The following is a 72,089-nucleotide window of genomic DNA, read 5'->3' as shown; positions in this document are numbered from 1 at the left end:
CATCTCCTCTGTATCTACTTCCAAGCACCTTAGGACTGTGCCCTCTCGTATTAGACATTTCAGCCCTGGGAAAAAGTCTCTGACTATCCACATCCTCTGTCGCTCCAGGGAGAAAAAGCCAAGTTCACTCAACCTAATCTCATAGGGCATGCTCCCCAATCCAGGTGACATCCTTGTAAATCTCCTCTGCACCATTTCTATAGTTTCCACATCCTACCCGTAGTGAGGTGACCAGAACTGAGCACAGTACTCCAAGTGAGATCTGACCAGGGTCCTATAAAGCTGTAACATTACCTCTTGGCTCTTAAAATCAATCCCACGGTTGATAAAGGCCAATGCACTGTTGCCTTCTTAACCGTACAGCCAATCTGCGCAGCAGCTTTGAGTGTCCTATGGACTCAGACACCAAGATCCCTCTGATCCTCCACACTGCCAAGAGTCTTACCATTGATACTATATCCTGCCATCATATTTGACCTACCAAAATGAACCACCTCACACTTATCTGGGTTGAACTCCATCTGCCACTTCTCAGCCCAGATTTGCATCCTATTGATGTCCAGCTGTAACCTCTGACAGTCCTTCACACTATTAACAACACCCCCTCCACTTCCTCATATATGTCATTTATAAAAATTGCGAAGAGAAGGGGTCCTAGAACAGATCCCTGAGGCACATCACTGGTCACCGACCTCCATGCAGAATATGACCGTCTACAACCACTCTTTGCCTTCTGTGGGCAAGCCAATTCTGGATCCACAAGCAATTCCCCTTGGATCCCATGCCTCCTTACTTTCTCAATAATCCTTGCATCGTGTACTTTATCAAATGCCTTGCTGAAATCCATATACAATACATCTACTGGTCTACCTTCATCAATGTGTTTAGTCATATCCTGTTGCCTCATTATATTATTGCTAAGTATTTGTTTTTTTCATATGACAACTAAGATAGACAAATCAGTACCATTCAGGTCAGAGAGTGGGTCATCTGAGGTGAGCGTGTCACAGTTTGAGTACTTAAAGCCTCTTAGCGCTACAACTCAATAGACTAATGAAATGCTTTCCATTTGCTACAGGATGAAGCAACAGCAATACTAAACAAATGCATCACTATCTGAAATGAAGCTGTCCACTTCCTCAGCAGCCTGTCAGCAAAGCTGAACATCTATTCCCCCTCCCCCCCCCACTACTGGTATCCATTGCCTGTTGCAAGCGCTCTCTGCTGTCTGCACTACAGCAACCTGAAAAGACATCTTCCATAATATCTCCTAAACAAGTGCCATCTACTTTCCAAAGGACAAATCATCAAGCATGAAAAGATAATCACTTCAAAGTTCACATTCTTAATTATTGTCCTGTCAGTATTTTCAGACTCCTTAGCCAATAGAAGCAAAAGAATACATAGGTGCCAACGTTGTAAGCGGTGTGCGAGGAAGCAGAAGCGAGGCGAGCGGGAAGGAGTACGTGCCGGGCAAAAAGCAAACCCTAGCCGGCTGGCTCTCTCGTCCATTCTGCTCTCCAATGTCTGCTCCCTGGACAATAAATTAGACTACATCCGGCTCCAATGAAATACTCAGCAACAGAATCCCGGACACTACCATTCAGCTGTTTATTTATGTACCAGTTTCTCCCCCAAGCCATTGGACTCAATGCCCAGAGACTCGACTGACACCAGCCTACTGCCCTCTGCTGTGCCTATTGTCTTGTTTATTATTTATTGTAATGCCTGCACTGTTTTGTGTACTTTATGCAGTCCTGGGTAGGTCTATAGTCTAGTGTAGTTTTTGTGTTGTTTTACGTAGTTCAGTGTAGTTTTTGTATTGTTTCATGTAGCACCATGGTCCTGAAAAACATTGTCTTGTTTTTACTGTGTACTGTACCAGTAGTTATGGTCGAAATGACAATAAAAAGTGACTTGACTTGACTTGACTTGACTTGACTTGATTTTCCACCATTAACTGAGGAATTAAATAAAGGCAATATATGTTCTCCTCACTAGCAAAGCTCAAAGGCTGAGGACAAATTCAGTAGATCATAAGCACCAGAGATTCCACAGACTATTCTTCAGCCTTCTCACCTATCACTTATATTCTCTTCTACCTCTCAACTCCCAGCTTTTTACTTTATTCCCCTCCCCCATCCACCCACCTTTCTCCTCACCTGTTTGTTCTCCTTCCTGATCTCTCACCTTTCAGTTCTGGCTTCTGCCCCCTTCCTTTCCAGTCCTGCAGAAGGACTTTGGTCCAAAACATTGACTATTGATTCCTTTCCATAGATACTGTCTGACTTGCTGAGCTCCTCCAGCATTTTGTGTGTGTTGCTCATGAATTCAATGAAGTTATCTTCAAGGCCCAATGTGATCTCAGATTCTGTAAGTAAAGTATCTTCACCATTTGGAAAACAAAATCTACCAACAGCCCCAAACAATAGTAAAATTGGTTTTTAATTTTGTCAAATGAATAATTTTAATTTCTCAGAGGGCACCTCTGCTCAATACAAGAGGACATGGCTTTAGGGTAAGGGGTGGGAAGTTCAAGGGGGATATTAGAGGAAGGTTTTTTACTCAGAGAGTGGTTGGTGCGTGGAATGCACTGCCTGAGTCAGTGGTGGAGGCAGATACACTAGTGAAGTTTAAGAGACTACTAGACAGGTATATGGAGGAATTTAAGGTGGGGGGGTTATATGGGAGGTAGGGTTTGAGGGTCGGCACAACATTGTGGGCTGAAGGGCCTGTAATGGGCTGTACTATTCTATGTTCTATGTTCAGTACAAGATAGTATGGGTAAGTGAAAAAGATGCACAAACTAGGAACCAGCAATGAGGTAGAATCCATGCTGAAGTCAGTGGTTCTGACTAGAAATGCTGGTGATAAGTTTTTCAAAACTTCAGTAAATATCAGGCATTTGTTATCACACTTGCAAATGTGAGACTTGCTGAATGACAGGTAACATTGTACCTACAGAAAGTCCAGTAGCAGATCAGCCTTAGTTAGATTCTATTTATTTCGAGGCACAGCATGGTAACAAACCCTTCTGACCCAACGAGCCCACATGAGCCAATTGTCACATCGCCCATGTGACAAATTAACCTACTAACCTGTACATCTGTGGAAGGTGAGAGGAAACCAGAGCACCCAGTGTAACCCACATGGACATGGGGAGAATGAACAAAACTCCTTAAGATATTGGCATTTTCATTTATAATGCACCCAGGCCATGCCCTTTTCTCGCTGCTGCCATCAGGTAGAACGTACAGGTGCCTCAGAACTCACACCACCAGGTTCAAGAACAGTTACTACCCCTCAACCATTAGGCTCTTGAACAAAGGGGGATAACTACACTTATTCTACTTCTAGTGTTCCCGGAACTGATGGTCTTACTTTAAGCACTCTTTATCTTCTTATTTCATGCTCATTATTTATTGCTATTTATTTATATTTCTATTTGCACAGTTCGTTGTCCATTGATCCTGTTTACTGTTACTGGTCTATAGATTTGCTAAGTATGCCCACAGACAAAAAAACTCCAAGTTGTATGTGGTGACTTGCATGTATACAGATAATAAATTTTACCTTAAATTTTACTTAGAACTTTGATGACCACAATCCAGTAGCACTTACATCCACAGTGATGAAGTGATTTGAGAAGTTGGTGATGAAGCATATCAACTCCTGCCTGAGAAGCAAGGTGGATCTGCTCCAATTTGCCTACTGGAGCAAAAGGTCCACAGCGAACACCATCTCATTGGCTCTTCGCTCAACCTGGATCATCTGGATAGCAAAGATGCATACATCAGGATGTATTTTATTGACTACAGCTCGGCATTCAGTACCATCAGCCCCTCAAAACTAAAGAATGCTTCAAGACCTTGGCCTCAATACTCCTTGTGCAATTGGATCCTCGATTTACTCACTTGCAGAGCCGGTCAGTTTGGACTGCTAACAACATCTACTCCACTGTTGCAAGCCAAACTAGAGAAGATGATGAATCAGCATATAGATCGCAGATTGAAAATCTGGCTGAGTGGTGCCACAACAGCAACCTCTCACTCAATGTCAGCAAGACCAAGGAGCTACACCAGCCCCTCTGCCTACCTGATTGTCCTTTCAATACATTGTGTATCCTCTGACGTTAAGGTCCCAGCTATAACCTTTTCTCAGCCATGATTCAGTAATGCCCACAAATGCCATACATGCCAATCTGTAACTGCACTACATCTACTTTATTTTGTATACTGCATGCATTCCAATATAACACTTTCTGTCCTGTATTCATCACACTGTTCAATTTGTTTCCCCTTTTACAATGCAACTCATACTGTCACCTGCAATTTTGCCCTCCTTGCTAGCAGTTTCACTGCACACGGCCTCTATTTGTAAACCAGCTACTCCATTTTCAGCCCTATCACATTTAAACGAACAGCTCAAGAAAACCTGCTCACAAGGATATTGGTCCCTGTTGGGCTCTGGTTTAGCCTGTTCCTTTTGTACAAGTTGTACCTTCCCCAGAAGAGTTCCAAATGATCCAGAAATCTGAACCCCAGACTCTAGCATCAGTTCCTCTGCCAAATCATTCTATTCTTACCCTCACTGGCATGTGGCACAGACAACAATTCAGAGATTTCTACCCTAGCTTACTACCCATTCCTTATTGTAGTTAAGAAGGGGCTTTCAAAGAGTTTTGGAAGATTTCATCAGATGTCTTGGCACTTTGTCTCAGATTTTGCAACTGTAATGATGGCAAAATATTAATTTTGACATTATTCCTTGAATGGCAGCAAATTCAGTATTTTTTCAGCACATTTCAAAATCAAAATCCCAAAATTAGAACAGAAGAACACAAGGCCAAATAAGGATTAGATTATTCAGCCCCTTGTGCATGCTCTGTTATCATGGATAATCTTTTATCTTAATGCCACTTTGCTGCATTAACTCTTATTCCTTGATTCTATTGATCTCGGTTGCCGTCACTGATTCAGTGATCTTACAAAGGCTGCCTGGTTTGCAGCCAGCTGCACTAGAATAGTAAGTAAGCTGTTCAAGAAGGAAGATCATGTGATTTGGATGATTGAATTACTGGCTCTGTGGCCAAGTTTGTGGATGATACGAAGATAGGTGGAGGGGCAGGTGGTGTTGAGGAAGCAGGAAGTCTGCAGAAGGACTTAGACAAATTAGGAAAATGGGCAAAGTAGTGGCAGATAGAATATAGTGTGGGGAAGTGTATGGTCATGCCCTTTGGTAGAAAGGATAAAGGTGTAGACTATTTTCTAATTGGGGAGAAATCATTAATCAGAGGTGCAAAAGGACTTGAAACTTAAAGGAAAATTGAAGGTTGAGTCAATGGTAAGGAAGGCAAATGTAATGTTAGCATTCATTTTGTGAGAACTAGAATATAAAAGCAAAGATATAATGCTGAGGGATTATATGGCAGTGGTCAGGACACATTTGGAGGATTGTGAACAATTTTGGGCCCATTATCTAAGAAGGGATGTGGTGGCATTGGAGAGGGTCCAGAGGAGGCTCACAAGAATGATACTGGTAATGGAAGGTTTAACGCTTGAGGAGCATTTGATGGCTCTGGGACTGTACTCACTAAAGTTTAGAATAATGAGTGGGGTGTCACTGAAACCTATTGAATATTGAAAGGCCCAGATAGAGTGGATGTGGAGAGCATGTTTCATATCGTAGAGATCAGAGGGAACAGCCTCAGAATAGAAGGATGTCTCTTTACATCAGAGATGAGGAGGAAGTTCTTCAGCCCAAGGAAGGTGAAGCTGTGGAATTCACTGTCACGGAAGGCTAAGGAGGCCAAGTTATGGGATATACTTAAAGCGCATGTTGAGAGGTTCTTGTTTAGTAGGTGCATAAATGGTTAGGGGAAAAGGGTGGAGAATGGGGATTAGAGGGATAATAAATTAGCCGCATTTGAGTGGCACAGCAGACTAAAGCACTGAATGGTCTATTCAGCTTCTGCGTCTTCTGGTCTTATTGTCTTAATGGCTCATATTATTCTCAACAAAATTCACTCAGGTGTAACACCCTTTCTCCCCGCACAACATCCATTAAATGGTCTTTCCTGCTCTCCTTGTTTTCTTGACATTATTCAGTCTGTTCATACGTTCACATTAATTTAAGTTCAATTATTGACATTTGCACAAGTAGCTATTCTGCTGATTGTTAATTGCTCATGGCTGTTTGCACTATTGCCTTGCAAGTTGTTGGTTGCTATTGTGTTATGTGTTGTGGTATTGTCCTGTGTTTTATACTTGGCACCGAACCACAATTAATTTTGGTATGTTTCGCATACTGGCAATAAAGCAAATCTGATTAGAGTCATAGAGCCATAGTGATGTACAGCAGAGTAACATGACCTTTGGCCCATCTAGTGAATGCTAAAACCATTTAAACTGCCTACTGCCATTGACCTGCTCTGGGACCATAGCCCTCCATAGCCCTACCATCCACGTAACCTATCCAAACTTCTCTTAAGCGTTGGAATCGAGCCTTCATGCAGCACTTGTGCTGGCAGCTCACTTACATTCTCACTACCCTCTGAATGAAGAAGTTCCCCTTCATGTTCCCCTTAAACCTCTCACCTTTCACCCTTCACCCATGACCTCAGGTTGTAGTCCCATACAACCTCAGTGGAAAAAGCCTGTTTGCCCTTAACCTATCTATACTCCTCATAATTTTGTAATCCTCTATCAAATCTCCTCTCAATCTTCTATGTTCTAAAGAATACAGTCCTAACCTATTCAATCTTTCCTTATAACATAGGTTCCCCAGACCCGGCAACATCCTTGTAAAATTTTTCTCTGTACTCTTTAAACCTTGTTTACATCTTTCCTGTTGGTAGGTGACCAAAATTGCACACAATACTCCAAATTAGGCCTCACCAATGTCTTATACCCTCCTCATGGACTGTTAGCTTGTTGTGGTGAGGAGACTTGTGTATCTCAGTGACTCTATGAGCTATACCATGTGGAGCTACTCAAGATGGACAGGTCATGGCAGAGAGGACAGACTAAGTAAGGTCCACTGGAGAAGGGAATGGCAACGCTCTCCAGTAATTTGCCAAGAAAAACTTAAATTTTTAAATTTTTTTTTAATAGGCACCCGTTAGTCTCATGAGACCATGGATTTGCGCCTTGGAAGGTTTCCAGGGCGCAGGCCTGGGCAAGGTTGTATGGAAGACCGGCAGTTGCCCATGCTACAAGTCTCCCCTCTCCACACCACCGATGTTGTCCAAGGGAAGGGCATTAGGACCCATACAGCTTGGCACTGGTGTCGTCGCAGAGCAATGTGTGGTGAAGTGCCTTGCTCAAGGACACACCCACTACCTCAGCCAAGGCTTGAACTAGCGACCTTCAGATCACTAGACGAACGCCTTAACCACTTGGCCACACGCCAACACTATGGATAAAAGGAACCAAAGATATATGAGAATGACACCAGAAGATAAGCCCCACAGGTTTGAAGGTGCCCAATATACTAATGCAGAAGAACGGAGGACAAGTATGAGTAGTGCCAAAGTTAACGGTGTGGTTGGATTAAAGACAAAAAGATGTCCATCTGCTGATGTGCCTGGAAATGGAAAGAAGGTCCGATGTTGTAAAGATCGATACACCATTGGAACCTGGAATGTAAATCCATGTATCAAGGTAAGCTAGATGTGGTCAAAAGAGAGATGGCAAGACTAAACATTGACAAATTGGGAATTAATGAACGAAAGTGGACTGAAATGGGTCATTTTACATCAGACAATTACTGTGGGTAGGAAGCCTGCAGAAAGAATGGAGTGGCTTTAATTGTCAAAAAAAGTATCAAAGTCAGTGATTGGACACAACCCCAATAATGATAGAATGATCATAATACAACTTCAAGGCAAGCCTTTCAGCATCACAGTGATCCAAGTTTATGCTCCAGCCATAGATGCCAAAGAGGATGAAATTATCCAGTTTTATGAAGAGCTGTAGTGCCTCCCGGATATGACACCAAAAATGGATGTTACATTTATCATTGGAGACTAAAATGCCAAAGTTGGAAATCATGGAACACCTGGAGTAATGGGCAATTTTGGCCTTGGAGTAGGGAATGAAGTAGGACATTGACTGGTAGAATTTTGCCAAATTAACTCTCTGGTTATAGCAAATACCCTCTTCCAACAGCCTAAGGGGCAGCTCTATACATGGACATCACCAGACAGTCAATACTGAAACCAAATTGACTATATACTTTGCAATCAGAGATGGAAAAATGTTATACAGTTAGCGAAAACAAGACCAGGAGCAGATCGTGGCTCAGACCATAAACTGCTTGTTGTAATATTCAGAATGAAACTGAAGAGCATCAGGAAAACCAACGTATCATCAAAGTCTGATGTTGAAGGCATCCCTCAAGGATTTGCCGTGGAGGTGAAGAATAGATTCAATGGATTAAGCCTGGTAGAGAGAATGCCAGAAGAATGATGGATAGAAGTAAGGAGCAAAAAATATTGCAAACAAAAAGAAGACCAGGAAAGCAAAATGGCTTTCTGCGGAGGCTCTACAAGCAGCTGAGCAGCGAAGGGAAGTGAAGGCTAATGGAGATTGGAACAAATACCTCCAACTGAACACAAAGTTCAAGAAGATAGCAAGGAAAGATAAGGAAACTTACTTAAAGGAGCAATGCAAAGAAGCTGAAGAAGCCAACAGAATTGGAACAACAAGAGTTCTATTCAGGAAGATTAGAGAAATCAAAGGAACATTTCATGCAAAAATGAGTATAGTAAAAAACAAAGAAGAGAAGGACCTTACAGAAGCAGAAGACATCAAAAAGAGATGGCAGGAATAAACAGAAGAATTGTACAGGAAATATCCCAACAGCAAAGACACCTGCAATGACTCCCTCATCGATCTAGAGCCGGACATTTTGGAAAGTGAAGTCGAATGGGCGATAGAAAACATTGCCAATAATAAAGCTACAGGATGTGACAGGATTCCAGTTGAATTGTTTAAAACTTTAAAAGGTGATGCTGTAAAAGTGTTGCATGCAATTTGCCAGCAGATCTGGAAAACCCAACAGTGGACTTTAGACTGGAAAAGATCAGTTAATATCCCCATTCCTAAGAAGGGAAATGTAAAGGAATGTTCAAATTACTGAACAATTTTACTAATTTCACATGCTAGTAAGGTAATGCTAAAGATCATGAAAGCAAGACTCCAGCAATATATGGAACGAGAACTGTCAGATGTACACGCTGGTTTTAGAAGAGGCAGAGGTACCAGAGACCAAATTGCTAACCTACACTGGATAATGGAGAAATTGAGGGAATTCCAGAACAGTATTTATCTATGTTTAATTGACTACTCTAAAGCCTTTCACAGTGTGCACCGTAATAAACTATGGCAAATCCTTAAAGAAATGGGGATACCTGGTCATCTGATCTGCCTTATGAGAAACTTGTTCGAAGATCAATAAGCGGCAGTCAGAACTGAACACAGAACAACAAACTGGTTCGAGATTGGGAAAGGATTTGACAAGGCAGCATATTGGCAGCCTACTTATTTAATCAATATACTGAACACATCATGAGGAACGCTGGTCTGGAGGACACAAACGTTGGAATCAAAATTGCCAGACAAAATATTAACAACCTCAGATATGCAGATGATACTACTCTAATGGCTGAAAGTGAGGAGGATCTGAGGAAGATTCTAATCAAAGTGAAATAAGAAAGTGCAAAAGCTGGCTTGTTGCTCAGTATTAAGAAAAACAAGATTATCTCGACCAGCCCTATTAACTCCGTGGTAATAAATGGAAAGGAAGTGGAAGCAGTGATGAATTTTGCCTTCCTCGGTTCAAAGATTTCTATAGATGGTAACTGCAGCCATGAAATTAAATGGTGCCTACTTCTGGGTAGGGTAACAATGGAAAATTTAACTAAAATACTGAAGAGCAGTGACATAACATTGTCTATGAAGATCCGTATAGTCAAGTCTATGGTATTTCCAGTAGTGATGTATGGCAGTGAGAGCTGGACTATTAGTAAGGCTCAATACAGAAGAATCGACTCCTTTGAATTTGGATACTGAAGGAAAGTGTTATGGGTTCATTGGACAGCAAGAAGATCCAACAAGTCAATACTTGGAGAAGTACAGCCAGACTGCTCACTAGGAGGCTTGATTATCAGACAAAATCTCAAATATTTTAGCCACGTCATGAGAAGACAGGATTCCTTGGAGAAGACTCTCATGCTGGGTAAAACAGAAGGTAAAATAAAAGAAGGAGAGGACGACAGAGGCTACGATGGTTTGATAATATTACTCAGACAATGTGTATGACCTTGGGGGATCTTAGAGAGGCAGTTTTCAATAAGAAGGCTTGGTGTGCAGGAGTCCATACGGTCACGTAGAGTCAGACTTGACTTAACGACTGCACAACAATGTCTTATACAACTTCAACATAACATCCCATCTCCTGTACTCAGTACATTGATTTATGAAGGCCAATGTGCCAAAAGCTTTCTTTATGACCCTAGCTACCTTGTACACCATTTTCAGCGAATTATGGACCTGTATTCCCAGATCCCTTTGTTCTACCACACTCCTCAGTGCCCCAATTGTTCACTGTGTAAGACCTACTCTGGTTGATCCTACTGAAGTGCAACAGCTTACACTTGTCTACATTAAATTTCAGCTGCTATTTTTCCAGCTGATGCAGAAAAAATCCCTCTGCAAGCCATGATAGCCTTTCTCACTGTCCACTACACTCCCAATCTTGGTGTCATCCACAAATTTGCTCATCAAGTTAACCACATTATTATCCAGATCATTGATATTGACAAACAACAAAGGACCCAACACTGATCCCTGCAGCCCACCACTAGTCATAGGCCTCCAGTCAGAGAGGCAGCCCTTTGTTATCACTCCCTGGCTTCTCCCACAAAGTTAATGTCTCATCCAGTTTACTACCTCATCCTGGATGCTGAGTGACTGAACCTTCTTGAACAGCCTCCCATGAGGGACCTTGACAAATGCCTTACTAAGGTCCATGTAGACAACATCCACTGCCTTGCCTTCATTCACTTTCCTGGTAACTTCCTCGAAAACCTCTATAAGATTGGTTAGACATGACCTACCATGCACGAAGCTATGCTGGCTATCCTTAATCAGTCCATGTCTATCCAAATAATTCCTTAGAATACCTTCCAATAACTTTCTCACATCTGACGTCAGACTCACCAATCTATAGTTTAATTCCTGGCTTCTGTTTAGAGCCTTTTTTAAACAGTGGAACAACATCGGCTATCCTCCAATCATCATGTATCTCCTCTGTAGCTAAGTATATTTTAAATATCTCTGCTAAGGCCCCAGCAATTTCTGCACTTGCCTCCCGTTGTCACAATGGTAGCGGACACAAATGCAAGACACAGACACTGAAGTACAAGGAACAAGACTCGACTAGAGTGGGGACGTGACAGGATACAAACAAGGAGCAGGGACAAGAACACAGACTTGGGCTTGGACACCGAACCAGAGGCTGGACAAGGACCCAGAACCTGGGTCTTGCCTTGGGCTCAGGCCCCAGAACCAGGCAAAAAGTCAGGCAAGAGGGAAAAGACAAGGACAGTCCAGCAGCGAATCCCTGGTTTGCAGAGGTATTTATGTCTCAGCCCCAAAACGAGAATCATGTGCTCACAACAGAAACTGGGGAAAACCAGAAACCCCGGAACAAGGAACCATGGATCAGAACGTGAACCGGAGTGCAGACTTCATGGACAGGACCATGACTCCCGCAGGGTCTGAGGGAACACCTTGTCAGCCCCTGGGGGGTCTATCTGCACTGATTTGCCTCAGAGTAACAAACACCCCCTCCTCTGTAATCTGTACAGGGTCCATGAAGTTGATGCTGCTTTGCCTCACTTCTATAGACTCTGTATCTGTCTCCTTAGTAAATAAGGATGTAAAGAATTCATTTAAGCTCTCTCCCACCTGTTTTGGCTCCACACATGGATTATCATTCTGGTCTTCCAGAGGACCAATTTTGTCCCTTGCAATCCTTTTGTTCTTAACATATCTGTTGAATCCCTTGGGATCCTCCTTCCCATTGTCTACTAGAACAACTCCATGCTTTCTTTCAGCCTTCCTGATTTCTTTCTTAAATGTTCTCTGGCATTTCTTATAATCCATAAGCATATCATTTGTTCCTACTTCCCTACTGTATACCTGCTATGCAACTTATTTTTTCTTTTAACTAGGGCTCGATACCTCTTGATAGCTAAGGTTCCCTACATTTGTTTTTCTTTATCTTTTATTCTGACAGGCACATACAATCTTTGCACTTGCAAAATTTCATTTTTGAAGGCCTCCTACTTTCCATGTACACTTTTGCCAGAAAACAGCCAGGGAACCTTGGCTATCAATCCACCCTTGCCAGATCATTTCTGACCATCAAAATTGCCCTCTCTTCAATTTAGAATCTCAACCCGCAGACCAGACCTACCTTTCTGATTCTGATTTTGATGTTTACATTGCCTGCTGGAAATATTAATGGAAGTCAAATAATTAGTTTTTAATTAGCAAATTTTATCTGTACGACTATCCTTCAAAACTGTTTTGCAATTTCTTTACCTCATCACTTTGAAAATATACAGGGCTTTTTAAATCTTATTTTATAACATTATTCAGTAACAATTGCCTTCTAATTTAAGTGTATCTATGTATTTTGAAGTCCATCTTATTTTGTGCCAGGAGTTAACTAAAAATGTACCCTAGTTTTCTGTTTGTGGGAATTCTGACAGTCAAGCTAATGTCATCTTGGATGCTGGGCAACAGTGAGTCCATTGGATTGTTATCACATGCCAACAAAAGCTAGAAATAGGGAATTTTTTTGTATAATGACCTACTGATAACTCTTGCAAAAAAAATTGAATTAATATCATATCTGTAGAAAAATCATTAACTCGAAAAGCAAGAAATTACAAATGTCAGGTTTAGTTTATGGAAAGTGGAAATAAGACAATATCTTCAAAGAAGTCCAGACATGAAAATAGAAAGGATTTTTAAGATCCATAAACTATCCTAATGAGCTAAAATTGTTGAGCTTGCTTAGATCTTCCACACAATAAGCTCCAAGCTAACAATATATGAGAGCAACAAAGACTCGAATGGCTGAAGGAAATATGATTATCAATGACATAATATTTCAGTTCAGTGAAAGTTCCTTTCATGTGAATATTTTAACCCAAAGCCACCAAACATCTTTATTGTTCTGACATGATCAGATGAAAGTGAAAACTGATGAAATAGTTACAAACATCACTTGAAGGATTTATCTTCCTTTGAAAATAAGCATATTCATCAAAGAATTGTTTGAATCAATAACAGCATATATAACACCTCTAACAAAATATCCAAGTCTTTTCATTGAAGCATAAAAGGGAAAATGCATGTAAATCAGAATATCAATAATCCCAGTTTGTTCTATTTCAGCAATACAAATTCTACAGTATATTTGAAATGACAGGTTATTTGTTTGGTTTCAAAATAAAAAGCTTGATATATCTTTCAAAGTGAAGCTTGGAATGTCCTTGGTGTACAAACTTGTACTGCAAATATCCAGATAGATAAAATATCTTCTGGGTTACAGAAGTCCAGTTTGGATCGTGGGAACCAAGTTCTGAGTTAACTCCTGAAACTTACGTTTCCAAATTGATTAAATTATCTAAGTGTTAGACTTTTCCCCGTGATTCCCTCTTCTGGACGCTGGAAGACCTAATGATATGAAAGTGCACTTGGACAATGATCAGTGAAGGAGTACAACAGGTTGTGATGCCTTTGTACAAAAAAGAATACAACACAATTTGCCTGAGTTCACACATATTAAATAGGTTGGGTGTTACCTATCCCCATGGAGTCACATCTGAGAAGAAATTCAAAAGATCAAAAGAAAGGGGTAAAAGTTATGGAAGTGTGAAGTTATGGAAATGAAGGTGAAACAGAAAAAGACTTCTTGGTTATGCAACATAGGGAGTCTAAATTCCAAACCATTCGTTTTTTTCCAAATGCTCTGAACAAACATTTAAATACTTACTCACTGTGGGCAGCTCCTTCCCTAAGATCAATTTCTCACTGCCAAATATCACTTTGTTCTTGATGCTTCAACAGCCTGTGTGTCAGTTCACTATCAGAAATTTATACTGTGCCTTTTCATCTATTACAAATAGTGAGAGAAAGTACTTCTGTCAATCAGAAAGGCCCTACAGAGAGAAAAAAAACATTTTCCCAGAAAGTAGTCAGAATACTCTCTACTCTTAAAATGTACAAATTCATTGGATGCAGCAGTACAAAATATTTCACACAGAGACGTTGTATTTCATGTCAGCTAATTTGACTGGTAAAAAGACAAAAGAAAATACAGTGGATACCATATTTTAAAGGATGTAAACTTTTGGGTCATGCATTAATAGAGTGGTATGATTCAATTCTACTCATTGTATTTTCACATTTCAAAAGCGCTTCACAGCTGGGGGAGGGGGGGTGAGGAGATTGCTATCTATTACAATTTCACAGAGAGGGAGTACGAAGCAAAAAAACACTTAGCTGGCCTCACACCTCCTAGCAACCAGTTCCAGTGCATGAATTAAGACTCTCAAACCTCGCTCTGGCAGATAGGGAAAGTGTGTGCAAGAAGTGGAAAGAGAGGTAAATAGAATAATGCATTTATTAAAGAAAATAAGACGGAATGCCAATTTTACAGTAATTGTTTATTTTCTGGGATGTGAAGATCATTCTTAGCAAGGCCAGCGTTTATTACTCACACATGCTGTCCTTGAGGAGGTGGTGGATGCATAGCCTTCTTTAACCACTGCTGATAAAGGGCGCTCCAATTGTGTTGGAGAGAGAATTCTAAGATTTAGAACCTATGAAGTGCAATCAAAAGGTATTTCAGGTTTTTTTTCTGTCTTAGCTTCCTCTCACAAACTTCTCCAGATTGATCCTTCTGTCAGAGGACAGCAAGAGCAATGGTATCACTTGGGCAACCTTGGTTTCCATTCTCTCACGAACATTCTCTTCGGTCTTTTCACCCATTTTCGTCTCTGTAAAGATTCATTGAATTGAAATATTAGCCCTTTGTTTCTCTCCACAGGTACTACATGACCTGCTGAATAATCTCAGCAATCCTGGTTTTCATTTTAGATTTCCTGCATCTGCGTTTTTTTTTATTATTCATTTGGGCTGGAGCAGGGCTTTTGGGAGGTTTTAAGTCCATGTGCATTGTAGGTAAATGAAAAGAGTCCACACTAACTAAAATTATTACTTTCTGGGATAATAATTATTTTATAACATACTCCCATTTAGAATATTATTTCCCATTTACTGTGAGCATAGTTGTTCATAAAATCTGTTCAGACTGTGGATGTAATGTTACTGTTAGAATCCTTATTTCTGTTTCAGATATACATCAATGCAGGGGTGGTGCATGTAACTGCAGTTAATCAATCATTCTCTGAAGCACAATAATGGAAAGCAGTAGAAAACCTCACTGGGAAAACGCTAATTCTCATTTCACTCAAGACTGTTATGAAGTTCAGCTTTACAAACATTCATTAGAGATTTATCTAGGCAGATTCCCAGCCTCGCTTAAACTCAACATTATTGTTTCAGTAGGAGTTGCATCAATCTTCTAAATCATGATAAGACTTTAGAAGAACTGCCAGCTCTACTGTCTTCCCTGCTCTTCAGACTAGGTAAGGAAGAGGTGCAGGATGCAGCAGCGGTTGGTTGGAGATGTAAGAATAGTGAAAGGAGGTCAAAGTTCAAAAAAAGTTCTACATTCAAAGTAAAATTTATTATCAGATTATATACACGTCATCACATAGAGAGTGGTGAATCTGTGGAATTCTCTGCCACAGGAAACAGTTGAGGCCAGTTCATTGGCTATATTTAAGAGGGAGTTAGATATGGCCCTTGTGGCTACGGGGGTCAGGGGGTATGGAGGGAAGGCTGGGGCGGGGTTCTGAGTTGGAGGATCAGCCATGATCATAATAAATGGCAGTGCAGGCTCAAAGGGCCGAATGGCCTACTCCTGCACCTATTTTCTTTGTTTCTATGTTTCTATAAAACCCTGAGATTCTTTTTCTGTGGGCATACTTAGCAAATCTATAGACCAGTAACTGTAAACAGTGGACAACATACTGTGCAAATGCAGATATATATAAGTAGCAATAAATAACGAACATGAAATAACTAGAGGAAAAATTCCTTAAATGAGTGTTCATTTTGTTGAAAAGCCTGATGGTTGAGGGGTAGTAACTGTTCTTGGACCTGGTGGTACAAGTCCTGAGGCTCCTGTACCTTTTACTTGATGGTAGCAGTGAGAACGGAGCATGGCCTGGGTGATGAGGATCTTTGATAAGGGATGCTACTTTCCTACGGCATTGTTTCATGTAAGATATGCTCAATGGTTAGGAGGGTTTTACCCATGATGTGCAGGGCCAAATCTAGTACCTTTTGTAGGATTTTCCATTCAAAGGTATTGGTGTCCCCATACCAGGCCATTAAGCAGTTAGTCAGCACATTTTCCACCACACATCTGTAGAAATTTGCCAAGGATTTTGATGACATGTCCAGTCTCCACAGACTCCAGAGGAAGTGCAGGCTTTCTGTGCAGTTATATTTATATGATCGGCCCAAGACAGGTTCTCTGAGAAAGTGATAGCCACGAATTTAAAGTTACATACCCTCTCCACCTCTGATCCTCACCTAGCCTACAGGAAAGATATCAATCAGTTTGAAAGAGCTCAGAAAAAAATTACAGGGATATTACTGGGACTTGAGGATCTGCATTTTGGGAAAAGTTGAGCAGGTTAGGACTTTATTCGCTGGAGGAGAGTGAACCGAGGGATACAAAGTTATGAGGGATATGGAAAGGGTTGGCAAGAATGAGAGGTGGGACTGAACTAGAGGTCATAGGTAAATGGTGAAAAATGAAATATGTAAGGGAAAGCTGAGAAGGAAAATTTCACCCAGAGGGTGGTGAGAGTGTGCAACAAGCTGCCAGGGGTGGATGCAGATTAATTTTCTACATTTAAGAGAAGTTTGGATAGGTACATGGATGAGACGGGCATGCCGGACTGTGGCCTGGATGCAGATCAATAAGCTAGGCAGAATAAAAGTTTGGCATGAGGGCCAAATAGCCTGTTTCTGTGCTTTCTTGCTCTATGACTCTATGATTCTAAGCGTAGTGGAAGTTGTAACTCATTTAAATCACTGTAAAGATTAGCCGCACTAATTTCACAGTGCCCCACTATTGATATCCAAAGAGGATGTGGCTTCTGAGGGATATAAGGCCAAAGTCAAGTTTGTTTTCAGATACACAAGTACACACATGCACAGATGCAATGAAAAACTTACCTGCAGCAGCAACTAGGCATATAACATCATATTAGCAATATTCAGAAGAAAAGCATAAATTAAACTTAAATAAAACACTATTTTTTACGAGAGAGAACAAAATTATAACAACAAAATGAAGTCCATTTCAGTGCAAATTGATCAGAGTGGTCATAGCATTCCTAAACTCCTTTGATTAGTCTTTTTTCAGTTGGTCCAAGAACCAAATGGTCAAAGGGAAGCAACTGCTTTGGAACCTGATGGTGTGGGACTTCAGGCCTCTGTACCTCCTGCTCAATAGAAGATGCGAGAAGATGGCAAGGGGGAGTTTGGGCTCCTGTATCTCCTGCCTAGTGGAAAATGTGAGAAGAAGGTAAGGGAAACTTCAGGCCTCTGTATCTCCTGCCTAGTGGAAGATGTGAGAAAATGGCAAGGGGGACTTTGGGCTACTGTACCACCTGACAAATGGAAGATATGAGAAGATAGCAAGGGGAACTTTGGGCTTCTGTATCTCCAGCCAGATAGGGGCTGTGAGAATACAGAAAAGGCCCTGATGGTGGAGATTTCAGTGATGGCTGTTGGATCCATCACTGAATATTATAGTATGCATTCCAGTTCCACCTCTTTCAACAATCTCTTTGGTTTTGTCAGGTACAGATGGTTTCACTCATGTCTCTCTTGCATTTTCTTCTATCTTCACTAAAGCCTACCAGCTGCATTAGACATAGAAGAAGAAACTGCTATGTTATTCCATCTTCACATGCATTTTTCAGGCATTAATAGCTCTCTTAGAAATGGGATCTGCACGTGATGGGTCAACAGATATAATAGACAGGAGTTAGCTAAGAAGGAGAAGGTATTCACATGTCAACTCACTAATCCAGAGGCAGCACACAAAATGTTCTGATGAGGACTGGTCTGAGCAGATGCATACGTAAATGTGGTGGGGCGGGTGGGGGGTGATGGAGATTGTTCAGCCAAGAGCCCATTCTCTGCGGTGGAAATAGCTGTTGTGGTAGCACTTGTGGATCCACTGCTTATGGTAGCATACAGTGCCCATTGTTTTATCTTTCATTTTATCACTAGTGGAATCCATTCAACCTATAAGGGTTGCGGTGGAAGCTCTGACTAACTATATATATACTGCTGCTCCCTTGGATCGAGATTTCATTGTTGTCAAGGGCTTAGCTCTATGTTTGGGTGAAGGTGGTCTTCTGAGGCAGTAGCCAAGCAAAAGCCAAGCTTTACATCCTTGCTGCATCATAGGATTGATTTAGAATAGTTAGAAATTGGTGTGATTAATAAAATGAATGGTGTGCCTTCTCCAAAACACTTAACTCAAGCTAAATCAGTGCAATGCCACTCTTTATAGTGCATGAAGGTAGGCTGTCTTTACTGAAAGTGAACAGGTTGCCATAATGGTTTGGGATTATAGACTTCTGTATTTCAGATGAAATTGACCAGCAAACACTAAATAACATATGCATTAAATATGATATCAATAACTGAGAAGCTATTAAGCTTCTGTCACTTAGATCACATTACAGGTCTGCCCAGGTTAGCACAGGTTTCCATTGCTGTGAACAGTTCATAACCTGAGCTGCTCACAGCTCAAAAATGTATCTGTGTACAGAGTTCATACACATATCAAAATGTTTTTCAGGCCTTTCATACGAAACAGTTTATCATTCTTTCCATGTTGCACACTCTCATTGTGTTCTATTGCTGTCATTAACTGGTGGTAATTATGAATTATGGGCAGATAAACATTTTCAAAGAGTCCCTGTTAATGTTACCATGGAGTAAGAATAATTGTAATAAATGCCATCATAGCCAAAGCAAAGATGAGTTATTCCATGTTTTAAACTGTGATTTTGTTCATCTAATTTGGTTTTCACAAAATGATAAAATTTTAGATATCCTCTAACATTAGCCATTTGAATTAAGATTGTTCTGAGGCTTTCTAACAAACCTTTTTGCTATATAGAATGACAGTGATCCATATATCTTTTAATAGAAATTACTACCCTAGAGTGCTGTAAATACTGATTAGTCCTGGGGGAGGATCATGAAAGCAAGCTGCAGAGGAAAAGTTCAGCACGATTTTATACAGTTAATTTCAGCTATTTATGGAAAAGTGCTTTGTATGCACTCCATGGTTAATCTGATTGTTACTTAAATTAATGAATTGTAATTAATGCTTTTATTTTAAATTTATTAACCATAAATGGAACTAATTTCTTACTGTATGTAAATAGATGATATAATTACATGAAAGAATATTTGGAGATGCAAATACTTATAAGCAGATAGCTCTATATTTAAAATTTATATTAAGCATGCAATTTTATTTCTGTTCAAATTTATTTAGTTATTGCTTTGGTGTCCACTTTGGGAAATCAGGGCTCTAAGTAGCTGCTTGGAATTAGAAAATGATCTAATTTCCATAATTTAGTGAGCTATTTTAATTCAAATAACATGAATGATTAATTTACAAAATAATTGTATTTTTGCCTTGCAAATGCTGTAAATTTGAATTCAAATATTGGCTCAGTTCAACACTTCAATGCTGTTGTGTAAAATCAGTTCCTCAGGTTCGGTGAGTAGGGACAGAAGACAGTCACCACTGGTGGGTAAGTTAGCTATTTATTCACAGGACTAGACAGACAATAAACATTCAGTAAACGTTTCAATTTACACTTGGTTACAAATACTTATCCCAACTGAGTGCTCAGATTGGCAGGACAAAACATACTGTACATTCAATATACACACAGTGGCAAATACTTATCTAAAGTGTGTGCCCGGGCCCGGTCTACTGCAGCACAACTCCAGTGTTTAACGCTAGCATGGCAGCACTGATCTGCCTGTGGCAGTCTGCAGAGCGAGAGGAGGCCATGTGGTTACCCCACACTAGATTTAAACTCTACTGGCACCGTGATGTCATCCGCTAAACAGCAGGTGGTAGGTGCAATGTTCCTTACACAGGCTTCCCACAGGGGAATCGCTTTTGACGAGTAAGTATGCTAGACACTTAATACAACATTTCAACCCTTGAAAAACACAACACTGTGACACTCGGCCTGCAGGCTAGCATAACCTCCATGGATGCCCCACTACACTACATAAAAAACATAACACAATAATACCCAGAATTAACAGACCATTAGTTAATACCCAGGGCAGTACAGTAGGTCAGCAGCTCCCAATGACCCAGAAGACCACCAACATTCCCCTGGGGTATGGTAGTTATGGAGGTGGCCCATAACCTTTCTGATTTTATTTACTGATTGCTGGATATGATTAACCAAGTGAGTAATCTTCCCAGACTCGTCAAAGATGTAGGTAGAGTACTCCTGACCAATCACAGCACTGATGCCTCCTTTCTCCATGAGCAGGTAGTCCAGGGCCTTTTCAGAATGGCAGGCGGTGACTAGTGGGGTACCGCAAGGCTCAGTGCTGGGACCCCAGTTGTTTACAATATATATTAATGACTTAGATGAGGGAATTAAATGCAGCATCTCCAAGTTTGCGGATGACACGAAGCTGGGTGGCAGTGTTAGCAGTGAGGAGGATGCTAAGAGGATGCAGGGTGACTTGGATAGGTTGGGTGAGTGGGCAAACTCATGGCAGATGCAATTTAATGTGGATAAATGTGAAGTTATCCACTTTGGTGGCAAAAATAGGAAAACAGATTATTATCTGAATGGTGGCCGATTAGGAAAAGGGGAGGTGCAACGAGACCTGGGTGTCATTATACACCCGTCATTGAAAGTGGGCATGCAGGTACAGCAGGCGGTGAAAAAGGCGAACGGTATGCAGCGAGAGGATTCGAGTACAGGAGCAGGGAGGTACTACTGCAGTTGTACAAGGCCTTGGTGAGACCACACCTGGAGTATTGTGTGCAGTTTTGGTCCCCTAATCTGAGGAAAAACATCTTTGCCATAGAGGGAGTACAAAGAAGGTTCACCAGATTGATTCCTGGGATGGCAGGTCTTCCATATGAAGAAAGACTGGATGAACTGGGCTTGTACTCGTTAGAATTTAGAAGATTGAGGGGGGATCTGATTGAAACGTATAAGATCCTAAAGGGATTGGACAGGCTAGATGCGGGAAGATTGTTCCCGATGTTGGGGAGGTCTAGAACGAGGGGTCACAGTTTGAGGATAAAGGGGAAGCCTTTTAGGACCGAGATTAGGAAAAACTTCTTCACACAGAGAGTGGTGAATCTGTGGAATTCTCTGCCACAGCAAACTGTTGAGGCCAGTTCATTGGCTATGTTTAAGAGGGAGTTAGATATGGCCCTTGTGGCTATGGGGGATCAGGGGGTATGGAGGGAAGGCTGGGTTCTGAGTTGGATGATCAGCCATGATCATAATGAATGGCGGTGCAGGCTCGAAGGGCTGAATGGCCTACTCCTGCACCTATTTTCTATGTTTCTATGTTTCTATTTGATGTTGCAAGCCCACCAAATGTCATCATCTCAGCTGACTCTCTGGTCAGGGCATCCTCTGTAAGCTTGAGCACTGCGGCCGACACGTTGGCCTGTACCTCCATCATATGTTAGTTCCCAGAACGGCCTGGCTGCGCCATACTAGAGAATGCTACCATCCAGAACCTTTCTGCCTCTGTGATACGTCTCTTAATGTGTCAACCCTCGTGGGCAGGGTGCTCCATTCACATACCCTGGAAAGCAGCAGCTGTACCATCCTACAGGAAGCCACGGGTAGGACCAAGGGCAGCACATCCAGGACCTACCGTTCAGCGACCAGGGAGTGCCCTCCTTCACGGCGCCATTCGGTGTTGACACAGCCATCCCAGGACGCCGCTCGCAATAACACTCTCTGTGCCACACTGACTGGTTGGACCTGTGCTCATCACACCGGCTTCATGGACACTCCTTCCCCTTCTCTGATGGCAAAGGGATTACTCTCTGAGTTGGGACATTAGACAAATAATAAGTAGGCAAGTACCAGCCCTGAAACCACGTACTCCTCTGGGGGTTACTGAGAATCAAGTTCTTTAAGGCCATTCCCATACAATAGGGCGAGGGTGGCTGGAATGGTCTACCCGCTCCATGCTTCACTCAAAACAGAATCCCAAAATCTGGAGAAGCTGAAGAAGTTCCTCCAACAGTCCTATTCTTCTTTGTTAAAGTGGATCAGTATCAGCGGCACCTCTTTCTGCAGCATAGGATGGCACCCTCAAGCAGAGGCAACAGTCCAAAAAGTTGGTGTGGTTCACATACTTGCCCACTATCCATAGAAATGTGTTGTAGGATCTCACACCAGCCACTATCATATGCTCTACCGTCAATATCCGTCACTTTGACTTTCTGTAGATCACTTCCTCCTGCTTAGTCTCTGGGTATTTAGACAGACTATCTTCTGTTCCCCCGTAGCGCTTCGTATCACGTATTCCATGCTCCGCGCACCACGATAGCACTGCACTCTGGTGGCCTCTGTGGGTACTGCACCCAAACCTCCCACTGCACTCCAACTCTTTACCTCATCCACGTCTGGAGGATCCGGCATCTGCCAAGTGCTGAGACATTGGGGACCATCCCAGGCCTGCCGGCCAGAAGCTCAGGTTGTCCACCACCTGCTGCAGCACCCTGAACCACCCTGAAAGATGCAGGTGGGGGGTCAATAACACAATCAGCCCTCCCGCCTGTGCAGGGGAAACAGTCCACCCCTGGACAATGTGACTCATTGTCTGAATGGAGTGGGTGAGTGCCACTGACTGCCCAATACCCGCTGCTGCTGAAAGTCCACCAGTGTCTTTTGCAGAGCCTCTAACGGGATATAAAGAACCCCATGAATCCTACGGAGGACAGAAAGAGCTCTTACCAGGGGAGGGTTTAGAGAATGACCTTCTCCTAATGGCCTCTTTGTCTCTCTTCCCTGGCAATGCTCCCGCCACATGGCATAGAGTTGGGAGTTTGAACCCCATCCACCTACTCCCTTCGGACCGTGGCTCTAAGCAACGGCAAAACTATTTCCTTACAAGTCATGTGGGGTCCTTCCATCTACTGTGCTCCATTCCTCTCGGGGCTTCAAATCCCACTTGAACAGTGGAAGCTCTGCAAAAGGCACAGGCGGACCTTCCGTGGCAGCAGGGGTCGGGCAGTGGGTGGTGCCTTCCCGCTCCACCCACATAGGGGTAGGGTCAGAGCTCCCGGCTTATATATGCTTAGAGCCCCTTTCCCAACAAGAGGATCTAAGATCTCATGTACCTATTGCCCTACATGGGGGAAAGGAAATGTGCAGCGATGGACAATGGCGCCGAGCACACCATCATTGCGGGAACCCCAATAGCTAGTAGGGTCCCAGGGAAATCTGAGAGGGGCTTGTGGCTCAGCTCTCCCCACCTGGGAGGTTATTTTGCAGGTGGCCACCAGACAAGGACAAGCCAGACCCATGACCGGCTTGGCAGTGGCCTCCCCAAGTGCATTCTGGGAATAAGGGTTAGATCCCTGCAGAGTGGCGTGGGTGAAGGTACTGGCAGAGTTGGTCAAGCAGGAGCCTTTGGTGATCCTGCTCCCCTTTACCCCATCCCCCCAACCCCAACCATGATAGTCAACACCAAACAGTAAGCAGTACGGGATTCTGGGAGGCAACAAGGAGATCGGGCAACTGTGAAGGCCCTTTTGCAAGAGAGGGTCATCCTGCACCCTCCCCCTACAATAGCCTGGCGTGGCTGGTGTGCAGGGCCATAACACTGGCACAATTCCATTGAAAAAGTACATCGAATAGACAGTTGGATAAGTACGTGCTATCCCTCACAGTGGCTGTTTTGGAGTGTCATTTATTGAGAACATACGGGGTAGGGAGGGGAAGCATTGGTATACAGTGGCAAAACTAGCCAATGCCTTCATCTCCGTCCCCTGAGTACAGAGTCACGGGACCAATTTGCTTTTACCTGTTAGTGTAGACAGTACACTTTCAGCCACCTCCCAAAGTCCCACCTCATGCCACAGCAAGATTGCCCAGGATCTGCAGGGGATACAATTAGAGCCCACCATCTCTGCATTATATTACATACACTATGTGCTGCTACAGGGGCCCTTGCAGGAGGCTGTGAGGCAGGCCCTGGATAAGGCGATTCCCACCATTGTCCCCTCACCCATACAGTAGAGTAAACCTGAGCAAAAGTCTGGTTTTCCGATGGCTTCTGCCGTTGGTGGAGCAGTACCCAGTGGTGGAAGAATTCAGCTCTTCACCCTGCATCAGGGAGGGCTGCTACCCAGAAGGCGAGGGGGGGGGGGGATCTAGCCAAATGGTTGAGCTGGTGGCTGTGAGCCTGCCCCTCCAGGAGGCGATGAGGCCTGTGAGTATCTACATTGACTCCTGGGCAGCAGCGATGTTGTTGCCACCTTGTCTTAAGCAGAACCTAGCAGTTCTTGGGGAAACATCTGAGTGGATGCACATTGGTGCCCAATCACAGTCAACCGTGTAGATGCCAACACCTCTCGGGACACTGAGGAGGCCATATATACTTCTGCTGCTGATCAAGTGGTGCAGATCGTGATGGCCACAGCGCTTCCTGAGGAGAAAGACCGTGGGGGCCTGGCAGTATGGGCACACCAGAAGGGCAGCATCTAATGGGGAGGAAGCAAGAAAAATTGGCAGAGGCTCGAGGAGTGGCGTTGACATTTGATGAGACCAGGACAGCGGCTGTGAGCTGTCCTACCTCCCAGCAGGTTAGGCCCAGGAAGTTGCAGGACCAATCCGAAGGAGCATAGGCCTGGTCAGAGTCTGAATCAGGCTTAATATCACCGGCATATTGTATGCCGTGAAATTTGATGTTATGAGGTGCAATACACTGCAATACAAATAAAAAAACTAAAAATTACAATAAAAGTATACATATATTGAAAAATAAATAGGTAGTGAAAAAGAGAGGAAAAAATAGTGAGGTGGTGTAGCAGAGAGAAATAAACTGCTCTCGATGTTTATTGTGCATTTTCAGGCTCCTGTACCACCTCCTTGATGGTAGCAATTAGAAGAGGGCATGTCCTGGGTGATGGGGGTCCTTAATGATGGATGCTGCCCTTTTGAGACATCATCTTTTGAAAATGACCTGGATGCCGGAGAGGCTAGTGCCCATGATGGAACTGGCAGCGCTTACAGCTCTTTGCAACTGTTTTTCTGATCCTGTGCGGTGGCCTCTCCATACCAGATGGTGATGCAACCAGTTAGAGTGCTCTCCATTGTACTTGCTTACTTAGTTACTGCATTTTATGCTGCTGGCATGGGAGATCCTACCAAGAATCAAAGCACAAGGCCCTGACTCCAGCCAACAAAGCTCTTAGGGTCTTTGAAGCATGCAAGCCTCCAAACCCTATGGCAAGGTTGTGGTCTTCTTGGAAGTTTCTACTGCACAACTGTAGAAATTTTTGTGTGTCTTTAGTGACATATCAAGTCACCTCAAATTCCAAATGCAAGATAGTCACTGTCACGTCTTCTTTGTAATTGCATCAATAAGTTGGGCCCAGGAAAGATTTTCAGAAATATTGACCCCAAGGAACTTGAAACTGCACCTCCTTTCCACTGCTGATCTCTCAGTGAGGTCTGGTGTGGGTTCCCTCAACTTCCTTTCCTGAAATCCACTATCAATTCTTCGGTCTTACTGATAATGAGTGCAAGGTCGTTGTTGTTATGATATTACACAACCAGCTGATCTATCTTGCTCCTGTACGCCTCCTCATCACCATCTGAAATTCTGCCAACAATAGTTGTGTTATCAACAAATTTATAGATGGCATTTGAGCCACGCCTAGCCACACAGTCATGGTGTGAGGGGAGAATAGAGCAGAGGTCTAAGCTCACATCCTTCAGATGCACCAGTGTTGATTGTCAGTGAGAAAGAGATGTTATTTCTGATCCACATAGATTGTGGTTTCCCGGTGAGGAAGTCAAGGATTCAGTTGTAGAGGGAGGAACAGAGGCCCAGGGTTTGGAGCTTGCTTATTAGAACTGAGGGTATGATTGTGTTGAATGCAATAAAAAAAACTGCAACCTGACTTAAGTATTTCTAGGCTGAGTGGAGAGCCAGTGAGATTGTATCTGCTATAGACCTATTGAGGCTATAGACAAATTGAAATGAGTCCAAGTCCAGGAGTCAATACAATCCTTGACTAACCTCTCAAAGCACCTCTTCACAATAGTTTTGAGTGCCACCGGGTGATAGTAGTTGGGGCAGCTCACCCTGCACTGCTTGGGCGCTGGTATGATTGTTGTCCTTTTGAAGTAGAGAGGAACCTCCAACAGCAGCAGTGAGATATTGAAGATGTCCTTGAATATTCCCACCAGTTGGTTAGCACAGGTTTTCAATGCTCTTCCAGGTACATCAACAGGGTCTGATGTCTTGCAAGGGGTCACCCTCTTAAAAGATGTTCTGATGTTGGCCTTCGAGACAGAGGTTTCAGGGCCATCAGAGGCTGCAATGATTTGCACAGGTGTACTTTTATTCTCCCTGTCAAAGCATGCATAAAAGGCATTGCGCTCACCTGGGAGTGAAAAATCACAGCCATTCATGATGTTAGTTTTCACTTTGTAAGACACAATGGAAGAGCTGATATGCATCTGATTCTATCTCTAACCTCATTTGGAATTGTTTTCTCGCCGTTAAAATAGCCTTCCATAGGTTGTACCTGGACTTCTTGTATAGTTCTGGATCACCAGACTTTGAATGCCACAGATCTAGCCCTCAACAGACTCCTAGTTCATCCACCACTTTTGGTTTGGGTATGTCCGATATACTCTTGAAAACACACACTCATCTACACAGGTCGACCCTCTATTCTGAGGCTGTGTCCCCTGGTCTTAGTCTCTCACACCATAGGAAACATCCTCTCCACATCCACACTATCAAGGCCTTTAATCATTTGATAGGTTTCAATGAGGTCACCACTCATTCTTCTGAATTCTAGTGAATACAGGCCCAGAGTCACCATACGCTCTTCATATGACAAGCCATTCAATCCTGGAATCGTTTTTGTGAACCTCATTTGAATCCTCTCCAGTTTCAGTACATCCTTTCTAAAATGAAGGACTCAAAACTGCTCACAGTTCTCCAAGTGAGGCCTCACTAATACTTTAGAAAGTTGCAACATTACATCTTTGCTTTTATATTCTAGTTCTCTTGAAATAAATGCTGCATTGCATTTGCCTTACTCAACATTGACTCAACCTGTAAATTAACTTTTAGGGTATCTTGCACAAGGACTCCTAAGTCCCCAGTGGAAACCCACATCAAGGAGGACAGGAGGTGTATGAGTTTGGGTTACCCAGAGAAATCAGCATTCACAATAGACGTAGGATTAACTTCGACAGCACAAATGTATTGTGCTGTGCCAATGGTTTTGGGAGTACCTAGGCAAAGGAAGCAATTGAAATAAAACTAGAGGAAAAGAATTTTAACAAAGATGAAGGTCCCACTCTAATTAAGAACTGGATTTCGATTCTAAACAAGGTATGAGAGCAGAAACCTGATTGGATGAGGACTAACTAATCAGGAGGGATGGACAACAGGAGTATAAATACCACTGGACCAGACGTTGTTGGATATCATTCCTGATGAAGGTGGTGGAGTTTGTCATTGAAATGTCAGCTATAATTGATACCTGTACCCAGCTGGAAGCCCAATAAGAGTTTATTCGTCATCTACTCCGGGAAAGCAAAAGATCCTTTTTCACCAAAGTAATCACATTGACAAGTTCACCGACTGGGGCTCATCACCACCAAAGATAAGATGGCTTACAGAGAGGGGGTGGAAGAGCTCAAGAATGGTGCTAGGCAAATAAGCTCTTCCTTACCGTCAACAAGACAAGATTGTTATCAGCTTCAGGAGAACTCACACCACTCACACCCCTCTTTACAATGGAGGCACAGCAATAGAAACTGCATTCAGTTTCAAACTCCTGGGAGTGCACAATACACAGAACCTCTCATGGTCTTAGAACACATCCTATACAATCAGGAAAGCTCATCATTGTCTCTGCTCTCTGAGGAGGCTGAGGAGAGCTGGACTTTGCACATCCATACTCATGTCATTCTACAGATGTGCAGTAGAGAACATCCTAACAAGCTACATCACTGCATGGTACAGAAACCACACTGCGGCAGATAGGAAGGCTCTACAGTGGGTAGTCAAAATTGCCAAGCACATTACCGGCACAACCCTACCCACCATCACGGACATACAGACAGAAAGGTGCTGGAAAAGGTCCAGTTACGTCATGAAGGACCCTACCCAACCTGCTCATGGACTGTTTGCCCCACTTACATCAGAGAGGAGGCTACGTAGCATCCAATCCAAGAGTAACATACTTAGAAACAGATACTTGCCCCTAATAGTAAGGCCGAACAACATCTCCACCCATTACCCTACCCTCCATACCCCCAGCCACCACTATCTTATCATTTCCCATCATTCACCTTATGTATAGACACTCCTGTCATAAGCGTCACTTTATGGACATCAAATTAATGTATGTATGCAAGCTATCTTATGTATTTATATTTATTGTGTTTTATTCTTACTATTGTGATCTTTATCTATGGTGGGGTTTTTGTGGTGGTGGGGGGAGGGGACATCCCGGTAATTTACAGCATTGCAGCTAGAGTTTCTTGCAATGGTCTCAGAGAAGAGAGAAGTTCTTGTTAACATCAAGCCTTATTCTTGGGAAGAATAGAAATGCTGAAACCTGGCTTGTCCATTGTCCAGCCTACATAAACAGGGGACTGAGTGAGGATTTATTATCAAATTACATATATGTACTTGTGGATACACACAGTAAATCCAAAGACACAATAGAATCAATGAAAGACCACGCCCAACAGGATGGACAATTAACAAATGTGCAAAAGACAACAAACTGTGAAAAAAATAAAATAATAAATAAATAAACAATAAATATCGAGAAGATGAGATGAAGAGACCTTGAAAGTGAATCCATAGGTTGTGAGAACAGTTCAGTGATGAAGCGAGCAAGGTTGAATGAAATTACCTGCTCTGGCTCTAGAGCCTGATGTTTGGGAGGAAATAGCTGTTCCTGGACCTGGTGGTGTGAGTCCTGAGGCTCCTGTACCTTCTTCCTGATGCCAGCAGCGAGAAGAGACAGTAAGGGTCCTTAATAATGGATGCTACTTTCCTACGACCGTGCTCTGTATAGATGTGCTCAATTGTGGGCAGGGCTTTACCTGTGATGGACTGGGCTGTATCCACTACTTTTTGTAGGCTTTTCTATTCAAGGGCATTGGTGCTGCCAAACCAGGCTGTGATGCAACCAGTCCATATACTCTCCACCATACATCTATAAAAGTTTGTTAAGTTTTTAGATGAGATGCCAACTCTTCTCAAACTAAGAAAGTAGAGGTGCTCCCGTGCTCTCTTTGTTATGGCACTTATGTGTTGGACCTGGGACAGATCCTCTGATATGGTAACACAAGGAATTTAAAGTTGCTGACACTCTCCACCTCTGAACCCCTGATGAGGACTGGTTGATGGACTTCCAGTTTCCTCCTTCTGAAGCCAATAATCAGCTCCTTGGTCTTGCTGACATTAAGTGAGAAGTTGTTGATGTGGCACCACTCAGTTAAGATTTTCAGCTTCCCTCTAATTTGTTGATTCATCATCACCTTTAATTGGCCAACAACAGAGGTGTCAACAACAAATTTAAGTATGGCATTGGAGCTGTGCTTAGGTTCACAGTCATAAGTATAAACAAGTAGACCAGGGTGCTAAAGCATACAACCTTGTGATGCACCTGTGCTGATGGAGACATGTTTTTGCCATCTAAACTATCTGGAATCTGCAAGTGAGGAAATTGAAGATTCAATTGCATAAGGGGGTATTCAGGCCAAGGTCTTAAAGCTTGTTGATTAGTTTTGAAGGGGATGATAGTATTGAATGCCAAGCTGTAGTCGATGATGAATTTCCTGATGCATGTATCTTTGCTGTCCAGATATTCCAGGGTTGAGTGAAGAGCCAATGAAGACTATTTGCTGTGGACCAATTGTGATGGTAGGCAATTGGAGCTGATTGAAATTGGATTGGTAATTTGAATGAATTTTTATGAGTTTCCTGTAATTTTGTTGCTGTTATCATAAATGTTGTCACAAATTTTCTTAGAATTCTAGATTATTTGGGTTTGTACTTATTTCTTGGTTTGTGAGCCATAATATTCAGGAATTTTCTTTTAGCAACAATTTATTGCATTTTTATCAAATGACCAAGAGGACATATGGAGTTCGCTTGGATGTGTCTTTTAGAAAAAGACATATCCATGTCTGTCCTTCCAAACCTGGTTATGGATACATCAGTTCCATCTATAAGAAAACGTAATTTAGTTTAAGTTTAACTTGATGGAAAACTGAGGATGTGATGATTCCATTGATAGTTGTGTCCTGATACAAATTATTTGGAAGCCTTCTTCAATGTTGTAAATGGGATTTGAATGTAAATCCTCAGGAGTGTAGCTGTTATGCTTCCAGCAATGTAGAAGATTACATGATTAGCAAAACAATGCTTAATGGCATCAGAAAGGTAATTGAACACACAATCACACCCTGCCTGATGTATTAAGGATGAAATTAGTCAATGTCAAAAATGCAAAATAAACTTATAGTTAACTGACTGCACTTATTACATCATGCTCAACATTTCTTTTCAAGAGATTCAAACTGAAATGGATAGCCAATTAATCATCAGTCATTTTGCTAGTGCTAGTGATTAATTTCACCAGTTTCCTGTTCCCTATCTCCATTTATGTTTAATTTATGCCTGAATGTTATTAAGCTTTATAGATTCCTCCAAATGCAATTATAAACTCAGTGGTCAGTTGTTGTTCAGACCAAACGTCAGAACGTGGAAGAAATGTGATCTAAGTGACTTCGACCTTGGAATGATTGTTGATTGTTGAAGGGGATAAAAGTAACATTAGCAAATTTGCAGATAACACAAAGCTGGGTGGCAGTGTGAAATGTGAGGAGGATGTTATGAGAATGCAGGGTGACTTGGACAGGTTGGATCAGTGGACAGATGCAGATTAATGTGGATAAATGTGAGGTTATCCACTTTGGTGGCAAGAACAGGAAGGCAGATTACTATCTGAATGGTGTCAAGTTAGGAAAAGGGGAAGTAGAATGAGATCTAGGTGTCCTTGTTCATCAGTCACTGAAAGTAAGCATGCAGGTACAGCAGGCAGTGAAGAAAGCTAATGGCATGCTAGCCTTCATAACAAGGGGAGTTGAGTATAGGAGCAAATAAGTCCTTCTGCAGTTGTACAGGGCCCTGGTGAGACCACACCTGGAGTATTTTGCAGTGTTTTGGTCTCCAAATTTGAGTAAAGACATTCTAGCTATTGAGGGAGTGCAGCACAGGTTCACGAGGTTAATTCCCAGGATGTTGGGACTGTCATATGTTGAAAGATTGGAGCGACTGCAGTTGTATACACTGGAATTTAGAAGGATGAGAGGGGATCTGATTGAAACATATAAGATTATTAAGGGATTGGACACACTAGAGGCAGGAAACATGCTCCTGATGTTGGGGGAGTCCAGACCACCAGGGGCCACAGGTTACGAATAAGGGGTAGACTATTTAGAACAGAGTTGAGGAAAAACTTTTTCACACAGAGGGTTGTGGTTCTGTGGAATGCTCTGCCTCAGAAGGCAGTGGAGGCCAATTCTCTGGATTCTTTCAAAGAAGAGTTAGATAGAGCTCTTAAAGATAGCGGAGTGAAGGGATATGGGGAGAAGGCAGGAGAAGAGTACTGATTGTGGATGATCAGCCATGATCACAGTGAATGGTGGTGCTGGCTCGAAGGGCTGAATGGCCTTCTCCTGCACCTACTGTCTATTGTCTATTGTCCATTGGTGCCAGATGGAGCTGTTAGGGTATCTCAGAGATTGATAACCTTTGGAGTATTCACACACAGCTGTTCCTAGAGTTTGGAGATAATAGTATGAAAAGTAAAAAAAAATTCAGTAAGCAGTAGCTCTGTGGGCAATAAATACCACGGAGAGTTCAGAGGAGAATGGCCAGACAGTTTCAAGCTGAACAGGAAGGCAACAGTAACTCAATAACCATGTGTTACAACAGTGGTGTGCAGAAGAACATCTCTGAGTGGACAACATGTCAAGCCTTGAAGTGGATGGGCTAAAGCAGCAGAAGACTATGACCATACACTCAGTCACCACTTTATTAGCTACAGGAGGTACCTAGTGAAGTGGCCACTGAGTGTATCTTTCATCTCACTCGAGTTGAACCAGAAACCAGCTCTTACTTGTTCATGAATTTGTGCTACAAATTAGTTGATAGATCAGCAATAACTGCTTATCAGGTTCAAATGTATCAATTTTTACTCTTAGTGGTGAACAGTCTACACAGAAAGCAATTCAAAAGAACTTCAGGGCCTGTGTGATGGAAATTAATGGCCAAAATGCCCAAACTATGCTTTGCTCTGCTGATCTTTTTGCAAGAACTGCTTGGCATTGGCTCCATGGCACCTTCAATCAGTAGCCAATTTATCTCAGCTCCAGTAATTATTTAATTTACTTATTTAAAAAGAGGGGAAGTAGAATTCTTTAATCTCCACATAAAATCTTACATCTTCAGATTAGTAGGAATATTTTACACACTGTGACAATTAAAGACTAATGAAGAAAAAGCAGGTGAAAGAGATAAGACACAAAAATTATTTCCACTTGATGAATGAAGCATTATCTCTACAGTAAGGAAATAAAAAAAATTCTTATAATTGATGTTGTTTTGCCAAAAAGGCAGCAGTTTCATCCATGAATAGTTGCTGAGAATATTAAGGGAGGCTTAATGTAATTGTTGACTCTTCAGCTTATCTTTTCATTGCGATCTATGGAATTAATTTGTACTTCAAAACAGTGCATAAATCAACCTTAGAACATAGACTTTTCAAATCACTGTAATTACCACCTGATTTGTTTCTTGCAAGTCTCAAATCAGATTGTCTTTTCCATGAATAAACAAAGGCTGCAGGATCTGCAGGATAAGATTTAATTTATTTCATTGCACATTCTAGAGAGTGTTGAACATTTAATTTCCTTCAGTTATGTCATATATTATTGAGAAAGGAAAGGAAATGGAAGAAATAAAGAACTTGTTTCCGTACACTTGCTTTCTACGTTCAACACAGATTTAGATATGTGGAGACAATATAAATATTTATTAAAAGATTTGGCTTAAATTGCCTGATAGAAAATAATAGGTATAAAATATTAAACTGTTTTCACATACCAAATCACAGAGAAAAGAAATGGTTTGGAGTCAACTGTTAAGGATGAGGTCATGGACTACTTGGTGACACAAGACAAGATAGGACAAAGTCAGCATGGTTTCCTTAAGGGAAAGTTTTGGCTGACGAACCTGTTGGAACTCTTTGAGGAGATTACAAGGAGGATAGATAAAGGGGATGTAGTGGATGTTGTATATTTGGATTTTTAGAAGGCCTTTGACAAGGTGCCATATGAGGCTGCTTACCAAGTTAAGAACCCATGGTATTACAGGAAAGTTATGAACATGGATAGAGCATTGGCTGATTGGTAGGAGGCAGTGAGTGGGAATAAAAGGATCCTTTTCTGGTTGGATGCCAGTGACTAGTGGTGTTCCACAGGGGTCGGTCTTGAGACCACATCTTTTTATGCTGTATATCAATGATTTAGATGATGGAATAGATGGCTTTGTTGTCAAGTTTTCAGATGATATGAAGATTGGTGGAGAAGCAGGTAGTACTGAGGAAACAGGTAGGCTTCAGAAGGAATAAACAGATTAGGAGAATGGGCAAGAGAGTGGCAAATGGAATACAATGTTGGAAAATGTATGGTCATGCACTTTGCAGGTAAAATAAATGTGCAGACTATTTTCTAAATGGGAAGAAAATGTAAAAAACCTGAGATGCAGAGCACCCTAAAGGTTAACTTACAGGTTGAGTCAGTGGTGAGGAAGCCAAATGCAATGTTAGCATTCATTTCAAGAGGTCTTGAAAACAAGAGCAGGGATGTGATGCTGAGGCTTTATAAGGCATTGGTGAGGCCTCACCTTGAATATTGTGAACAGTTTTGGCTCCTCATCTAAGAAAAGATGTACTGGCCTTGGAGATGGTTCAAAGAAGGTTCACAAGGATGATTCTGGGAATGAAAGGGTTATCATACAAGGAACGTTCGATGACTGGGTCTGTACTCACTGGAATTTAGAAGGATAAGGGGGGGATGTCATTGAAATCTTTTGAATACTGAAAGGCCTATACAGAGTAGATGTGGAAAGGATTATTCCCATGGTGGGGGAGTCGAGGACAAGAGAGCACAGCCTTGGGATAAAGGGGCATTTATTTAAAACAGACATGTGGAGAAATTTCTTTAGGCAGATGGTGCTGAATTTGTGGAATTTATTACCACAGGCAACTGCAGAGGCCAGGTTGTTGGGTGTATTTAAGGCAGAGATTGATAGGTTCTTGATTGGACATGGCATCAAAGGTTACACAGAGAAAGCTGGGCCATGGGGCTGAGGAGGGGAAAAAAGGATCAGCCATGACTGAATGATGGAGCAGACTCAATAGGCCAAATGGTATTATTCTGATCCTATGTCTCATGGTCTTATGATCTAAAAGTAAAAAACAATCTGAGCTTTGTTTTGACAAATTTCTGTTTCTGCTATCCTGAGTTGGAAAGATTTGTTAGATCTCAGAATCCTCTTCACCACCTCCTACTGGTTTGTATATCCTGAATGCTCCTCTAAAGATCTGAGCTCACTAAAAAGGTTAAGTGGAAATGAGAACATGGCTGTTCTGCTGTGCTCTTTGCTGTGAATAATTCTCTACTACTCGAAAACAAAAGGTCATCTTGTCTTATAGTCCCAAGAAAGAGCAGTTCTTTCATATTGTGTACTTCCAAAATGTAAAACCTAATACAAAATTAAACAGATAAAGGAAACCGTAAAGAATAGTGTTATCACCATTGAATAATTTCCAGAATTCTGTCCCCAACACGGTTGTGAGATGAATCATCATCAATGATAATAGAATGGTGTGAAATCGGGGAAGCCTTTACCTCGTTCAGTGAAGTTGGCTATGTGCGTGAAGACCATGCAGAGGGTGGTGATGTGGCATGCAAAATGGTGATCAAATGCAGATACCATGAGTCAGATCCTCATGAAACTTAGTGTGCTCTTGGGATTGCCTCCATTCTTCCTACTTTACATAGGATGATGAATGAAAAACACCTATTAACGTATTTAATGTGTCCCACACAAATGTGCTCCTTTATGCAGTACAAGTTGTACAAAGCCAAAAACAGCTTGCCGGAGGAACTCAGTAAGTCGAGACACAACTGTGGAGGGAAAAGAGTTGCTGCTGTTTTGGTGTTGTGCATCCTGCAATTGTTTGGGAAAGTGCTGTAAGAAGGGATTAGTTGGTGGAATCAGAAGAACAGACGAGGGCCCTTCATTTAGAAGATATGTTACAGGGAGCCTTCAATAAGTTCCATGCCTGGCAATCAAAATGAATGCAGAAGAAGATGTGATGATAATTGTATGAAGATGTTTGAGATTATGGGCTATCGTTACCTGCAAAGTCCCAGCAGAAGTTGGTGGGACTAGGTGAGAGTAAGAGTTCAGCACGGACTAGAAGGGCCGAGATGGCCTGTTTCCATGCTGTAATTGTTATATGGTTATATGGTTATAAGTTTCTACCTATTCTCTAAACTGCTGTGCTAGACAGGAGCTGGGAGCCTTACAAAATTGCAGAGACCCAGTAGAATTTTCAGAGCTGCGCAGTGGGAGAAAGAAGTGCAATAAGGTGGACCACTCGCGGTGACTCTCACCAACTGACCAAAACTGGAGGGAGCTACAGACAAATACTGTGTGAGACAGCTTGGGAAGGCAGCCCTGCTTCTTTCCACAAAGAATCTGTCAAATGATAACTGAGTATATTTAGAAACTCTTTCTAGCCTAAACATTTGTTCATTTTTGTGTAAAGTTTTAAACATGAATGGCACAATGTAAATGCGCAACTTTTTTCAGAACTATAGCCCTCTGTTTTCGGATCCTGTTTTAACTGAGGGAATGGAAGATGTGGATTTTTTAAAAATTCTATCAAACTGGTTCTATTTTTCCAAGCTGATCCGCTCACTCTGATATCTTTATTTTGTCCTTTGTTATCAGAAGACACAGAATTTAAGGAATATGCCTCATCTGTCACTGGCTATATCAGTCAGTGTATGGATGACTTTGGTACCTCCAATGTTCAATAGATCAATAGGTTCAATTTAATGTCAGAGAAATGTATACAATATACATCCTGAAATTCCTTTTCTTTGCAAACATCCACAAAAACTGAGGAGTGCCCCAAAGAATGAATGACAGTTAAACGTTAGAACTCCGAAGCCCCCCCAGCTCCCCCCTCACATGCATAAGCAGCAACAAAGTGACGACCACCCCCTCCTCTCCCCGCCACACCACCAGCAAAAAACATCTGCACCCTCCACTGAGCTCTCTTCTCACTGTAGCCATCAGGAAGGTGGTATAAGAATCTGAGGACTCTCACCACCAGGTCCAGAAACAGTTATTACCCCTCAACCATCAGGGTCTTGAACCACAGCGGATAACTTCACTCATCTACGCTTGCCGCTTCATTCAAGTACTCCCACGACCAATAGACTCTTTTTCAAGAACTCTTTATAACCTGCCCTCGAAATTTATTGCAGAATTATTTATTATTATTATTTCTTTCTTCTAGTATCTGCACAGTTTGTTGTGTTTTGCACACTTGATAAACGCTCAATTTGGTGCGGTCTTTCATGGATCCTATTTAGGTTATTATTCTATTATGGATTTATCAAGCATAGCCACAGGAAAACAAATCTCAGGGTTCTATATGTTCACATATATGTACTTTGATAATAAATTTACCTTGAACTTTGAACTATATTCTATCTATAGAATCCCTGTTTGTGATCCTTTATCAATGAACATATTAGCTGTGGTTTGAAATCAAAATGTTAGGAAGTAAATGTGGAGAATTTACTTTTCTTTAGAACTTGTTTGGCTTTTGGACCATAAGACCATAAGCAGAATTAGACCATTTAGCCCATCGGCTCCACATTCCATCATGGCTGGTGCAATTTTCCTCTCAGCCCCAATCTCCTGACTTCTCTCCGTATCCCCTATCCCTTCATGCTCTGACCAATCAAGAATCCATCAACCTCTGCCTTAAATATAAATAAAGACTTGACCTCCACAGCTGCCTGTGGTAAAGAATTCCACAGATTCACTGCTCTCTGGCTAAAGAATTTCCTCCTCATCTCTCCTTTGATGCTATGCCTCTGGTCCTAGACTCTCTCACCATAGGAAACACCCTCTCCACATCCACTCTGTCAAGGCTTTTCACCATTCAAGAGGTTTCAATGGGGTCACCCCTTATTCTTCTGAATTCTGGTAAATACAGTCCCAGAGCCATCAAATGGTCTTCATATGACAAGCTATTCAATGCTGAAATCATTTTTGTGAACCTCCTTTGAACCTTCTCCAGTTCTGGCACACTCTTTCTAAGATAAGGGGCCCAAAACTACTCACAATACTCCAAATGAGGCCCCACCAGTGTTTTATGAAGTTTCAACATTACATCCTTGCCTTTATACTCTAGTCTTCTTGAAATTAACACTAACATTGCATTTGCCTTCCTCACTGCAGATTTATCTGTAAATTAACCTTTAGGAAACCTAGCACAAGGATTCACAACTCCCTTTGCACCTCAGTTTTTTTTGTATTTTCTCTCCATTTAGAAAATAGTCAACCCTTTCATTTCCTCTACCAAAGTGCATGACCATACACTTCCCAACACTGTATTCCATCTACAATTTCTTTGTCCATTCTCCTAATCAGAATCAGAATCAGGTTTATTATCACCGGCATGTGTCATGAAATTTGTTAACTTAACAGCAGCAGTTCAATGCAATACATAATCTATAAGAAGAAGTAAAATAAAAAAATTAAATTAAAATAATTAATTAATTAATTAATTAATTACCGTATACCTATATTGAATAGATTAAAAATTATGCAAACAACAGAAATAATATATATTAAAAAGTGAGGAAATGTTCACGGATTCAATGTCCATTTAGGAATCTGATGGCAGAGGGGAAAAGCTGTTCCTGATTTGCTGAGTGTGTGCTTGCAGGGTTCTGTACCTTCTACCTGATGGTAACAGTGAGAAAAGGGCATGCCCTGGGTGCTGGAGGTCCTTAATAATGGACGTTATTTCTGAGACACCAGCCTACACATTGTAGGCTAGCACAAGATGGAGCCGATTAAATTTATGACCCTCTGCAGCTTCTTTCGGTCCTGTGTAGTAGCCCCCACCCCCATACCAGACAGTGATGCAGCCTGTCAGAATGCTGTCCACGGTACATCTATAGAAGTTTTTGAGAGTATCTGTTGACATACCAAATCTCTTCAAACTCCTAATGAAGTATAGTCACTGTTTTGCCTTCTTTATAGCTGCATCGATATTTGGGACCAGGTTCCATTCTCAGAGATCTTAACACCCAGGAACTTGAAACTGCTCACTCTCTCCACTTCTGATCACTCCATGAGGATTGGTATGTGTTCCTTTGTCTTATCCTTCCTGAAGTCCACAATCAGCTCTTTCGTCTTACTGACATTGGGTGTCAGGTTGTTGCTGCTATGGCACCATTCCACTAGTTGGCATATTTTGTTCCTGTAAGCCTTCTCTTCACCACCTGAGATTCTACCAACAATGGTTGTAACATCAGAAAATTTATAGATGGTATTTGAGCTACACCTAGCACACAATCATGGGTATAGAGAGAGTAGAGCAGTGGGCTAAGCACACGCCCCTGAGGTGCACCAGTGTTGATCGTCAGCGAGGAGGAGATGTTATCACCAATCCACACAGATTGTGGTTTTCCGGTTAGGAAGTCAAAGGATCCAATTGCAGAGGGAGGTACAGAGGCCCATGTTCTGTAACTTCTCAATCAGGTTTGTGAGAATGATGGTATTAAATGCTGAGCTATAGTCGATGAACAGCATCCTGACATAAGTGTTTGTATTGTCCATTTGGTCTAAGGCCGTGTGAAGAGCCATTGAGATTGCATCCTCCGTTGACCTATTGTGGTAATAGGCAAATTGCAATAGGTCCAGGTCCTTGCTGTGGTAGGAGTTCAGTCTAGTATGACCAACCTCTCAAAACATTTCATCAGTGTCAATGTAAGTGCTACCGGGCGATGGTCATTAAGGCAGCTCACATTATTCTTCTTAGGCACTGATATAATTGTTGCCCTTTTGAAGCAAGTTGGAACTTCTGCCCATAGTAGTGAGAAGTTGAAAATGTCCTTGAATACTGCCGCCAGTTGGTTGGCACAGGTTTTCAGAGCCTTACCGGGTACTCCATCAGGACCTTCTGCCTTGCCAGGATTCACCCTATTTACAGACAGCCTAACATCGGCCTCTGAGACTGAGATCACAGAGTCACCGGGTGCAGCAGTGATCTTCACAGCTGTAGTTATATTCTCCCTTTCAAAGCGGACATAGAAGGCATTGAGTTCATCTGGTAGTGAAGCATTGTCTGTCTAAGTCCTTCTGTAGCCTCTCTACTTCCTCAAAACTACTGGCCATGCAACCTATCTTTATATCATCTGCAAAATTTGCAACAAAGCCATCAACTCTGTCACCCAATTCATTGACGTATAGTGTAAAAAGAATCCGCTCAAACACAGACACCTGTGGAACATCACTACTCAATGGAAGCTAGCCAGAAAAGGCTCCCTTTATTTCCACTCTTTGCCTTCTGCCAATCAGCCACCGCTTCATCAATGCTAGAATCTTTCCTGTAATACTATGGGTTCACAGCTTATTAAGCAGCTTTATGTGTGGCTTCTTGTCAAAGACCTTCTGAAAATCCAAGTACACAACATCCACTGATCCTCCTTTGACCTGCTTGTTATTTCTTCAAAGAATTCCAACAGATCTGTCGGGAAAGACTTTCCTTTGAGGAAACCATGCTGACTACGGCTTACTTTATCATGTGCCTCCAAGTACACTGAGACCTCATCCTTAACAATTTACTCCAACATCTTTCTAACCACTGAGATCAGACTAAATGGCCTATAATTTCTTTCTTCTGCCTCTCTCCCTTTTTGATTAGTGGAGTGAAGTTTTCCCATCTTCTGGAACCATTCCAGAATCTAGTGATTCTTGAAAGATCATTACTAATGACTCCATGATCTCTTCAACCACCTATTTCAGAACTCTGGTGTGTACACCATGTGGTCCAGATGATTTATCTTCCTTCAGACCTTCCAGTTTCCCAAGAACCTTCTCTCTAGTTACTGTTTGGTAACTTCACACTCTTCATGACCCTGACACCTGGAACTTCCACCTATATTAGTGTCTTCCACAGTGAAGACTGATGCAAAATACTTATTCAGTTCATCTGCCATTTCATTGTCTCCCATTACTTCCTCCAGCATCATCCGATATCTACAAACTCACCTCTCTTTTATACTTTATGTATCTGAAGAAACTTTTAGTATCACTCGGAGGCAGACGTGAGAGACTTATGAGATTGATGAGGACCGGTGACGCTTGTCCACCATACTACATAGAGTGCAGCTGCCAGACATCAAAGGTACTGCCTCTGTCCAGAGGCCCTACACCCCTTTACTCCACTGTAATACTGATACATCTAACTTTAGCCTATCTTTCTCAAATTTCAGGGTGAAATTCATCATATTATGATCACTTGACCATAAGAGTTCTTTTACCTTAAGCTCTGTAATCATAGAAACATAGAAGCATAGAAAATAGGTGCAGGAGTAGGCCATTCGGCCCTTCGAGCCTGCACCACCATTTATTATGATCATGGCTGATCATCCAACTCAGAACCCCGCCCCAGCCTTCCCTCCATACCCCCTGACCCCTGTAGCCACAAGGGCCATATCTAACTCCCTCTTAAACATAGCCAATGAACTGGCCTCAACAGTTTGCTGTGGCAGAGAATTCCACAGATTCACCACTCTCTGTGTGAAGAAGTTTTTCCTAATCTCGGTCCTAAAAGGCTTCCCCTCTATCCTCAAACTGTGACCCCTCGTTCTGGACTTCCCCAACATCGGGAACAATCTTCCTGCATCTAGCCTGTCCAATCCCTTCAGGATCTTATACGTTTCAATCAGATCCCCCCTCAATCTTCTAAATTCCAACGAGTACAAGCCCAGTTCATCCAGTCTTTCTTCATATGAAAGTCCTGCCATCCCAGGAATCAATCTGGTGAACCTTCTTTGTACTCCCTCTATGGCAAAGATGTCTTTCCTCAGATTAGGGGACCAAAACTGCACACAATACTCCAGGTGTGGTCTCACCAAGGCCTTGTACAACTGCAGTAGTACCTCCCTGCTCCTGTACTCGAATCCTCTCGCTATAAATGCCAGCATACCGTTCGCCTTTTTCACCGCCTGCTGTACCTGCATGCCCACTTTCAATGACTGGTGTATAATGACACCCAGGTCTCGTTGCACCTCCCCTTTTCCTAATCGGCCACCATTCAGATAATAATCTGTTTTCCTATTTTTGCCACCAAAGTGGATAACTTCACATTTATCCACATTAAATTCTAAAATCAATTCTGATTCGTTGCTCAACAGCTAATCCTGAAGGGCTGATCTTCTACTGGGCTCAATCACAAGCTACTTTAAAAAAAAACATCTCATAGGCACTCTAGAAATTAGCCCTCCTGGAACTGAGCACCAGCCTGATTTTCCCAATCTACTTGCATATTGAAGTCCCCCATGACTATTGTAACATTTCCCTTTCGTATCCTTTCAATACAATGTGTATCCTTGGACATTAACCTTTCAGCCATGATTCAGATGCCTACAACATCATACCTGCCAATCTGCAACTGTGCTGCAAGTTCATCTAACTTATTCCATATGCTGCATGTATGCAAATGCAACACCTTCAGTCCCGTATTCACCCTTTTCGATTTTGTCCGCTTTTTACATTGCAACTCAACCTGTTGACTGCAATTTTGCCCTATCAACAGCTTCTCCTCACTACACAATGCTTCTGTTTGTAAACCAGCTACCTCATCTTCAGCTTTATTTTCCGCCTTTCCTACGATGTTTCTTGCATTGAAATATAGGCTGCTCTGGACGCTAGTCGCACCACGATCAACCTTTTGACTCCTAACTTTGCTTGATGTCCTACCAACATCTGCCTCCACAACCTCTCCATTAAATGTTCTGCCACTCTGGCTCCAATCCCCTGCAACTCTAGTTTAAACGCCACCATACAGCATTAACAAACCTTCCTGTTAAGATATTTGACCTTCTCCAGTTCAGGTACAAATGGTCCCTCCTTACAAGCCCCACCTTCCCTGGCAGAGAGCCTGATGATCTAAATATCTTATGCCCTCCCTCCTACAGCAACTCCTTAGCCTTGAATTAAACTGTATAATCTGCCTCGTTCTGGCCTCACTATCACGTAGCATGGGTAGCAATCCTGAGATCACAGCGCTGGAGGTCCTGCCCTTTAACATAGTGCCTAACTCCCTGAGCTCTCTATGCAGAACCTTGTCACTTGTCCTATCCATGTCGTTGGTACTTACATGGACTATGACTTCCGGCTGTTCACCTTCCCACTTAAGAATGCTGAGAACATGATGCAAGATATCCCGGACCCTGGCATCCGGGAGGCAACATACCATCTGGGGATCATGTTCTCACCCGCATAATCTCCTGTCCATTCTCCTAACTAATGAATCCCCTATCACCACAGCGTGCCTCTTCTCCCGCCTTCCCTTCTGAGTCACGGAGCCAGAAACCTGACCTCTGTGACTTTCCTCTGTTAGGTCATCCCCGCTGACAGTATCCAAAGTTATATACCTGTTGTTGAAGGGGTGGCCACAGGGGTACTCTGCACTAGCTCTTTAATCCCTTTTCCCTTCCTGACTGTCACCCAGTCTCCTTTGTCCTGCACCTTAGGTGTAACTCTCTCTCTACAGGTCCTATCTATCACCCTCTCAGTCTCCCAAATGATCCGGAGTTCATTCAGTTCCAGCTCCAACTCCTTAATGGGATTGTTAGAAGCTGCAGCTGGGTGCACTTCTCGCAGTCGAAGTTGTCAGGGACACTGGAGGTCTTCCTGCCTTATCACATCCTGCAAGAGGAGCATTTCACTGTCCTGCCGGGCATCTCCACTGTCCTAGCTGAGTAGATATAAAGAAGAGAAGGAGAAAAACTTGAGCTTTTCTTCCTTTCACTTTCTCTGAATGAAGCCTCTCTTTGTGGAAGCCTCAAAAAGCCAAAGCCTCAAGATCACCCCTCTGACTATGTCCACTCAGGTGACGGCCACTGCGACGATGGCCGCTGCTTGCCCCTATCTTCCTTTAATTTGCTCTTACTCGTCAATCTAAAATGCTGATTGGCAGCAGGTCAAAGCTCTTTTTCACTGCTGTGACCCACTGCTGCTTTTCATCCTCAAGCAGTCCCCTCCTCTCCAAACTTCCGATGCTCGGACCGGCTGCTGGTCAAAGCCCTTTTATTGCCTCTGAACTAAATGTGATGAGTAGATTCGAAGTGCAGTGCAAGGAACCAGAAAAAAAATGAATGTTTTAAGAGTTGTTTTGACTTACAAATGCAATGAATTTGTCTTAACTACTGACAGACAATTAATTCAGAGTGGATGCAGAGTAATCAAGCTGACATATTAGTAATTTTCAAACCACAGCTCATCTCACCTCAACAGTGACTAACAAGAGGATATGAGGCACAAAGTTGCAGTCACATATTCTGAAGTACATCTGCTTCTGCAGCTCCTGCCAACATTCAGATTAGAATGTAAATCTGCACTGATCTTATGAAAATGCATTTCATTAAGTACGGTATATTATTGCCACAGGAGAATAATACACTACCAGGGGACAAGATAAGTCAAAATCTATCCACAAATCTTCTGATTGTCTCCCTGCAACAGTGTCTGTAAGCCTGTGAAGATATATAAAAAGCCAATATTATGAGAAGTCGAGAAATATGCCTAACACATTGTCTTAGGAATCTTAGCAAAGAGATGCACTTTCAAGTAATGCATTGTAGGAAATGCAAGGAAAACTGATACCCACTATGTGACTAAATTTGTCATTCACGGGAAAGTGAAATTGATCTATACAAACTAGGCTCCTAAACAATGTGAAGCTAGTTCGCTATGATCCATTTGCAAACATAATTAAAAAGCATGATGATAAGTAGGTAATAACTAACATTTAATAAACAAATACAGAAATTGTTTTAAGACCATAAGATATAGGAGATATAGGAGCATAAGCATATTCTTACCTGGCTTATAAAAACAAAAGGAAAAGTGGCTGTACCATGGCTGATATAGGAAAGGATTAGAATTAAAAATGAGTTACACAAGGTTGCCAAACAAAGATAAAAATTTGAGGATTAGGAACAGTTTGTGTTTCAGCAAACGATGAAGAAATTGACTTAGGGAATGAAAATACAAGATCGTAAAATGCAGAAAAAACTGGACTATATCAGCATTTACAGACATGTATAAAGAGAAAAAAAAAGATCAGTGAGGTCAAGTTTAGTCTCTCAGCTGTCATAAATGGGAGAGTTCAAAACAGGGAACTGGACAATAGCAGAATAATTAAACAAATACCTTACAAGAGAAGACCCAAATAACCTTCCAGACACTTTAAAGGACCAAGAATCTGAAGAATGTGAGGAACTAAAGAAATTAATATTAGTACAAAAACAATTTGAGTGAAATTACTGGTACAAAAATACAGTAATGCATGATTATTTGCATTCCAGAATGCTAATTGATGAGGGAATGATGAATGTATTGGATATCATTCTCCTAAACACTATAGATAATGGAATAGGTCCTGAGGATTGATGGGTGGAAATATAGCTTCCTTGTTAAAAGGGGAGGAAGATTTATATTAAAAAAAACAAGATATTATACCCAAAAGATTCTGCAGATGCTGGAGATCCAGCAAGAAACACAAAATGCTGGGGAAATTTAACAGGTCAGGCAGCAATCTATGGAGAGGAATAAACAGTTGATGCTTCAGTCCAAGCCCCTTCACCAGGACTGGAATGGAAGGGGAAGAAGCCAGAATGAAGTGGGGGAGGGAAAGGAGTACAAGCTGGCAAGTGAGAGGTGAAATCAGATAAGTGGGAAAGCAGTTGGGTGGAGGAGGAGTTGAAGTGAAAAGATGGGAGGTGATAGGTGGAAGTGGCAAAGGGCTGAAGAAGAAAGAATCTATAGAAGAAGAGAGCTGACTATTGGAGAAAGGGAAGGAGGAGAGGTACAAGAGGAAGGTATGTGCAGGTGATAAAACAAAATACTACAAATCTTTAACCTAATGTCAGTAATGAAAGAATTAGTGGAGATAATTATAAGGGATAAGATAATATGACACTTCAAAATAGTTATTTATTTAGTTATTGAAATACGGTGAGGAATAGGCCCTTCTGGCTCTTCGAGGTACACTATCAAGCTATCTCCCGATTTAACCCTAGCCTAACCACAGGACAATTTACAATAAACAATTAACCCACTAACCTATATGCCTTTTGACTGTGGGAGGAAACCGGAGCACCCAGAGGAAGCCACTGTGTCACAGGAAGAAGATATATAATCCTTACAGGCAGCAGCAGGAATTGAACCCAGGTCTCCTGTACTTTAAAGCATTATGCTAACCACTATACTGTTGTGCCACCTCATCAACAGGATTAAACATTATAGTAGCTCTGCCATGTTTCTGCCTATTCCCTCACACTGCTAACGTTACCTTGATTTTAATGTCTTCATGTAGGGAGAGTAACAAAACAAAGATTTAGAAAAGTAATTTCAGACCTTAGGAAATTGGTAGCTGTAGCAATGCAATCTCATGGTGAAGTTAAGAGGATCAGGAAGTTGTGCAGCTACTGAGGCATCTCAATAACTATCTGGTTCACTTTAATTTGGGTTAACTTCCCTGTGACTGGAGGGTGCACTATCTTGGTCTCTAGACATGTGTCCATTTTATGCTTGAAATACCAACACAACAAAGTCTAATGGAGACACAAGAGACTGCTAATGCTGGAATACAAACATAGAAAATAGGTGCAGGAGTAGGCCATTCGGCCCTTCGAGCCTGCACCGCCATTCAGTATGATCATGGCTGATCATCCAACTCAGAACCCTGTACCAGCCTTCCCTCCATACCCCCTGATCCCTTTAGCCACAAGAGCCATATCTAACTCCCTCTTAAATATAGCCAATGAACTGGCCTCAACTGTTTCCTGTGGCAGAGAATTCCACAGATTCACCACTCTCTGTGTGAAGAAGTTTTTCCTAATCTCAGTCCTAAAAGGCTTCCCCTTTATCCTCAAACTGTGACCCCTCGTTCTGGACTTCCCCAACATCAGGAACAATTTTCCTGCATCTAGCCTGTCCAATCCCTTTAGGATTTTATACATTTCAATAAGATCCCCCCTCAATCTTCTAAATTCCAGAGAGTATAAGCCTAGTCGATCCAGTCTTTCATCATATGAAAGTCCTGCCATCCCAGGAATCAATCTGGTGAACCTTTTTTGTACTCCCTCTATGGCAAGAATGTCCTTCCTCAGATTAGGGAACCAAAACTGCATACAATACTCCAGGTGTGGTCTCACCAAGGCCTTGTACAACTGCAGCAGTACCTCCCTGCTTCTGTACTTGAATCCTCTTGCTATGAATGCCAGCATACCATTCGCCTTTTTCACCACCTGCTGTACCTGCATGCCCACTTTCAATGACTAGTGTACAATGACACCCAGGTCTCATTGCACCTCCCCTTTTCCTAATCGGCCACCGTTCAGATAATAATCTGTTTTCCTGTTTTTGGCTCCAAAGTGGATAACCTCACATTTATCCACATTAAATTGCATCTGCCATGAATTTGCCCACTCACCTAACCTATCCAAGTCACTCTGCATCCTCTTAGCATCCTCCTCACAGTTAACACTGCCACCCAGCTTCGTGTCATCCGCAAACTTGAAGATGCTGCATTTAATTCCCTCTTCTAAGTCATGAATATATATTGTAAACAACTGGGGTCCCAGCACTGAGCCTTGCGGTACCCCACTAGTCACTGCCTGCCATTCTGAAAAGGTCCCATTTATTCCCACTCTTAGCTTCCTGTCTGCCAACCAATTCTCTATCCACATCAATACCTTACCCCCAATACCGTGTGCTTTAAGTTTGCACACTAATCTCCTGTGTGGGACCTTGTCAAAAGCCTTTTGAAAATCCAAATATACCACATCCACTGGTTCTCCCCTATCCACTCTACTAGTTACATCCTCAAAAAATTCTATGAGATTCATCAGACATGATTTTCCTTTCACAAATCCATGCTGACTTTGTCCGATGATTTCACTGCATTCCAAATGTGCTGTTATCACACCTTTGATAACTGACTCTAGCATTTTCCCCACCACCAATGTTAGGCTAACCAGTCTATAATTCCCCGCTTTCTATCTCCCTCCTTTTTTAAAAAGTGGGGTTACATTAGCCACCTTCCAATCCTCAGGAACTTGTCCAGAATCTAAAGAGTTTTTAAAAATTATCATCCACTATTTCTTGGGCTACTTCCTTAAGCGCTCTGGGATGCAAACCATCTGGCCCTGGGGATTTATCTGCCTTTAATCCCTTCAATTTACCTAACACCACTTCCCTACTAACATGTATATCCCTCAGTTCATCCATCTCACTGGACCCTCTGTCCCCTACTATTTCCAGAAGATTATTTACGTCCTCCTTAGTGAAGACAGAACCAAAGTAGTTATTCAATTGGTCTGCCATGTCCTTGCTCCCCATAATCAATTCACCTGTTTCTGTCTGTAGGGGACCTACATTTGTCTTAACCAATCTTTTTCTTTTCACATATCTATAAAAGCTTTTACAGTCAGTTTTTATGTTCCCTGCCAGTTTTCTCTCATGATCTTTTTTCCCTTTCCTAATTAAGCCCTTTGTCTTCCTCTGCTGGACTCTGAATTTCTCCCAGTCCTCAGGTGAGCCACTTTTTCTGGCTAATTTGTATGCTTCTTCTTTGGAATTGATACTATCCCTAATTTCCCTTGTCAGCCATGGGTGCACTACCTTCCCTGATTTATTCTTTTGCCAAACTGGGATGAACAATTGTTGTTGTTCATCCATGCGATCTTTAAATGCTTGCCATTGCATATCCACCGTCAACCCTTTAAGTATCATTTGCCAGTCTATCTTAGCTAATTCACATCTCATACCTTTAAAGTTACCCTTCTTTAAGTTCAGAACCTTTGTTTCTGAATTAACTATGTCACTCTCTATCTTAATGAAGAATTCCACCATATTATGGTCACTCTTACCCAAGGGGCCTCTCACAACAAGATTGCTAATTAACCCTTCCTCATTGCTCAATACCCAGTCTAGAATAGCCTGCTCTCTATTTGGTTCCTCGACATTTTGGTTCAAAAAACTAACCCGCATACATTCCAAGAAATCCTTTTCCTCAGCACCCTTACCAATTTGGTTCACCCAATCTATATGTAGATTGAAGTCACCCATTATAACTGCTGTTCCTTTATTGCACGCATTTCTAATTTCTTGTTTAATGCCATCCCCAACCTCACTACTACTGTTAGGTGGCCTGTACACAACTTCCACCAGCATTTTCTGCCCCTTAGTGTTATGCAGCTCTACCCATATCGATTCCACATCCTCCTGGCTCACGTCCTTCCTTTCTATTGCGTTAACCTCCTCTCTAACCAGCAATGCTACCCCACCTCCTTTTCTTTCATGTCTATCCCTCCTGAATATTGAATATCCCTGAATGTTGAGCTCCCATCCTTGGTCACCCTGGAGCCATGTCTCTGTGATCACAACTATATCATATTCATCAATAACAATCTGCACTTTTAATTCATCCACCTTGTTACGAATGCTCCTTGAATCTTGAGCAATATCCTTCAAGCAGTTTATATTTTAATACCTGGTGTAATTCATACACAGGTCTCCAATTCCCATCTTTTGCTATAGAAAATATTAGAGTTAAAATAAAATCTAACATCAAATTATTCCAGGTTGTGTTGGAAGCCAAAGCTATATTACTGTTGTGCTTTAAGAAAGAATATCCCCAAATCAGAATAGAATCAGCAAATATCAGAATGGATCGGACTATTTAAGTTCCCTTCAGCATTCCTTCCATCCTTTTCTGCACATCCTCCTCGTTTGCCTTGGGTTTAGATGACATCAGATTTCTGATGTTCGTTTCTTGCTCTAGTTATCCATCTCAGGGGTATCAAACAAGTTGAAGTGGGATCCGGGTGAAGATGGCGATTAATATTTATGTTGAGGCACTTGGTTGTTTAAATGCTTATAATAACACTGTGGATGCATTTAAGCTTACATGATGGCAATGGAATTCATCATTTGCACCCGTGTCTGTGAATTTATGTAAAAAAATTCCAGTGAATCTGTCTTATCTGTCAATACAATGTGTTAGGATAGATTTGGTGACACCTGATTTATACCCAAGTGTCTTTTTCTTTCAAAGCTGCCATATGAATAAGATGAAATGATATAATTACCTGACGTATAAGTCAATTGTTTCCAGTTCCTATGTGAAATTTTAGATCTCAGCTTGAGAATGTAATAAGGGATTGAATGAAGAGTTTGACTGTTCGTTATTAGGATGTCATTGAAGTTGCGGATATCTTTAAGGGCTGCTGACATGGAGGTTAAGCTTAGTCTTCTTCTGTTGCAAACTGACATTGGTGCACCAGCAAAGTAAAATAATTTGCAACAAAACTATTCCATTAGGGAAGTTTTGAGAGCTCAACATGCAGAAGAGCTGAATTCATCTCCACCTCTCTGTACTATGAACGGGAGAAAACACCAGCGTATGAATCTTAAGAATTATTCATTTCCCAGGGCAGCAGGTAACCATTGACTGCGCACCTATGTTGTTTCAAGAGTGCCACATCTGAATATATCTTCCAGCTCCGGGGAATACTGCTTTTCGATTTCTCAACTGTTCTGTTTTAGTCACAAACACTTATCATCAATGCCCTTGTTGCATGAGGAACAGTCATTATTTATCCTTACTGTGACAGTCTGCTTTACCTTCCATTAAGATTAAGAGGTTTTTAGATAGACATGAATATGAAGGATATGGAGGGATATGGATGATATATAGGAGGAGGACATCAAGATCAGCACAACATTGTGGACTGAATGATCTATTCAGTGATGTACTGGTTTATGTTCTATGATTTAATCCACTGAGAGGATAAATGACACATTGTTAGCATCGTCTCCCAGATCAATATCCCCCCAGCACTGGAGTGATAATTACAATCAGCCACTTCTGACGGTCAGCCCACAGCATTCACACGCCAGACATCAAACTCAAGAAAAAAAAAACACCTTTCTAAGTTCTGCCACAACAAGAGGTCACCAGATAGATAAAGTTCAGCAAGAACCTGCTTAATAAAATGGTACATACTCAATGATCTGTGTGAATTGCTGGCTCCTAAACGCTTTAAAAGGAGAAGGATGGTCTGGGAAATTACTGAGGACCCTGTTGGGAGCACATGGAAGAATGTGCCAAAAACCAGCTGTCTTGTCCCTCAGGGGCACTTCTTTTTCTTACCTATGGCAAAGTCTGCAATTTCCACAATGGGCTCATCAGGTACCCAGAACCTGCAAAACTGGACTGGATGAAAGTCCTTGACTTCGAAGGACACACTATAAAAAAAGATCCTCAAGGAAACTTCTGCTGTCTGATTCAATCTACAGAGTGCTCTCCTAATCCGTCTTTGTATGTTACACCCATCACAAACTGGCAATAATGTAGCAGCAGATAGGAATTAGGAAGAGGATAAGAAGCGAATGAGGAGAAGGCAACACCAGTGTCCCCTTCTGGTTGGGCATTTGGGAAAAAGTGAGCAGCTACAAGCTGCTAGGCATCAACATCTCAGAGGATCTAACGTGCGCTCAGCACATTGATACATTCATGGAGAAGGCATGTCAGTGGTTTCACTTCAAAAGGTACTTGCAAATTTCTACAGAGTAGGGTGGAGAGCATTCTGACTGGTTACCTCACCATCTAGGAGGGACGCTCCAATATGCAAAGGAGGAGAAGATGGCGGCGCGACAGAGCTTGCGTGGCCACTCTGGTGAATTATATCTGTAATCTGTCAAGTAGGCTGCCATGCACAATTCTGATTTGATGGAGCCAGACGTGAGAGAACAGAGGAACATCTGTAGAAACTTCTGAAATGCCTTTTTTGCTGCCGGTGTTACTGTGTGATCCAGAATCTCTGGAGGGGAAGGCCCCGAATCCTTGGCTTTGCTTGTTGCTTGGTGGCTGGGATGGGGTCGAAGCACTCAACAGAGATGGTGCTCGGTGCTCGGTGTCGAAGGGCTGGTCGGAGGCTAGAAGTTTTCGGACGGAATCAGAGTCAGCTGTGGTCGGGTGCTTCCAATGCATCGGCAGTTGTCGGTGCCTGGAGGTTTATGGCAGAGAGGGTTTCTCCCTTCTGCTGCCTGCTATCAGGGACTATCAGGAGTCAATTGGAACTTTGAGACTTTTTTTACCGTTCCCATGGTCTGTTCTTTATCAAATTATGGTATTGCTTTGCACTGCTGTAACTATATGTTATAATTATGTGGTCTTGTCAGTGTTAGTCTTTGGTTTGTTCTGTTTCTTTTGTGATATCACTCTGGAGGAACATTGTATCATTTCTTAATGCATGCATTTCTAAATGACAATAAATGAGGGCTGAGTGTCCTCATAATCTAATCCAATCTAATCTAATCTAAATCAAAAGAGGCTGCAAGTGGTTGTAGACTCAATCAGCTCCATCAAGGGCACAACATTCCCAACCACCAAGGACATTTTCAAGAGGCTGTGCTTCAAAGAAGGCAGCATCCATCATTAAGTATCCTCACCATCTGCGACATGCCCTCCTCTCATTACTCCCACTGGGGAGGAGGTAGAGGAACTGATGACCCACACTCAGCATTTTAGAAGCAGCATCTTCCCCTATGATATCAGATTTCGGAATAGTCTATGAATCCATGAACATGAACTCATTATTCTTCTCTTGCCCTATTTATTTATTTTTTGTAACTTGCGGTATTTTTTATGTCTCACGCCGTATTGCTGTAGAACACCAAATTCCACTACATATGTCAATGATAACAAATCTGATTGAGATTCTGAGTCTGAGGACCGCTATTAAGGTATGATTCAAATAAATGCCAACATGTTTTTGCTCTGTTGGTGATTGTCTCAGCATTTACTTGACCACAATTGTTGACATAATTTCACAGCAGTTAACAATTCCAGTTTTGCATGTGTAACCTTAATATAATTATAATAAATATCCCTGTGCACCCCTTTTAGTGGCCATCTTTGAATTTGATTTGACTATTCTAAAGTTCCTACACAGGGCTCTCCCCGTGGCTACAGTACTCTTAGTGAAAATCTATTGACATGAAACTTAATTGCTGTATGTGACTTCAGAGGAAACCACGTGCCACAAAGAAGACTCAGATTTAGATTAAATTCTCTCAGCATGAGCAACAATTGAGGCTTGCTGTTTGACTGACAACAGCAAGATAGCCAATAGACTGCTAAGGTCAGGGCACAAATGTTGCTCCTTGTGAGCTATTCCTATTTGAATGGACCAGTGCTCTTAATAATCTGATCATAACCTGAAAAAAAAGTATCTACACGTGTTGGAAACTAAAAAGGAAAACAGAAAATACTGGGAATGTGTGAGAGGAGAAATAACATTAATGTTCAGGTATGTGGTCCTCTGCCAGAACTGGAAACGTAAGATTAAGGAAAAGGCAACTTTACTGCAGAGGAGACAGCAAGAAGGATAGATCAATAAAGGGAATATACCTGCAATAAGGTTAATGGGATAGTTAATGGCTGATTATGTTTTGTTGTTTAAAAACAAAAATACAGATACATACAGTAACCTTATGTGTGCTTTAAAGATAATCTTTAATATACACTGGGAGATAAGCAGGAGGGATATAAAGATGAACAGTGGAGCAGTGGGGCATGGTTGTGTTGCATTAGAATCTGAGGTAATGACCAACAGATACTGCATGAGGGATAGGTCTTCATCTGTTGATATGATACTGGCTAATTCTTAACTGGAAACAGTACCTTGTAGATACTCTGTGCTCCATTACATTTCACAGGAGCTTTCTGGCAAGCCTGTTATTTTGCATGCCTATTATTCTTCTGCAGCTGCCCTACAAGATCTACGTACATCTTAATGGTTCACTGCAAAACTCAAATGAGGACTTAACCCTCTGATGTGCCCCCCGGCCCCTTTCATCAACGCTACGTGTTGTGGCCCTTCATGTCACCTGTAAGTTAATGTTGACGGCAAGTGTTGCATCAGTTCCAGAACATGTCAACAGCTGTAAATGCAAGGTCAGGTCAAGTGATGAGACTTCTTTGTGCCACACCTGACCCCTGTGGTTTTCTGAAAGAATGAAGAGATCAGGATAGGTGCGATTGTGGTGAAAAGATGGGAATCAAGTAAGAAGTAGATGTTAATACTATCAGAATATTCAGAAGTGCAAGATAACAAATAAGTGAGAAATAAAGATTAGTGGAATGTAGAACATTGTCTTCAGTGGTTTCCAAAATGCTACTGGCTATGGACTTTGTACGAACACTGCAGCGTAACCAATAATCCATCCTTCAAGATGACCCAGAGAGTAGAACTCATCTATCACCAGCTTGTTGCTGGTGTTTTCATTTGTAAGAAGAGGGAATAGTGATCATAAGTTCTGCACACAAATGCTGTCATTGTTTGAATAGTTTATAGTATATCCATACAGTGGTGTGTAGTGTAAGACTTGAAGTGGTGTTTGGTGTGTCATGGTGTATGGGACCTAAGAATACTGTGTTCCAAATCTGATTGATTTACATTATTGGTAGATGAGTGATGGCAACGTGGAGGATGTATGAAGCCAATAATTCAGTTCGTAGAAACTGGGATTCAATAATTGAATTTGCTCATGTACCAGAGCACATCAAACTCATTACAATTTTATGTCATGTTGCTGGAGTTGGATACTTTCGGTCTTTCAGGACTTATTCACATGCTGCAATCATTGCGAGCATTCACTAGTGGGAGAGGCAGCACGAAGTTTAAAAAGACCCATTTACAAAGGCCAGTAAAAAGAAGTGAGGTGTGAATGAGGTAGCCATTGTGGGAGCGACCATAGTGTGAGTGGGCCAGTGTTGGTCAGGCTTCAGCTTGAGAGATTTGGGTGAGAAGAGGCAAAGGCTCTAGGTAAGTTTCTAGTAAGCTTTTTCTTCTTTATTTGTCTGTTAATACATAGCTAGTGTGGTGAGAATGGATCCAGGGTTATTGGCATGTTTGTGTGAGATGTAGGAACTCTGGGAGACCTCCTGTCACCCTGATTACTACATCTGCACAAGGCGCATTGAGCTGCAGCTCCTTAGAGACCATGTTAGGAAACTGGAGCTGCAACTGGATGACCTTCTGCTCATACAGGAGAATGAGGAGGTGATAGATAGGACCCACAGGGGGGATAGTCGTCCCTAAGTTGCAAGACGCAGGTAGCTGAATCAGTGTCAGGAAAGTGAAAGGAAATAGGTAGCCAACGCAGAGTATCCCCATAGCCATTCCCCTCAATAATAAATACACCAATTTGGATACTGCTAGAGGGTACCCTCCCAGGGGGAAGCCATGACAACCTAGTCTCTAGGACCAAGTCTGGCTCTGTGGCTCAGAAGGAAAGTGGGGGGGGGGCAGAAGAAGAGTACAGCAGTGATAAAGGATTCCATAGTTAGAGGAGCAGACAGGAGACTCCGTAGATGTGAAAAAGACACCTGAATAATACGTTGCCTTCGAGGTGCCAGGGTTAGGGAAGTCTTGGATCAGGCTCACAGCATTCTAAAGAGGGAGGGTGAACAGCTGAAACTCATGATACATATCGGTACCAACGACATAGGTAGGTCCTGAGGTCCTGAAGAGAGAATATAGGGAGATAGGTAGAAAGCTGAAAAGCAGGACATCAAGGGTAGTTATCTCTGGATTGCTGCCTGTGCATGAGCGGGTGAGGGTAAGGATAGAATAATTTGGCAGATGAATGTGTGGCTGGGGAACTGGAGAAGGGACAAGGTTTAACTTTTCTGGATCATTGGGATCTCCTCTGGGGAAGGTGTGACCTGTACAAAAAGAATGGGTTATCCTTGTGGCAGATTTGCTAGAGCTGTTGGGGAGAGTTTAAACTAACTTGGCAGAGGAATGGCACCAGAGTGATAGGGCTGAGGATGGTGCAGTTGGTATTCCAAGGTTTTATAAGACATTGGTCCAACCACATTTGGAGTGTTGTGAGAAGTTTTCAGCCTCTTATCTAAGAAAATGTGCGCTGGCATTGGAAGGGTTCAGTCGAGGTACATGAGAATGATTCTGGGACTGAAAAGGTTAACAAAGTGTTTTCTGGCTTTGGGTGTATACTTGCTAGAGTTTAGAAGAAAGTGGAGGGATCTCATTGAAACATATTGAATATTGAAAGGCCTAGATAGATTGGATGTGGAGAGGATGTTTCCTATAGTGGTTGAGTCTAGGACCAGAGGGCAACGGTGAAAATAGAGGGACGTCCATTTAGATCAGGGTTGAAGAGGAGTTTCTTTAGACAGTGAGTGGTGAATCTGTGGAATTCGTTGCCACTGATGACTGTGGAGGCCAAGTATTAGGGATATTTAAAGCGGAGGTTGATAGATTGTTTATTAGTCAGAGCATCATAGGTTATGGGGAGAGGGCAGGAAAATAGGGTTGAGAGGAAAAATAAATCAGCCATGATGGAATGGTAGGGTAGATTTTATGGGCCAAACGTTTTAATGTTGCTCTTATGTCTTATGGTCTTATCATAAACCATTACTGCTGTTTCCTCCACTGCCATAACCGGTGTCTGGAGGCTTCTTAAGTTACTGTCGCCAGAGCACTTCGTTCTTCACTCAATCCCAGCCACTTAACCCTCTGGGAATGTGTTTTAAACCAGATCCCCTTCCTTACACTCTGCTGGCAAGGTATTTAGAGTGACTTCTACAACCAGTTGCAGTCAAAATGCACATCACCTTTAAGAAGCGTAATGTAACTTTAATCATAAGGAGTTTGAATGGATGCTAATCACTCAGGAAATTGAATTCAACAGCACTGAACAAGGCAATACAACAGTACAGTTAATGTCGTTAGTTTGCTGAAGTCATGTAAGCAAGGTCATAGTACGATGTTTGTATTTGTCATGAATTGTTTCAAATTGGCAGGAATTTCACCCTATCATGGTAGATATTTTCCAAAACCATTCAATTTAGCCCTATTCTTCTGTATTAAATTAGAGTTATTGGAAGACTGGAACTTTATCAGCTAGAGTTGAATCATTGGAATCCACAATCTGTGCTGATATTGAAACAACATAATTAATGATTTAATTACAAACCACAATGCCTCTACTGACAATGGCCTATTGGAAGAAGCCAAATGTTCTTTATTCACACTGTAGAATTAACTTCCTTGGATTATTCTTCACTGCAACAGAATCCATCTATTAGTACAAATATTTCATTAATTGTCAAAGGAGGCAGGGAGATTAAGCAGCATTTATTTCAGTAACTTGGATCTCAAGGTCAGAATGCCTGAGTTTTAAAATGCTGTTGCAACCACTGGCAAGTCAGCCATAAAATGCAAACAACTTGTTTTCGCTTTTGGTTTAAATAATCAAGACGTAGATCATGGTTCACTACAACATTACATGACTTCTACAAAAAACAAGTTTGCAGATCATTTCTTCATTAGACAGCATGCCTTTAATAAACCCTTTACTGACATGTAAACAAGTCCATGGAAAGCAGCAACTATAGATCTTTTATGAATTTGAAAACTGGTTTGAGACTGCTGGGAGACTTTGTCATGTTCCACTTTCGCTTGAGAGTTTGCGTGGTGCCTACATTCTGCAGTAATAGTCACACTCTGACATTTGATTTCTGTTGCATTCAAGCTCATTAAAGCTACTTTTCTCAATAGCCAGTAGGAGTCTTAGATCTTTTGTCTAATCTCTGCTCCACCTGTGCATTATTCATTAGATAAAGACAGCAAGAGAGATTTCAAATGCTTTTCAAATCCACCATGATTTACAAAACCAGTAGGAATTGGATAATGATGAAAGATCAAGCTTTAAATGATTTAGACTTAATGCACAAGATTCTCAATATTTTAAAGGACAATATTCCGATTATAAGTGTTAAAGTTCAAAGTTCTAAGTACATTTATTATCAAAGTATGTATACTATATACAACCTTGAGATTTGTCTCCTTGCAGACAGCCACAAAAAAGAAATCCAATACAACCCATTAAGAAAGAAAACTGTCAAAAATCCAATGTGCAAAAAAAAGAACAATCCTGCAAAGAACTAAAAGTAAGCAAATAATATTCAAAGCTAAGCTTCATGAAAATCAGTTCACAGCCACGAATCCAGTCATCACTACAGCTGGTCCAGGAGCTCATTAGTTGCAGGCCACAGCATCAGTTCAGTACAGAGATGAATAAATCTCGCTGAGCAGCAAACTGAATGCTGGCCAGCCCCTCGCCTCTGTCCCCGACATCCTGACCTTTCCAATCTGTCCCAGCAAACATTGGCTCATTCCTTGCTTTCGGGCTTGGGCCCACTGTCTCGACTTGGCTCACCTCCGACCCACCATTTCAAATTGGCTCCAAACCTGCTCCAGAAATGGCGGAATACTGGCACATTCATCACTGTGGGGCCCAGGCCCTGCAATTTCAATCGGGCCCGTATACATCACTGTAACCGTCTTGTACCTTCAAGACTTCAGTTCACACTGCAAAAACGTCGGGTCACACAGGTAGTTCAAAAGCTCAGCCCCAAAAGGGAAGTTACAGACTATTAATTTCAGCAACATTGTCCAGAAGAAGTATGACTAACAGAGTAAGTAGTAGATCTGTTTGCTGACAGTGAGGCATCACTATGTTTTAGCAGCACCATTTTAAACCAGAAGTGTTAAGGTCTGTATACAGACACAGAGCAATGAATTCCTTTACTAATCATACAAAATGCCATTACAAATTTTATCATAGAACAGTACAGTACAGGCCCTTCAGGCTACAATATTATACCAACTTAACATACTAAATCTTCTGTCCTGCATCGTACTCAATTTTTTCTATCATCCATGTACCCCTCTAAGAGTTTCTTAAGTGCCCCTAATGTTTTTGCCTCTACCACTACCCCGGCATGGTGTTCCATGCACCCAGCACTCTCTGTGTCAAAAAATGTGCCTCGGACATTCCTCTATACTTTCCTCCAATCAGCTCAAAATTAAGCCCCCTCATATTAGCCATTAACACCCTGCGAAAAGTCTCTGACTATCCACAGCTCTTTAAGATGCTGTCAGACGCACTTTAAAATGGTTAATCTGGAATAAAATCTAACTATTATAAAACTGCAGTCTCAAATTAGATTTTTTATCCGGACGCACACCAAAGGAAGCTAAATGGAGGAAACCACAAAAACTAGTAGAGAACTGTGAACCTTAGTCTAGATTTGCAACCTCTGTGCTACCTGTTGGAGTAGGTTTGGTGTGGAAAATGGAGGAAAATGGATGAGAAGCTCAAGATCAACTCTTACCTGCAGAGATGCATTCATATACTTCTCAGTGTGCATGAACCACAGTGCCTGCTGCTGACTCATCTGACCGTCAGACTTAAATTAGGCAACCTTTCTTTCTTTCTCTGAATATATATGATCTGTCTCAAAATCGTGATCTACGAGAACATCCAGAGGGCAGGAGAAAGTAATAATAAAATGATTCTGAAGCCTTTTGGGAGATTATTATGCTTAATGCTTTTTTAATAATCATCAAGTTCTTTTTAAAAAGATTCTATCTCAAAACGAGAAGGTCTTAAACCTCTCAGCTTCTTTTTCGATATCAGACTTAAACTGTTTCCCTCCACCACCACACTCCTCCATCTGGCGAAACTGGTCCTCGCCTTCAACAATTTCTCTTTTAGTTCCTCCCACTTTCTCCAAACTCAAAAGGTAGCCATGGGCGCCTGCATGGACCACAGCTGTGCCTGCTTTTTTGATGACAATGTGGAACGGTCTATGTTCCAAGCCTTCCCTGATAATGCTCCCCAACTCTTTCTGCACAACATTGATGACTACATTGTTGCTGCTTCATGCATCCATGCTGAATGCGTCAATTTCATCAACTTTGCCTCCACCTTCCACTCTGCCCTTAAATTCATTTGGTCCATTTCTGACACCTCCCTCTTCATCTCTCTGTCTCCATCTCTGGGACAAACTGTCTACTGATATCTTTTATAAACCTGCCGATTCCCACAGCTATCTTGACTATACCACTTCCCACCTTTTTCCTGTAAAAATGCCACTGCCTTTTCTCATTCCCTTCATCTCCACCGCACCTGTTCCCAGGATGAGGATGTCCTTTCTAGGACATCAGAGATGCTTTGACCAGTGGCCAATCTGGACATCGGAAGTTTTGAGAGGAGGGGACTTCGATCAGGTCCACTGCCCGAGTACAAAACGCAGCAGCGGGTAGCCACAGTGAAAAAGAGCTTTGACCAGTGAACAACTGGTGTTTGAGATGGATTAGCAAGAGCAGATTAAAAGAAGGCAGGGACAAGCGCAGTGGCCGTCATCTGAGTGGACAGTCAGAGTGGTGATCTTGAGGCTTTAGTTGCCCGAGGCTTCAAAGAGAAGAGGGATTACTCAGAGAAAGCAACAGAAAGAGAAGCTCAAGTTTAATTTTTTTCCCTTCCCTTCTTTATATCTGCTTAGTTAGGATAGCAGAGATACCAGTCTGGATAGTTAGGTAAATGCTCCTGTTGCGGGATGTGGGAGGCAGGGAGACCTCCAATGTCCCTGATGACTACAACTGCGAGAAGTGCACCCAGCTGCAGCTTCTAACAATCTGTGTTAAGGAGTTGTAGCTGGAACTGGATGAACTCCGGATCATTTGGGAGTCTGCAAGGATGATAGATAGGACGTATAGATAAGTAGTTCCACCCAAGGTGCAGGATACAGTAAACTGGATGAAGTCAGGAAGGGAAAAGGGGATAGGGAGCCAGTGCAGAGTACCCGTATGGCTATCTCCCTCAACAACAGGTAATTCACCTTGGATACTGGGGGGGTGGTGATGACCTAACAGAAGAAAGTCACTGTGGTCACGTCTCTGGCACCAAATCTAGCTGTGACTCAGAAGGGAAGTGGGGAGAAGAGGCACGCTGTGGCAATAAGGGATCCATTAGTTAGGGGAATGGACAGGAGAGATTTGTATGTTACCTCCCGGGTGGCCAAAGTCCAGGACATCTCTGATAAAGTCCACAGCATTCTTAAGTGGGATGGTGAACAGCCGGAAGTCGTGGTCCATGCAGGTACCAATGACACGGGTAGGAAAAGTGATGAGGTTCTGCACAGGGAGTTCATGGAGTTAGTTGTTAAGTTAAAAGGAAAGAACTCCGGGTTTGTGATCTCAAGATGTGAAGATGAGGTAGTTGGCTTACAAACAGAGGCAATGAGTAGTGAGGAGAGGATGTTGCTAGGGCAAAATTGCAGTCAACAGGATGAGGTGCAACGTAAAGGGCAGACAAAATCATAAAGGGTGAATACAGGACTGAAGGTGATATATTTGAATGCATGCAGTATATGGATTAAGGTAGATGTATTTGTAGCACAGTTGCAGATTAACAGCAATGATGTAGGCATCACTGAATCATGACTGAAAGAAGATTACAACTGGGAGCTTAATGTCCAAGGATACACATCGTTTCAAAAGGACAGGCAGGATGGCAGAGGAGTGGTGTTGCTCTGTGGGTAAAAAATGAAATCAAATAATTAGAAAGAGGTGACATTGGGTCAGAAGCCATGAATTATTGCGTAGAACTAAGGAACTGCAAGGATAAAAAATCCTTGGTAGGAGTTTATACAGACCCCCAAATAGTAGTAAGGATGTGGCCTACGAATTACAATGGGAGATAGAAAATTCATGCCAAAAGGGCAATGTTACAATAGTCACGGGGGACTTCAATATACAGGTAGATTGGGAAAATCAGATTGGTGCTCAAGGGGGAGTTTCTAGAGTGCCTACAAGGTGGCTTTGTAGTTGAGCCCAGTAGGTGTTCAGGTATTCTGGATAGGGTGTTGTGTAATGAACCAGTATTGATTAGAGAGCTTAAAGTAAAAGAACCCTTAGGGGAATGATCATAATATGATCTAATTCATCCTGAAATTGAAGAAAGATAAGCTAAAGTCAAATGCATCAGTATTACAGTGGAGTAAAAGGAATTACCGAGGCATGAGAGAATAATTGGCTGGAATTCATTGGAAAAGAACACTGGCAGGGATGATGGCAGAGAAACAATGGCTGGAATTTCAGAAGGCACAGGATATATACATCCAAAAAAGGAAGAAGTATTCTAAAGGCAGGATGACACACTGTTGTTGACAAGAGAAGTCAAAGCCAAAATAAAAGCCAAAGAGAGGGCATATAATAGGGCAAAAATTCGTGGGAAGTTAGAGGATTGGAAAGCTTTCAAAAGCCAACAGAAGGCAAATAAAATAGTCTTTAAGACAGTAAAGATGGAATACGAAAGTAAACCAGCCAATAATATTTAAGAGGATACCAAAAGTTTCTTCAAATACATAAAGTGTGAAGGAGAGGCTAGGGTGGCTATCAGTCCGCTGGAACACAATGCTGGAGAGGTAGTAATTGGGAACACAGAGATGGTGAACAAAATGTATTTTTCATCAACCTTCACTCTGGAAGACACTAGCGGTATGGTGGAAGTTTCAGGTGTCAGGGGTCATGAAGTGTGTGTAGTTACCATAACTAGACATAAGCTTCTTGGGAAACTGAAAGGTCTGAAGGTAGATAAGGCACCTGGACCACATAGTGTACACCCCAGGGTTCTGAAAGGTGGCTGAAGAGGTCTTGGAGGCATTAGTGAAACATCCTGGTTTCCTCGGCTACGTAAGTCTAGAGAAGACACCCTCAAGTGCCTGTTTCGCTGCCATTGCTACTGTGCGATTGAGAATCTCCGGAGGGGAAGGCCCCAAATCCTGGGCTTTGCCTATTGCCTGTTACCAGGGCCGGGGTCGAAGCACTCGGCGGAGATGGTGCTTGGTGCTCGGTGTCGGAGGGCTGGTCGGAGGTTCGAAGGTTTCGTATGGACTCAAGAGTCGGCTGTGGTCGGGTGCTTCCAGGGTGCTGCATCGGCAAGTTTGCAGCGCTGGAGGTTCATGGCAGGAAGAGAGTTTCTCTTCCTTCTACCGTCTGCGTGAGGTGATGGGAATTCCGAGAGACTTTGAGACTTTTTTTTTTACTGTGCCCATGGTCTGTTCTTTATCAAATTACGATATTGCTTTGCACTGTTGTAACTATATGTTATAATTATGTGGTTTTTGTCAGTTTTTTTTGTCTTGGTTTGTCATGTATTTCTGTGATATCATTCTGGAGGAACATTGTATCATTTCTTAATACATGCATTACTAAATGACAATAAAGGAGGACTGCGTCTCCTCATAATCTAACTTAATCAAGTCCTGCAAAACTCATGAGATTGAGACGGCCCACTCACCCCAAAACCTCAGTTTGTGTGGATGCTGTGTAATTTGCTACCCTGTTACAAATTAATACCACAAAATAACTGACAATGCACTGCATATGATTAAAGGAATTATATTTGTGAATCTTAACTTAACTAGAGGACTATTAAAGAACAATAAAAAGAAAAGGGCCCATTCTAATTAAACAGCCAAATGTGCACAAGTTGGAACTCATCTTGAACTTCTTTGTCACTCACGCGCTGGGCCCTCCGTCAGCCTGAATGCCCACACCACCTTCTGAACGTTGCTAGCAATCCATCTCGAACAAATGGGTTTCCCACCAGATCAGATGCTACGACTGATTCTCCCCAGCATCTTCTTTCTTCATCTCCCGCCAGACAAAAGCCCCAAGCCCCACCTAAGTGACCCTCACCAGAGAAACCTCCCTTTGATTCAACCATCCTAAATGGATAGCACACATTTCTCCTCATCTCTTATCTTCAATAATAACCCAAACAAGATGAAAACAAGCTGCCCTTACAGAACTTTCACCATGAAATACATACAGCATAACAGTAAAAACATGAACCAGGGTGATATAATAGTAATGATCCTTCAATAATCGCACGATTCTGGAATGGTTCCAGAAGACAGAAAAATTACAAACGTCACTGCACTCTTCAAGAAGGGAGAGAGGCAGAAGAAAGAAAACTATAAGCCAGTTAGTCTGATGTCAATGGTTGGGAAGATGTTGGAGTCGATTATTAAGGACAAGGTCTCAGGATACTTAGAGGCACATGATAAAATAGGCCATAGCCAACATGGTTTCCTCAAGGGAAAACCTTGCCTAACAAATCTGTTGGAATTCTTTAAAGAAATAACGATCAGGATAGACAAAAGGGAAATGGTCTGATGTTGTGCACTTGGATTTTTAGAAGGCCTTTGACAAGATGCTGCACATGAGGCTGCTGAAACAGCTATGAGCCCATGGTATTACAGGAAAGATTCTAGCATGGATAAAGCAGTGGCTGATAGACAGGCAGCAAAGAGTGGGAATAAAGGGATCCTTTTTGTGTTGGCTGCTAGTGACTAGTGGGATTCCACAGAGGTCTGTGATGGGACCAATTCTTTTTTAATTTATATGTCAATGATTTGAATGTTGGAATGAATGGCTTTGTTGTAAAATTTGCAGATAATATGAAGATAGATGGAGTTTTAAGGAAGTGGAGAGGCTACAGAAGGACTCAGACAGATTAGGAGATTGCACAAAGAAATGGCCAATGGAATGCAGCGTCTGTGGTGAGGAAGGCAAATGCAATGTTAGCATTCATTTCAAGAGGACTGGAATATAAAAGCAAGGATGTAATGTTGAAACTTTATAAAACACTGGTGAGGCCTCACTTGGAGTATTGTGAGCAGTTTTGGATCCCTTATCTTAGAAAGGACGTGCTGAAATTGGAAAGGGTTCAAAGGAAGTTCATGAAAATGATTCCAGGATTGAATGACTTGTCATGTGAAGAGTTCCTGATGGCTCTGGGCCTGTAGTCACTGAAATTCAGAAGAATGAGGGGTGACATCATGAAACCTATCAAATGGTGAAAGGCCTTGATAGAGTGATTGTGGAGAGGATGTTTCTTATGGTGGGAGAGTGTAAGGCCAGAAAACAGCCTTTTAGATCAGATATGAGGAGGAATTTCTTTAGCCAGAAAATGGTGAATGTGTAGAATTCTTTGCCACAGGCAGCTGTGGAAGCCAAGTCTTTTTGGATTCTTAAGGCAGAAATTGATAGATTCTTGATTGGTCAAACCATGAAGGAATATAGGGAGAAGGCAGGGAATTGGGGCTGAGAGGAAAATTCGATCAGCCATGATGAAATGGCAGAGCAGACTCAGTGGGCTAAATGGCCTAATTCTGCTCCTATATCTTTTGGTGTTATGTCCTTCTCCTTCAAAGAACAGTGTTTCCCTTCCTCTACCATTAATGCTGTACTCCCCCACATCTCCTCCAGCCCCCAGACACCTGCGCTCACCTCATCTTCCCACCTCCTTAAATGGGATAGAGTTCATCTTGTCACCCCATGAGCCTCTGCATCTAATACATCATTCTCTACAACTTCAGCCAACTTCAATGGGACACTACAACCAAACACTCTCTCCACTCTCTGCTTTCCTCAGGATCATTCCCTCCGTGATTTCCTTGTTCATTTATCTCTCCCCGCTAATCAACCTCTGACACTTATCCCTGCAAAGTTCAAAGTTCAAACGGCAGAACTGCGAGATTTGACCACTCACCTTCTCCCTCACCTTCGTTCAGGGCCCCAGACAGTCCTTCCAGGTGAGGCAACGCTTCACTTGAGAATCTGATGGGATCATCTACCAAATCCAGTGCTCCCGATGCAGCCTCCTCTACTCGGTGAGACCGACGTAGATTGGGGGACTGCTTTGTATAAGCACCCTTGTTCCACCCGCATAAAGCAGTATTTCCCAGTGGCCAACCATTTTAATTCCAATCCCTGTGTCAGTCCATGGCTTTCTCTTCTGTCACAATGAGAGTAACACCTTATACTCCTAGATATCTTACAACCTGATGGCATGCACGTTGATTTTTCCAATTTTGGTACATGTTCCCCCTTCCTCTTCCCTGTTCCTCACTTCCCCATTCTGCCCTCCTTACCTCTTCTCCTCACCTATACCACCCACCTGGCTTCACCCGTCACCCTCTATCTGGTACTCCTTTCCCTCCCCCCTCCTACTTACTCTGGCATCTGTTTCCTTCCTTTCCAGACTTGATGAAGGGTCCTGGCCCGAAATGTTGACTGTTTATTCCTTTCCATCTATGCTGTTTGAAGTGCTGAGTTCATCCAACATTTTGTGATTTTGTGTGTGGGGCACTGTACTTCCAGCATCTCAGAATCTCTTGTGCTTGTCAAGAATAATCCGAGTAGCTACAGGCCAGACAGACTGACACTGGCAGTGGGCAAATCACTGAGAGTCAGCGGATAATTTTAAAATGTTTTTAAGGGGTAGAGTGCAGACCCTTTCTGGCCATTCATGCTGTGCTGCCCAGCAACCCCCCATTTAACCCTAACCTAATCAGAGGACAATTTACAAAGACCAATTAACCTTCTAAATGGTACTTCTTTAGACTGCAGGAGAAAACTGGAGCACCCGGAGAAAACCCAGGCGTTCCGGAGAGAGTGCGTACAGACTTCTTACAGGGGACGCCAAGGTTGAACTCTGAACTCTGCTACGCTGCCATTATGTCATATGCATTGAATGAAGGAAGTTCATGTCTGACTAGTTCACTGAAATTTTTTAAAAAATGAAACAAGGAGTGTCAATGAAACGAAATGTTTCAGAATACTGTACACATGGAATTTGGTAACTTCTTGACAACATCTACAATGGCGTTGATCAAGGCAGTATGGAATCCAAGAGAGTGACTAGCTGGATCAAAAGCTGGCTTAGTTTCAGAAAACAAAAAAAGAAAATTAACTGTGAACGGATCAAGACAGAGATTTCAGATTTAGATTTTTAAAAAACTAGGATAAAAAAATTATTGTTTATTGGTGACATTAGGATAATAACTATTACATGACTTGGCCACAGACTGCGGTGAGGGAAAAATCCGTGGGTATATTTAAGGCAGAAGTTGATAGTTTCATGATCGGTCAGGGCATCAATGGATAGGGCAAGAAGGCAGGTGTATGGGGTTGAGTGGGATCCAGGATCAGCCACGATGGAATGGCAGAACAGACTAGATGGGCTGAGTGGCCTAATTCTGCTCCTATATCTTATGGTCTTATGTACTTGAAAAGGGGAAATTCTAAAAATAATGTAGACCAATGAAACTTGAGGAATATATTGTAAATTGAAGCAGAGCGAGGTTATGCAAATTGGATCCATATGGGATTTTTGTTAATGATCAGCTACTAGGAAATCAGGAAAGTGAAGAGGCAGTTAGGGATCAATGTATGTATTTATGATAGTATGCATAAACAAGAAATAACTACCAGGTTGGTGGAATGTTGGCTACAAAGTTAAAATATTTCCTTGTACTTCCTTGAATTCAGAAGATATTAAGATGAATAAAATTCTGAAATAAATGCTAGAACAGTTGACATCTCCATGCCAGAAACTGATAATGTTTCATTTTGTGTGAGTATCAACTAGAATAGAAAACAACATGGAAAACAAAATAAAGTTCCAAACAGCCATGGTAAAGCTGTCTCAAGGTTGATTGGTCTGCTCATGTTACTCTGAAAATCGTGTTAGTTGGTTTTAATTTTCTACTTCAGAGACTTCTTTATCTATTAGATATCTACCTTGTATTTGTTATTAATACTCATGTTGAAATGGCAGAACCAATCAAACACTGTAAAGATGAATAGTATTCTCTCAAGTTGCTTCATTAAGCTACACCTCCTGTGAAACATTAGTCAAATGCTTGATGGTGCTTGAAGTCTAAGTCGATACTTTTATTGAACTTGCTATTTTGCTTAGCTATCAGAATTGCTATCTACTAGTAAGAAGAAATTAATATAATAAAATCACAAACAAGAGAATTCTGCAAAATCCTGCCGAAGGGTTTTGGCCCAGAACATTAACTATACTTTTTTTCCATAGATGCTGCCTGGCCTGCTGAATTCCTCCAGCATTTTGTGCGTGTTGCTAATATAATAAAAAATACCTGGCATGCAAACATCACATATCTCACCTGGGCAGGGTTTTATTCACTGTGGGAATTCATCAAGACAGATTTCTAGGAAGCTACTTTCACTCCAAAGGATACTAGAACATTTCCTTACACATCAAAATTTAAGAACAATCTTATTTTTTGTAAGTGAAATAGTACTCCTTATACCTCCAGATCGCCAGCTTTAAAATGTTATTTGCAAAGAGAAAGCCTACTAAGGTAGTGATGGGAGCCATATTACTTTGCAGAAGAGTTAAGAGCTAAGGATTATTTTACTTGCAAGTCTTATCACATAATTTAACCCATAATGTCACAACACTATATTCACGCTCAGTCCTATCTCTTAAGGACCAACAAAAAGGAGTCTTTGGACATGTTTGGTGGAACTCTATCCATATCAGAATCAGAACAGGAATCAGAATCAGGCTCCTGTACCTCTTCTCTGATGGTAGTAATAAGAAGAGAACACGCCCTGGTTGATGGGTTCCTTGATGATGGATGCTGTCTTTTTGAGGCATCACCTTTTGAACATGTCCATGATGCTGGAGAGGCTAGTGCCCATGATGGAGCTGTCTGAATTTGCAACCCACTGCAGCTTTTCCGATCCTATGCAGTTGCCCCGCCATACCAGATGGCAAGGCAACCAGTTAGAAAGCTCACCATGGTACATCCTACATCATTGACTTAATTTACCAAGCAAAGTTTTGAAATGATTCACTTCGCAAAAGGCTTGGATATGTCAGTTTCTGAAATAAAGCCACTCGACTATGACAGGAAATAATATCAGCACATAAAGCCTTGGCAGAAAAATAAAGCCTAAGGATAATTATATGTTGATTTTCAGAAGTATTTCACAGATACAGACACTCTGCAGTGGAACTGAACCCATTTGCTTCAGACGGATGCCAAGCATACACCATTTCAATAAGCATATTAGCATTCAATCTGTATACAGTACTAGAAAACACTGGGAAATATACTAGCCCTGATGACAAACAGAATATTTTTTGCAATTTATGATTAAGTTTTCAAGCTAATCTCTCCTCAGCATTAAACATGCTCAAAAGTTATTAGCTGGTGTAGCTATTGTTTATAGTAAATTTACCTTTATTACACAGAAGCTTTTATAATTTATTTCAGTTTATAATTTAACAAGAAGAGTACTGTAATGTTAACATTCTTAGGTACTGCCAGAAAACACTTATCAGAAAATGTGGTGTGCATGCAGGAGAAGTTACTGAAGCATTAAAATTTTGTTGAAAAGTCTGCAAAAGATAAGGAAACAAAATATTTAAGAGCTTAAGTATAAAACAAAAATAGGTTTCAGTCAGGATTTAGAAATTCAGATGCTTGTTCTTCAGCCAATCGATGCAAATTCTACCCCTTTACTAATGATGAGTTTTCTGTTGATGCAGACATAATGGACAGTTAATTTAAACTATGAAATATAATCAGACTTGATTGCCATTGTTGCTTTTTCAATCAAAAGCATCTTTTTAACTGTCACAACCTGGAAATTCAACTGCAAAAGCTGATTGTTTTGGGATTAAGCAATGGAAAATCAAAGATTTAAAGGTGGAAATGTAATAAGGATAATTTCTGAGATGTACCTTGTCAATTGAAAGTTAATCTGGGCACTTCTTGGCATAAGTCACCCCATCACATTTTGAACTACCGCTGCGGAACTTGATTGACGTGTTCCTGGTAGCATCATTTTGAACACAGTCAGTACAGGACAGCCAATAGATTCTTTGTCCAGCAAATTTGAAGTCTATAGGTCAGTAAAAAGTTTACATACTGTAGATCCCTGGTCCTTACAAGATTTAAGCTACTTTTCAACACACCAGTTTGAATCCCCATTCACCATTTTAAAGAACCACATTGACTAACTCCTCTCTCACTGAGATCCTGTGATTAATTTATCCAATCCCCTGACAGTTTCTTGGGCTCTGTTCCCCAGGTCAATCCTGATCTCCATGCTGACTTTTCACCTTATCATCTTCTGCCCCTATCTTCTCCTGTCTGGCTGCATTGTCACAGCTAAACCTCTCACACCCACAATCTACAAGGTCGTTTTCAAGAGGGCAGACAAGAAAAACAAACAGCATAATTTGTAAGATAAAGATTAAATTAGCTTTATTTGTCACTTGCACATTAAAACATCAAAATAAATAGCGAAATGAGTCGTTTGCATCAAATCAAGTCAGAGAGGACTGTGATGGGCAGCCAAAAGAGTTGCCAAGTCACTGACACCAACATAGCACACCCGCAACTTGAATCAAGAGCAGGAGGTAGGAGATCAGACAAAAAGAAATTGGAAAGTAGGAGAATTTAAAATAGAAGGAGGAAATAACGAGGTGTATAAGATGATGAGGGGCATCAAAGGCTTTTTCCCAGGGCTGAAATGGCTAACACGAGAGGGCACAGTTTTAAGGTGCTTGGAAGTAGGTATAGAGGAGATTTCAGGGGTAAGTTTTTTTACACAGAGAGTGGAGAGTGCGTGGAATGTGCTGCCGGCGATGGTCCTGGAGGCAGATACGATAGGATTTTTTTAAGAGACTCCTGGATTGGTACATGGATCTTAAAAAAATAGAGGGCTATGGATAACCCTAGGTAATTTCTAAAATAAATACATGTTCGGCATAGCATTGTGAGCCAAAGGGCCTGTATTGTGCTGTAGGTTTTCTATGTTACTATGTTTCTAACTGTCCACTACTTTCATGGTAAAGATAATAGGCTCCAAGATCTATGCAAAGCCCTAAGGTTGTGAGATCAGCAGAAGTGTAGATAGGGTAGACACTCAGAATCTTTTTCTCAAGTTGAAGTGTCAAATACTGAAAGGCATGCATTTAAGCAGAGAGAGGGAAAGTTTGAAGGAGATGAGCAGCGCAAGTTTCTTTGTACACACAAAGTGGTAGATACCTGAAATGGGCTGCCAAAAGGAGTGGTGAAAGCAGAAATGATAGTGGCATTGAAGATAGACACATGAATTTGCAAGGATGGTGGGTTACAGACCATGTACAGACAGAAGGAGGGATATGTACTATGTACATGCAGAAGAGAGTTAGTTTAATTTGGCATCTGGTATACCACAAATATTGTGATGTTCTTGCATGATACTGTTCTATATTCTATTTTCTAAGGTCAGTATTTTCATAGTCCTTGACCTGACACAGGACTTTCTAATGCATTAGGCATTTCACTGTTCGAAGAGCATTTTTTTGTAGATTATCCTCTCTCTCTCTCTCTGGCTATCCATCCCACAGGATGATGATGGTTCCTTTCAGTCATTTAGTGGGGTTTGATATGTGCATCCTGGAGTGGTCGTACAGGCCAATCCTTGACAGGCACTGCTTGCCACATACTTGGCAGGTGAGGCCTGGAAGGGCAGCAGGAGCAGAAGCTCTGTTGCTGCGCTTCCTGGGCCTTTCCTCCGTTGCCTCGTTGAGCCTCTTCTCAGCAGCATCCACACCTTTTCTGATGGCATCCCTCCACTGTGAGCGATTTTGAGCCAGATCCTCCCATGTTGATGGGGCAATGTCAACTTTCTTAAGGCTCCTGTGCAGAACATCCTTGTATCGCAGTCGCTGGCCTCCTCGTTTTCGGGTACCACTGGACAGTTGGCAGTAAAAGATATCCTTGGGCGGTCTTCCTACCATTATCTACAAGTAAGTCAGAGTCAGAGAAAGAGAATAATCCAGTACAGAAACGGGGCCTTTTGAGGGGAAAATAAATCAGCCATGATGGAATGGCAGAGCAGACTTGATGGTCCAAATGGCCTAATTTTGCTCCTATGTATTATGGTCTTAAAGAGAAGAACAGGACAAACATACAGAAGTGCCAAAGAATTTGAATTTGATTTGATAACTCCAACAGAATATCCAACACTTGCATGAGTTCTGTAGGGTAAGTAGCCTCATTCTTTGCTATACTTCCTGTGATTCTATACCAGCTACTACAATTTGGAATAATTCTAGATTCATCTCAGACTATGCATTTGAAAATTAAATTATCATCTTTCCTTTTCTCTCACTGCCTTCCCAGTGGGGGAATTTGGATTTTCCTACAGTGTCCTTCTGTGCCACTGTTGACATCCTCCAAAAGGCTCATAGAAGTACTTCCCTGTGAGCTGGAACTATACCTTTATCCAGTAATATAATATTTGCTCTCTGCCTTTCTTCACGGTACCCATCATGCCAGCCTCCTTTGCAACCCACTCACTGGTCTCAACTCAGATGGTGGACCCAAAAATTGGCTGCACTATCAACACTCTTCCTCATATTTTATTCCACAAAGTT

This window comes from Mobula hypostoma, chromosome 1 (genome assembly GCF_963921235.1).
Source record: "Mobula hypostoma chromosome 1, sMobHyp1.1, whole genome shotgun sequence".
NCBI classification, from domain to species: Eukaryota; Metazoa; Chordata; class Chondrichthyes; order Myliobatiformes; family Myliobatidae; genus Mobula; species Mobula hypostoma.
The sequence above is the reverse complement of the archived record's forward strand: the minus strand, read 5'-3'. Positions refer to the sequence as shown.